This window comes from Ictidomys tridecemlineatus, unplaced genomic scaffold, assembly GCF_052094955.1.
Source record: "Ictidomys tridecemlineatus isolate mIctTri1 unplaced genomic scaffold, mIctTri1.hap1 Scaffold_249, whole genome shotgun sequence".
NCBI lineage: Eukaryota > Metazoa > Chordata > Mammalia > Rodentia > Sciuridae > Ictidomys > Ictidomys tridecemlineatus.
Window position 1 is genome coordinate 17,664 of NW_027522156.1, and position 71,782 is coordinate 89,445.

The 71,782-nt window shown below is 44.6% G+C and overlaps 1 protein-coding gene across 16 annotated transcripts; it reads left to right on the plus strand.

Moving 5' to 3' along the window:
• Positions 1-8,249: 8,249 nt before the first annotated feature.
• Positions 8,250-46,779, plus strand: LOC144373130 (uncharacterized). Of its 16 annotated transcripts, none has more exons than XM_078036249.1 (15): positions 8,250-8,325; positions 9,447-9,661; positions 12,754-12,962; positions 13,123-13,335; positions 18,663-18,850; positions 20,334-20,526; positions 20,763-20,968; positions 22,030-22,144; positions 23,479-23,594; positions 23,761-23,991; positions 25,070-25,184; positions 27,487-27,584; positions 27,750-27,866; positions 28,839-28,953; positions 46,490-46,779. In XM_078036249.1, exons 6-15 carry the CDS (start codon positions 20,430-20,432, stop codon positions 46,714-46,716), a joined length of 1,437 nt encoding a protein of 478 aa, XP_077892375.1. In that variant the 5' UTR covers positions 8,250-8,325; positions 9,447-9,661; positions 12,754-12,962; positions 13,123-13,335; positions 18,663-18,850; positions 20,334-20,429; the 3' UTR covers positions 46,717-46,779. The 16 variants fall into 16 exon arrangements, with proteins under 16 accessions (XP_077892375.1, XP_077892377.1, XP_077892378.1 ...); XM_078036251.1 differs by having other exon boundaries at positions 13,210-13,335; XM_078036252.1 differs by having other exon boundaries at positions 13,213-13,335.
• Positions 46,780-71,782: the final 25,003 nt, after the last annotated feature.

A 71,782-nucleotide genomic window follows, 5' to 3' on the forward strand; every position in this document is an offset into this window, starting at 1 on the left:
TACCTACTGTGTACAGAGGGCCCTCTGCTAGGTGTTCTTGGAGAAGCAAAGGAAACAAGAGCCTGGGTTCCACTATAAAGAATTATGTTCTTCTAGGGAAAAAAAAACAAGGGACTAAGAATAGATTTATAAGTTATCAAAGCACAATGAATGAGTAAGTACAAGTCAAAACATGAAAAACAGAAAAGTTTAAGTCTGCAAAACAGTAAAAAATGTACAAAACAAGGAATGATATAATTTAGATGGAAGACTGACTCTTGATGGTGTGAATTTTGATCTGGTTATTGGAAGGAGAGGATGAATCTGGTAGCTGCCTCAAATGGGTAATATAATAATACACTGCACAAGAATAGAAGAAAAGACAGAGAAAGTTGTGATTTGTATAAAGCAGAAGATTGGTCGGCTAAAAAAGTATCTGTAGGACTTGGTAATCAAAAAAGCATTCATTTGCCTTATAATTTTTTTTTAATATAAAGCTACTAAATAAACAGTTAAATGGGTAAAAAAGTTAGACATACCACATTCAAAAGTTCAAATATGATGTGTGATAAGGAGTAAAAAAATAACAGAAAAAATCAGAGATAGGTGGAATCTGTTACAGGATACCTATCCTGCAGGCTTATTAAAATACTATAAAATAGCATATATGTAGCACCTAGCTCTTCATGGACCTGCGTTTGTTGTCTTTCCCTCCCTCTATATACCTTTTAGTTCTCAGATTGCAATGGAAAGGAGAGACTCTTGAATGATGCATGAAAAAATGAAACTTTCAAAAGAGGTGTGACTTGAGCCATAAAAGATTTGTGGGGGTTAGTGAAGTAATGGACATAATTCCAAACAGATGGGGTTATAGGTGTGTTTGGAGGAACTTTAAGAAGCTTTTGTTGAACTCAAGTGGATGAAGAGACTTGAAATATGGGCTTGGAACCAGAGATTGTCTGGTGGAATGTTCCTTTTCTGCTGAGATCCCTCTTGGAACCCTATTTTGGCTAATTGTTTACCTATCACTGTGTATCAGATCCTGTGGTAAATAGGAGTTAAAAGTTGAGTAACTTTGAATTTCTCATAGCAAATAGCAGAGTGCTTAGTAGAAAATAAAGTCCTCAATATATATTTGTTTAGCACATTAATGGAACAAATGCATAGGGCTGAATGAATATAGCTTTTCATGCCAGAGTTGTTTCTAAGTATATGGACAATATGAGACTGAATATTGTGGAGGGGTAGATTGGAGTGTCTTGGAGAGATAGGACTGTGACCCTGGCTTATTGGCTTATGGACTTCATGGATGTAGGCAACTTTTTTTGCTGTACATGCTGAACTCTGACACCATTTCTTATCAGTCTGTTCTTTTGGTCTTAGTTTCATTATTTATTAAATAAATCACCAATGTCTTCCTCATAGCTGTGAGGGTAAAATGGAAAACAGCTCAGCACCTGGCACATCCTAGGTATTCACATACATGTTAGTAATAATCACAATAATGGCTATTTTGTTTTTATTGTTTAAAATATTGATATCCATTTGAGTGACAAAATGTATTCTCAATCTACCCAAATATTGAGTAAAACTCAAAATAATGTATATTGCTAGTATACAATACTTTGTAGTTGACTCAGTTGTAGGAAAAGAAACCTCTTATTATGTCAAAATTTCATTTTTGGAGACAAAAGATCTATCTAAAAGACTCTTTAACTCTCTACTAAGAGTTTGAGCATTTTTTCAGCACCTGCTTAGTCTATTATACTAACTTGATTTCCTTGATCTTCATAGGAATTCTGAAAGTGTTGACCATAGTTTTTTATCCTAATTTTGGAGCTGAAGAAATTAAGGCTCAGGTGACAAGGCTAGTTTGTGACAAAGTTATTTATAATTAATAATGCTAAAAAGGAGAGGTTGAGATTTAGTTTTGATTTAGTGTCAAAAATAACTTGGAAGCAAGATAAAGAACAATCTGTCAGTATGAACACTTGAAAAGGATTACTGAAAAATGAGACTGCACCCGTTTTAACCCTGCTGTCATCCCCTTAGTCTTGCAGTGTGCACAAGCACAAATGTATGTGTCAGTTTCATCTTTCAAAGAGTTGCCTTTTTGGTAACATAGTATTATAAAATACCAAATGTTGTTCTTCAGGGTTTCTTTCTGAAAATTTAGAAATAGCAGTTTTCAGTTGCTGCAAAGAGAGGACCTCTCACTCTTCAGAATTTAGTTGTCTGTCAGATGTTTTTAAAGCCTTTAGAGAGCAAGTATATTGCACTGTAATGAATATGGGACCTGTGTGCTGTTTTGACATGAAGAATTCATTTTAGCATTTAGCAGGTCCTAAAGTATGGCATAAAACAGCATTTCATGGGATGGGGATGTGGTTCAACCAGTAGCGCGATCACCTGGCATGCGTGCAGCCCTCGCCTGGTGTGCATGCAGCCGGGTTCAATCCTCAGCACCACATACAAACAAAGATGTTTTTTCCACCAAAAACTAAAATAAATAAATAAATAAACAAACAAACAAATAAATAAATAAATATTAAAATTCTCTCTCTCTCTCTCTTAAAAAAAGAGAAAAGAAACAGCATTTCTAACTTCTCAATCATCCAGACTTAAAACCTTGGAGTAAGCTTCAAGACCTTCCCTCTGTATGCACGTCAAGTTCTGCACATTCTTTCTCCCTAACCTATTTTTCAAAAAAAAAATGTAATTTCTGTCTTGAAGGCTGCCTGGATCTACTCTAATGTGTAGTTGTGTCTTCCTTTTGCACCTCTGGTGGTTGGCATTTGATTACTATCTGTTGAGAGCCACAGCCGAAGGGGCCCCAGCAAACTTTCAGCTGCCAGCAAACTTCCATCTTCCAGCTGATGATTGGCTCACAGTGGCCCCAGCAACATCTAGCTGATTGGCTCCTCAGAGGAAGTTTTCTGGGGCCCCTTCGGCTGTGGCTCTCAACAACTATCAATCTCAAACTGCAAGAGTGTGAATTTTTAATTTAAAAGTAATATTTCACCATAAAAAAACCAGCCATATCTCACTCAACTGTATGTTCTTACTATCTAACATAGTGTGGCATGGAGTGGGTTCATTGCTTGATGATTTAGTGAAATAAATGACTTTGATTATGTGGAACCCAAATAAGATGTTTGAGACCAGAGAAACTTTTTGTAATATTCAGTCCTAAAATAAGAAATAAAAGAGGAAAAAAATCAAACATTATAATAAATATTCTGATAATTATATAGTTACTGTGGGCTTCATTATTATTGGCTGACAGACCAATCTTTTACTTCCCAAGTAGTGATCTTCATCCTTGTATGAGTAGACTTTTATTTATTTATTTATCTTGGGGGTAATTTTTCTTAAAAGGCCATAACTCTAATGTAATAAGGATTATATTAATATCCCCCAAAGAGACTTTATATGACTATGCATATTAACTGCACCCCACAGAACCATCATGCTGAGGAATAAACTTAAATGCTAAGTAGGGTACCAGGAATTGTCCTGTCTCTTTCCTCTACGAAATGTGAGCTCACTATACATATAAAACACACTGAAGCATAAAGCAGTAAAGTGAACCCTGCCTAGTGCAGTCTGGATAATGAAATGGAAAGTTTGTGTCTGAGTTGCCCAGAATCTTCCTTTTTCCCTTGTTACTACAACAATCATGCTATTCTCTAGAACTTGCAGAGAATGCCTGGGGCCCTTCATGGGGTCAGGCTTGTGAAACACTGAGTAGGTTCAGTAAAGCTTGTCAAGGTGTCTGTGCAGAAGGGATGTTACAATAGTAAAAGCACAGCTTAATTTTAACATGTCAATGTTTTATTTAGACTTTACTGAAAATTTTCTTGTATTGGTCAATATTTTAATTGTAAAATTCCTTTAACCCCTATACTAGAATAAAAATTTTAGTGTAAGGAAAAAATGGTTACTAAAGGTTTAAGATACCATTGAACAGTGGCTTTTTAATTTTTTTGAACACTGGCTATTTTTAAGTGCTTTTAATTGAATGAAACATGTTAAATTACACAGATCTGTGCTTTTTAAAAATATATGCTAAAGATTTATTGTACTTTAATGATAAATTTAAATAAAATTATCAAATTAATAACTTTATTATTTAGTTTGTTAAGATAATATTGAATAGGTAATATTTAATAGTGTGACCTCTGGGATGCTGAAATGTCCATAATATAAAAGTTTTAGCTACCTAAGACATGACATATTGCCGCAGTCCAGCTGCAGCAAAATAATCCCGGGGGGTGATGAACAACTTGTGTACATTGATACAGCAGGAGTGAGAGCCCTTTATTGTAGGACAGAAGGAGTATTTATACATTCCACACAGCTCATCTTAATTAACATAAACTAGATACAGCAGTCAACCAATAAGGAATCTCCACACTCAGGGTTGCTGGCGTTACCTCACAAACCACTCTCTCTGGCAAAATGCCAGGCACCATCCAGACTTGTTTACAGACTCTAACAACATATATCAATATATATTACAATTTTTCTATTATAAAATCTAAATTAAAACTTTGTACCAGTTCTAACTTCAGGATTATTTATTGTGCCTCATGTAATATGTTCCAGTTGATCCATTCATTAATTTTGTGAATAGCATAACTAAATTTATCTCATTTACATATTTATACACTTGCAAGAGACAAATGTAAACAATTTCTTATCTGCCATATGTTGAAATGCTTTAGTGAAATCATAACTGCCTATACAACAAAGATGGCATTGAATATCTGTATAGGAATGTAAAAAGTTATGTTAGCATATATCAGATGTGTGTTTTTATGTTTGAGTTTTTTTATCCAGCTAGTTTTGAAACTTAGATTGAACAAGAAAGTGCTATCATGTGGCTTGTTTTTGATGATATATTGTTATGAGGGAAAGCATACCCTGTGAACTCGCCATTTACTAGCTGTGTGACCTTGGGCAAATCACTTAAACTCTCGGAGTCTTCACATTCTTACTTGTGCGAAAATCAGGGAGGAGTTTTAGTAAATGACCTTTTTTAGTGATATTTGTGTCTATAATTCTGTGAATTGGCTAATAATACATTTTGTATTTTCATGGTCATAGTAAATATTTAAATAATTTCTTGTGTGGGTTTGTTTTTTTAAAATGCCATCATTTGGGGGGACTTTTAACAATTAGTCTAGGAGAAATTGTTATGAATAAACATTGGTTGAAAAAAAGCTTCTGGTCTTTTGTAAAGAGAAAAATGAGATTACTTTGGAAAGTTGTGATTATCATTGATGTTAGATCTGAGCTGTCAATGGACACATCATTATGATTTCTCTTTGTTTTCTTAATAATAAATTTCTTGTCAGGTTTCCATTAGAATAATTACATAAGTCAAAATTCCCTAAGCCCAACTCCAATTTGTTTCTCTTTGGTGAGTATACCATGAAATATTTATATAATTTAATGCATCTTTATTTGCTTAAAGTGCTTAGGCTGCTTCTTTCTCTTGTCATTTTAACCCTCAAATGATCCATCTGACTATTCTTTTTTTCCCTGAATATCTTTATATCTTTTATTTTAGGAATTGTATATTTTTCTGACTAAAATGCTGGTCCAGAATGACTACAATTATTGTTTCTTTCATGATAGGAAATTATTTCACAATTATAATTAACTTGCCATTTTCTGTATGTATGATTTAAAATGAGCTCACAATTAAATGAAAGCATTCCTCAGAGTATTTGAGTGGCTATGTATTGTCTTCTGTGCTTTTCTCACAGATTTGGCAAAAAGATCGCTCATCCTGAATGAATGGCTCTTGCAAGGTATTTTGCCAGTCACAATCCTAATTATATGAAAGGCCTAAAATATTTTTGGAAGTGCTCAAAAGTGGTCAGAAGCAATTTTCTTATCAGCCCTTGTGTCTGATTAAAATGCCCATAAGATTCTCATGGGAGTAGTGGGGAAGGTGAATTTTAAACATGGTACTTAACATGGTATGATTCTTCTTTGTGGCAGAGCAAGTTTGATCTTTAAGGAATATAGTATTTTGGAAGACTCTGTTAAGTAAATTGGGAATGATTTTTTTACTTCATCCAATTCTGTTAGGATCTGATTTGTTGGATTCTAGTGAATCAGAGTTTTAGTGAAGTAGGTTTCATTATATCCCCAAAGAAAACACTCTGAATGAATTTTTACTCCATAGCATTTTTCTGAGATGACTGTAGGTTCTAGCTTTTTTTTTTCTTCTTTTTTTTTAAATAAGAAGACTAAGTCTCTTGAGTGTTGAGTGACTTATGCAAGGTCACCAAGAAGGTCAATAGCAATGCTGGAAATAGAATCTGGGTCTTGTGACTTCTAATGTGTTTCTCTTAGATACATGTTACCTCCTGAAATTAATATGTTAATGAAATTGCCTTATGGTGTGTATAATTACCAACTTTAAGTCTGAAGTTAGCTTAGGCAAATCCTTTCATCTTCCTCTGCACCTCCACCAACTCCCATATGTTCCAGAAAACATTTTATGTAGAAAGCTATTGTGTGCAAGTGTGTGTGTGTGTGTGTGTGTGTGTGTGTGTGTGTGTGTTTGAGAGAAAAAGAGGGGTAGAGGAACAAAATAGATCAGGAAAGACAATTTGTACCTGGAACTCCAGATTGGCATATACCATCAAGAAAATATTTTAAGATCCCAGAGTTTACTCCAGCACTGTAAAGCTTAAATTAAACACATTATTACATTTATATTCTTTTGTAGAACAAAGGCCAGATGTCCATGTCTTGATTCCATGGGTAGACATGTTCCATGACTCTATTAGATCAGCATTATTTTGAAAATTATTTGCAAGCATATTTACATTCTTTATCCAAATTACATTTACACAAGATTATCATAAGCACACAGAAATCTAAGAGAAAAAGCCAAATCTTTTATAATATATATTTTCTTAATATTTAAGTCCTTTTGAAAATCATATAGTATAATGCAGTGTCATTTATACGATATAATTCCCCATTCATATAAGGATAATAGTTTACAACTATCTTCTTCAAATGATCAGAGTCAATGCTATAATTTTCCAAAAAACATTTTGAAGAGGAAAGAATACAGATAATAGTGTCACTGTTTATCTTGGGCCTGCCTTTTTCCTCTTAGCAATTTTGTCTTCAGGCTGCCTTCTTCTGTAGTGGCAAATTCTGAAGGCAGCAATCAAAGGTTTAAAAAAAATTACGATTAAACCAAAATATTAAGCAGAAGTGCCCAACCTCAGTGATTGTACATCTTACCACATCTGTTATCCTTGGACCAACCACAGCCAAGCACCAGAATGCTACACACTATAGAAGGGGAAGAGTAGAGGATAGAGAGGGCACCCTAATGTCTCCAGTAGTCATTCTCTTTTAGTTGACACTTCCTTTACCTAATACAATCAACTACCATCTATCTGATCCATACTGTATGCTGCCTCTTCGCATCCTTTTGGCCATTTGAAAATACAGGGAACTGAGTCATCTTTCCAGGTGACCTTAGTTATGGGATTGTATGGGGAACACTGGTGGAAGGTCAGGGTGACAGCAAACTCTTCCGGACTTCAGCAGGAAGGCTGCTTGGGGAACTGGAGGGCCCATCAGGGCACAGAAGCAGCTCTGGGGACTCCAAGGCCCATCTCATGGGGAGCCTGGGAAGCAGGGTCCTGGGCTTTCTTTCGGTTTAGTTTTTCTTAGGTGCTTAGTCCCAGTACCCTGGGAGAGTCTACCACATCGCTGACTGCACAGGGCCACCAGAGGGCAGTGCTACCCTGAGTGTCGTGCCTGCTTGAAGGAAGGTCCCACTTCCAGACCTGAGGCTGGGGGTGAGCTCACCACATTGCCCAGGAAAGCCCTCCCCCGCAGCTGGCTGTCCAGGAGGCCCTCGGAGGAGGTCCCTAAAGCCAGGGGAGTGGCGGGCGCCTCCCCAGGGCCCTGTCCTCCTGGGCAGCAGTCCCCTCCCCCTGGCTGAGGAAACCCAAGCATCAGGGCAGAGTCCACAGGGTCCCACGGCTACGAGGGGCAGCCGCAGGCCTCACACGAGGGGGTCTGTATCCAGGTGAGGACCCTGCGGCACCCTAGGTCCCCAGCTGGGGTGACAGCAGGGCAGGCGGCAAGGGCGCAGGGCCCCGCCCCCAGCACGCAGACCGAAGGGGAAGCGCCTCAGAGGCGTCCCCGGGAGACGGGGGCGGGGCCTGTGCAGGGCGGGAACTTTGAGCCGCGGTCGCGGGGAGCTCCAAGGGGGAGGAGCCCGGAAGTAGCGCCCTGGAGGCGGGGCTGCGGGTCCCGGATGGAGGGTGCAGCTCCCGGGATCCGTGACAGGAGAAGGTGAGTGGCCGGGAGCGGCCCCGGTCTAGGTGCCCACGCGAGGGGGGACCTGGAGGACTCTGCCGCCGCCCTGGAGCCTCGGTCCCGGCTGCCTGTCCCCTGGAGCCGCCGGGGCGGTCCCCTCAGCGCCCACCGCGGACCCCGCGGTCCCGGTTCTCACCTGAGGGCCCTCCTCCTGCTGTTCACAGCGGGTGGAGTTTGACCTGCAGGGTCCTGTTCAGGACGCGGTGGCCTCAGCTGGGTGGCCTGCAGCCGCGGACCTCAGCGGAGAAGAGGGGGCCTGACCCGCAGGCCCCTGGAGAGGGGAGGGGAGCCCAGGTGACCTGGGGGCAGGAGGCGTTTAGAAGGGAGACCCGCCCAGGTTTCAGGTGTCACTGACTCTGTGTCCTTTTGTTTTCCTGTGGCACCTGTGGATTCTGGGGTTTAAGTCCTGTTTCCTTCCTGCTCCTGGTGGACATGGGAAGAGACCCTGCGGGTTTTAAGGATTCAGCAAAGCAGTGCAGTTCCTGGAAGTGCCATGGAGAGAGCAGCGATAGGGTGGGCATCAGGGGAGGGAGTCCTGGGGCCCCAGGTTCTCCACTGTGTGTGAGAGAGTCGCCTGGGGACAGCTTTTGCAGAATGTGCCCTGGGATGATTCCCAGTGACGGCGGTTGATTGCTAAAATGGGTTGTTTGCATGCTTGGCTTCAGACACCAGCCTAAGCCTGATTCCTCTAGGAAACTCCAGGGAAATCACGAGGTGGACAGTCCTGTTGGACCTTTCGTTTTAGAGATGAGAAAAGTGAGCTGGCAGGGTTTAGGTGATTTTCAAAAGGGTATTTTAATGAAAACCTCAGTGTTTCCTGATGCATGCTGTTGTGGGAGATATGCTTCCATTCTCAAGTGACCAGGGATTTGTATTCAGCCTGGCAGAGATGAATTGAACACCTGTAAGGAATGTGAAGTAGCACGTGTTCTGACTGCTCAGTGTCCAGTTAAGTCAGAACCTAGGCCACGTGAGTCTGTAAAAGAGCACAGTGTAAGAGGTTAAGGTTGCATTTTGCCGAATACAAGTTATTGAGTTGAAGTTGCATTTGATAATTTTAAAATATTTAAGGAAGTACGGTGTTTGGTCCGTTTCAGGATTTATTCAATAGAGTATCGCATGTTGTTTCTTTTGACGGCACTGCGGAAATGTGAGCGAGAACAAGTTGGAGACATCTTTCAGGTGGAAGCATTGCCTGAGGAGGAGGTCATCAAGTTGGCCAAGAAGCCATTTTGTGAAGCCTCTGTTGACTCAAGGCTTTTGAGGAAGAATTCATGTGTGGAGACTAATTCTTCATGGGCCTTTGCATTTGGTGAGTCACGGAACATATCTGAGTAGATAATCATTTACCAACATGTCCACAATAATCTCACATATTATGTATGACAGGTCATGGCTCAGTAAATATTACCATTTCCTTTTTTGCATTTAAGAAAACTAATGATGGCATAATACTTTCTTTCTTTTTTGCCTTGAAGTACGTCAGTATCTTGACCAAGCATGATTGTTGGTAGGTAGGATAGCAAGAACTTGAACTCAGGGATTTTATTGTCATGTATCAATCTATTGTTTTTCATTTATTTCTATTAATATATCCAGGTTGGCATCCATTACATTTTTAGCTTTTGACTTTCCCACCTATGGGCACCCTGACAGCCCTCAACTCCCTGTAAGCACAGACAACTCTGTAAGAAACATGAGGATAAATTTCCCTGTGCATGTCCCCTTTTGAAACTGCTTAAGCACTATGTGGGTAATCTATAGACAGGTGGAATTTCTAGGTCAAAGTATGTATGTTTACTTCTTTGACTAAGCACTGCCAAGTGGCTCTTCTGAATAGCTCTGTATGTGGCCAGGATTGTATTATCTAACTTTCTAACTTTTGCATGTTGAGTAGATACAAAGTGAGAGGACACTGTTTTTGTTGGTATTTTTCTTTTCTTTCTTTTTTTTCTTTTGAGAGAGAGAGAGAGAAAATTTTAATGTTTATATTTTAGTTTTCGGCAGACACAACATCTTTCTTTGTATGTGGTGCTGAGGATCTAACCCGGGCCGCATGCATGCCAGGTGAGCATGCTACAGCTGGAACCACATCCCCAGCCCAGTATTTTTCTTGATATCTATTCTGATGCTTTTCTTTGGGGGATTTTCTCCTGTGAAAATGGGCTTCCTCTGGATGCCTCTGCCCGTTCCTCTACTTGACCTTATTTTCTTCTTTTTTTTTATTTTTATCAAAGTGACTTCTTAATTCCAGTTTTATTAAAGACATTGTCCCTTGTTTGCATAGTCTATATCTAAAGCACTAGTCCTTGCATCAAGGCCCAGCTTGCTCTCAGCTGCCCCAGGAGGGGAACAAACTTTGTCAGTAGCCAAGAGACACCCCTACAGGGGCCACAGTACTCTGGTCCTCTGGTATCTTGCCAGCAGTTCTTCCCATGCTCAAAGAGGGTTTCAGACACTGAGTCAATGGTCCGGGTGGTCATTTGTTGCCTTCTAATCTCAAGTTGAGCTCCTCTGAGAGGTGATATTGAAATCCTTCTGTGTACCTGACCCATCATTTTAAATGATGTTCCAAGTTCACTTTTTGGTATATGTGTGGTTCTGGGGATTGAATCCAGGACCCTAAGCCTGTTAGACAAGTGATGTACCTGAGCTACACATTCAGAGACCCCTGTAAATGTCTTTCCCCTTTGCCACAGGGTCTAAATTGCCAAGGCTGACATCAAACGTTCCTCTTGCCTCCCTGGTGGCTGGCATGACAGGCGTGCACCTGGGACTGTCACACTCTAGCCTGTAATGGGAACTCATGTGCCTCTGTCCAGGGCTGAGCATGGTTCTTCAGAGCTGTGCTCCAGGCTCCCTGCAGGGCTGTGGAGGCCTCTGCTGCCCAGCAGACCTGGTGTCCTCTCCAGTGCTCCTCCCAGCCGAGGGCAGGCAGCTGCCCATTGCTGTAGGCTGACTTTATTTTCTTCTTATGGCACTCATACGTTCTCAAGAGTATGTTGGATTATTTGTCCATTACGAATCTAACAGGTCCTCTAGAACGTTCAAACAATTAGTAAAATTCCTAAATAGTAAGTGAGCATGCACAGAAATTGGGCTAATGTTGGGAAGAACATTAGCCCAATTTCTGTGCATTTTTTGGGAAGAACAGTGTTGGATGATATATTCATGGCTTGAATATATCATCCAACATGAAGTTATATTTTATTATTTACAAAATAATAAAACAATGAAGCAATACCATGGGCTGAGCTAAAATATATCCCCAGGATCTTAGGCATTCTGATCATCTCTGGGTAATGAAATGGAAGTAAAGGTATCAAAGCCAATGATCATCTGTTTCCAATTTTCTGTGATTTGGTTCAAGTGGTAAAGTGGTGATATTTATTAATTAATGGATCAAATAGGTTCATAATTGTTTTAGAGTATAATTAGGTGCCTTCAAACTTTTGACTGTATGTGCACATTTGAGAATGGTTCCAGCCATTCTGTCATCCTTTGGGTCATTCCCCTCCTATGTCCTGTGAGACATTTTCTATGTGAGGCTTTAAAAAGAAGAGAATATTGTGTAAAGAAACCTTGGGATTTGTGCAGTATAAAATTGAATGGGTTCATTCAGAAATCAGAAATTCTATTGAAAGATATTTGCATGAGCCAAATAAAACCTATTTTTAGGCATCCTGGTGAAGACAAGGTTTTATCTTTATGTCTCATTTTCTATGTTTTTTTTTGTTGTTGTTGTTAGAATGAAATTCATATGTTGCCAGACCATTCTATCAGATGTGTAACTAGATGTCATTTAAATTACCCACTTTTACATGGTAGACATTTTTTAATGAACACTGCCTGTCTGCACCTTTTTTAAAAACAGGACTGGGATCAGAAGCCCAAATACCAATGGTCAGCTGGAACATATTTTTCATTTGGCCTACCTGTCAGTATTCCCTGAGGTCATCTGTGCAATCAGCTTTGTTACTCCTGCTCCCTCACTGGATTTCATAGAAACCATTGCTATGTATCGATCAGGGACACAAATCCCACAACATTGCGTTCTTTGAATATCCAGAGTCCCACTTTTCACTTTGCCATGCCTGAGATCAGCAGAAATATTTATCAGCAAATGTGAGATTTTCAAAGATCCAATTCTATGTGCTCCTTTCCCAAAGAGCCTTAGGCAGGGATATAGCATACATAAATATTAAGTAAAGGCCATAGTTTTTAAATTGTCATCCATTGAATAGTTGACACATGTCTGAGATACTTTTTATTTTGGAGGAGGTATTATTTAATAGGGAATTCCAACAGCTACGTAATAGTGAAATGAGAAGTCTTGCATCCATTTAATTTTGTTTCTGATGATTTTTATGTGAAAGGATAAGATACTTCCTTGTTCCCTTGCAGATGTTGCCCACTTCTGTGAATGGATGCGGGGTGTCACCTACTACTTGCATATCTGCATGTTGGGCTTGACACTGCTATCGTACTTGGTAGTTGGCAGAAAGTCAATACTGAAGTTAAGTTCTTGTGTTCTAGCAGCAGAGCTGAAGATCCTTGGTGTGCCACCTTCTGCAATCCATGCTGCTTTGTTCATGTTCCTTATTGACTTCCTGGTGAGCATCATGGTCTTCTGGTCTTGAGAATGGCCAAGCATTGCACTGTGAATGTGGAAGATGGGCATGTGGAAGGCTCCAGGGAGGAGGGATCATTGATCATGTACTCTAATCCATGTGCCTGTTTAATGACCTGCTTTTTTTATTTTTGGGTTTTAAGGGAGACACTGCACTCAAACACTTCTGTGCAGCTGGGAATTCAGGCTTCTGCTTCACCTTGAAGTAAGCATTAATGATTCCTTTCCAGAAGACATGAGAAGAGAGAGTGAGCCTCTGATATCATGCAGGTTCCTTGCATTGCCCATGGGCTAGAGGAGAGAAGAGTTGCTTCATGAGATTTGATCCCCTTTTTCCTGAAGAGTTCCACACAGAGGTGAGTCCCCAGCATGTTTAGACACCATTTCAGACCCCTTTGTTGACGGAAATGAATCAGAGCCCCTGATGATGTGGATGAGCTAAAGATGGATTTGCTATGAATTTTCTATTTCGTTTCTCAGGGCCTGAGTCAAGCCAGCCTTTGTGCTGTCAGCACATGAGCTACTGGTCAAATGTGAGGAAGTGGTCTTGCTTTATGAAAAGACCACCCTGATTCAGTGAGCCAGAGGCAATCTGCAGTACCTGTTTTCCTGTAAAGGCAGATTGCTGTGGATGGCCTCTGGCCTCATCATGCAGCCCTGCTCAGAGTAGGGGATTGAGGATCCAGGCAGATCCCTAGTTCCTTTTAACCTTTATTACCATTGGGCCACCCCAGGGTACTTGAACTGTACCTGGTCTTCTGGCCTGGGTCAGGGGATGTGAGGTTTGGAATCCCCCTCTGTGGCAGGATCCCAAGGCCCCCCAGCCTCTTGAGGGCAGGCACAGCCTTCCCTAATTGTGTTAGAGGGGGAGACTTCTCCCACCCATCCTCATCCATGCTCATCACACATTTTGTAGCTTGACACCTGAGGACCATTATTCATTAACTTAGTGGTTAGTGGTGATGGTTGCTAAGACTAAATGACTCTTTCAAGGTTACATCACTTGTATGGTAGGGCTAGAGCATGGATCTTCCTAATTGATTTCATGGGACTCTCTCATGGAAACTGTGACTGCCTCCTAAACACACACTCTACATTTGGAGTGTCAAAATTCTTGGCACTGCCTCCTTGTCAAGTGTATCTTGTCTTCTACATGGGAATTTCACAAATATTTTCCTTTGGTTTGTGGAGGTCATGCAGAAGTGATTTTATTTGAAATAGCCCAAACAAGAAATACCAGTTGTCTTTTTCGCACATGGATGTGTGTAGTAAACACCCCTTTCTGTGTTTTTTCTTGCATGAGTTGCTCCTTTGAATTTGTTGAAGAATGGTTGGTGGGGGAGCAAGGTAACGAGAGATGGATATCAATGCTTGTCCAGTATTCTGAAGTGAAGAATGTATTGAGGATGTGAAGGCTTTTCTAGCCAGTTCCTATGGCTCACTCAGGGATCAGTCAGAGGATTCTGTCTGGTAGACTCTTTGGAGTAGATGTCAAAGTGGCCTGGTCGTACCCTGTCCAGGACTGAATGCTGAGCTTGAGTGGAAGCTTCTTGTCAGTTCAAGCATTTCCATGAGTCTGTCCTCTGTTCTCTTTGTTTGTTTGTTTGTTTTATTTTTTCAGTTTTCAGTGGACACATCTTTATTTTATTATATGTGGTGCTGAGGATCGAACCCACTGACTCGCGCATGCCAGTCGAACACGTTACCACTTGAGCCACATCCCCAGCCCCCTCTGTTCTCTTTTTTCCCAGCAGTTTCTAACAGGAAAGGAGAACAAACATTGAAAGTATGGTGATTGATTATTTATACCAATGTTATTTGAATCAACTTTGTATAATTCAAAATTAACTTTTTGCTAGTAAAATTTCATATGTTGAGGAAATAATGAAAATATTGGGGTTGGGGGATGAGGATGGGCAAATCAAATATTTTTGAGCACCAAGACCTGTTTTTTTTTAACTTAAATAATAAACTGCCAGAGGACCACACCAAGTAGATATTTCCAGAGACAGTGGGAAGGTAGTGGCACATGAGGAAGGGAAGAGCTCTCAGGATGGGAAGAGGGGGCCGCTTCAGGACTCACCTGGCATGGCACGAGGCTACTGGCCATGATACATGCCTGGGTCCACTGAGTGGGGCAGATCCATGCTCTGTGTCCCTCTACACTCCTCTGTAGCCTGTGTTGGCAGCAGATCAGGGAATTGGGGTCAGAAGTGCTCCCAGTAATATAGGCACCAGCCCCCAGAGTGTGTTTCTAGCCCTTTCCCCACCTGGCCTGACTTGGTGCTTGTGTTGATGCAGGGCTGAGACCCTACAGTCATCAGAATGTGTCTGTGGTCCAGATCCATCCTGCATGGCCAACATGCTCAGACCTTCAGCTGGGTCCTAGGCCTGTTACAACCAAACTCTGTCAACTGGGTGGCCAACCACAGAGGAAGGGCCTTCCCTCAAGCTCCAGGGGCTCAACACACTAGGTGTTGGGCGGTCCCACTGCCAAAACACCTCACAGGTTCCTAGGGGACTGTCTCCCCAACTCTCCCAGCCCTTGCCCACTCTCCTATTGCTGCCCACGATCTGTGGTTCCCATATGGGCATCCCGTCCTGGCTCCAAACTCACATAGCTGGTATTCCCCAGTCTTCCTGGTACCTGGGTCCAGACTCTCCTCTTCCTACAAGAATATCAGATATTGTATTTGGTCCCAGTTGAGGCTGTGTTCCATCATGTGAGCTCTTAGCTTCATCACTGTGCAAAGACTCTTTTTCCACACAAGTTCGCACGACTTTTGGCTGGCTAAGAATTTTCAGGCGACACTTTTGTAATGAGTACACTTTCCTTCCTTCCGATCTCTCCCCAGTGAGCATTACTCACACCCTTGTCCTAGTTCTTTTATGGCAGTTTCCCTCCTTATGGCTGAGAGGACCTAGTGACACCTGGATTCACACGTTCTCCTTAATCACCAACACACTTTAGAATTCTCCAAAGGGCCATATATGCTCCTGGAAGTTGGTGGTGGAAATAGTTCTCCATCCATTAATCACTACTCACTCACTAATGTCCTTGTGTCCTTGACAAAGGCTCTCCCTTTCCTGGTTTTCCTGAATAGAAATCCTCTTGCATCTTGGATGAATAGGGTTATACATTGTGCAGAGGTTGTTGGTCCACTGAGCATCTTAGAGACTGTTCTTTATGGAGCCTAATGATCCTCATTGGGGAATGAGGCCAGGGTCCTAACTGTGGTTAGTGTGAGGACACCATGGGTTCAGAAGAGGGAAAGAAGGACAAGGGAAACTCAAATGTCCCTTCATGGCCCCTGGAGTTAGAGGACTTACCTCTTTGCACCTGGGATCAGGAGACCTCATTTCCTCGAGGACATGCACACTCAGACGTAAATCTTGAGTGTGGGTTCCTTTCTGGGGTCCAGGGCTGTTGTTAGCCACCAGGAAAGACAGTGCTCTCCATGCTGAGTGGAGCCATTTTTGCCAGGAAAGGGAGCCCATGGTCACGCCTTGTGCAAAGCATCCCACGCCAGGGGCTCCCATCCCTACATTCCTGTCCTGAAAGGAAGCCACTCAGAGGCAAGGTGGGTCCAACCACCTCCAATGTGTTCACTCAGCACTGTGTTCCGGCATCACCCCAGTTAACAGTCTTGATGGGATTGGACGTGGCTCAGAATGTCACCCTCATGAGCTCTACCCTGCTACAGCTGCAGTTCTGCAGTGGGAGAAACTCAAAACCACGAAACACATGCACATGAAAGAAAAGAGCAAGAGCCAGAGCCCAAACAGGCCAGGTGTGGCAAAGACAGCTGGAGTGCCTAGGTTGGGACTCAGAATTATGTCAGTGGGGTGGCATTGCTGCTGGCACCAGCATGATAACAGAGAGCCAGCCCTGCTCAATTTGGGGAGCAGTGTGTTGGGGAAGGCAGCAGAAATTGAGAGGCAGGATTGAGTTTGGACCTAGGAGGAGGTTGAGTAAAAGGCCAGTGTGGGTTGGAGGGCCTGGGCAGATAGAGAGAGGCCAGGGAACACCCCAAAGCCTGGGGACTGCACTTGATATCCAGGGTTGTGAAACACTGCCTCCCCTCTTACTCATAACTGAGAGCAAGAGGCATTGATGAGTTCATTTTGTGTGCAGCTGCATCCAAGGTGACTTGGCTAGGTACCTCTGTTTCCTTGACTCAGGAGGCTGGGAGTCCAGGCTCCACTGAGTCTCAGCTGGGAGGATCAGAATCTTGAGTTTATGCCTGTGTTCCTAGTAGGATCCATGTTGGCTGAGCCTCAGTGTTTTTGTAATGAGAGGATGGGTGACTGTCATGTCTTTATCACAGGACATACTTGCTAAATGGATTTGTTTGCTCTGAGGAGGAAAGAGAGGGGGGAGTGGTGCTGGAGACAGGGATGCAGACAGGGGTCATGGACTTGGCATAACTCGGTCTTGGAGATGATATCCCATCACCTGTACCCACTTCAATTCCCATGAATCAGGAGGCTGAGCCCCCTTAAGGTGAGGGGTGAACCGGTTCTGGGCAGCAGGATGCTGTGGTACCTCGGAGTCTCTGTGAGACCCCAACACTAGACACACTTGGCCCTTTTGAAATCTTAGGAGAAGCTTTGGGAAGTTGTAAGGCAGAGGGGAGCAGCCTCTGCATCTCAGTGCCCTCCAACTTGCCATGGTGTAGAGAGGGAACTGCAGCCAGGATAGGACGGACATTGGCCACGTCCCTGTGTGGGACACAGGCGTGATTGAGTTAGGGTGCATTATTTTTCTCTCTCCTTCTTCTGATTGCCCCATCTCTACATTTGTGCTTTAGCCACCTGTGAGTCCCATCTCTGGTTTCAGAGAGAATAGAGAGTGTTATGGGCCAATAGACACAATAAACCCTAGAGATTAGATGCTACCTTACTTTCCAGAAAAGATTGGGCACACCATGAGTTGCACAATGATGGGACCAGGGTTCAAAAGCTGCTGAGAGGGAAGGACTGGTTGTGAATGCATGTTTGAAGGCTCCAAGCTGGAACTCTAGTGGTACCAAGCAGGGCAGATGCTGGTGGGGATGTTTGGGTAGTTGTTGGTGAACACATGCGCACCTGAGATGGGTAGGCATGGAGGAGAAATCAGCAGCCCATAGGGCTTTTGAAAGTGGTCTTATGTGAAAAGAGGCTCAGGTATGGGCACAGGAAATGACATCATTGCCTTGACAATGGATCAAACAGAACATGGAACCCTGGTATCCAGGCACCCACTTCACTGACCAAGCCATCCGAGCTTATTTGGTTGGAGAAACTGGAGTGAGAAGGATGTTCCCCTGTCCTTGCAAACAATGCCGAGCCTCAGGCTCCCAGGAATCTCAGGGGGGCCAACTAGCCCTTTTGTGGATACACTGGGTGAGGCTTCATCTTAGACGCCAGATCCTCTGGCGATTGTCGCAGAGGAGCTCAAGAGTAACAGTAAGTAGGACAGGGCAGGTGAGCCCAGCAGGCCCTCTAGTCTGATCCCTGATGAATGGCCCAGGACTCCTATTCTGACTGTGTGTGTGTGTGTGTGTGTGTGTGTGTGTGTGTGTGTGTGTGTGTACTGATGGGAACTGTCCCATTGTGCTTTGACTCTAGTGTATTGGCACAAGTCATTTTTCTGTTTGTCACCATTTCCATTTTGAACCCACCATTCTTGGTCCCAACCCAGGGTGAAAATGATCAGAACACGGAGGAGCCCTTCAGCATACAAAGCCTTGAACCTTACAGGCAGGACCAGCTTAGGAATGAGCTCCTGCCTGACATTGGTGGGAGGAACCTACATTTCAGCAGCAACATGGGGTTAATCTCCTGGGATTTCATCCCCACCCAGCACGTGCTGGATCTCTTGTTCCCAAGGTAAGCACCAGACCACCAAGCCCAAGTGTGTAGCCCCCTCATGCCTGGGTCTTGGGGCTGCCATGTACCTCTCAGGGACCCAAAGGTTTGTAATACCTAATGAGATAGAGGACCACACTCATAGTGGAAAGTCAGCCCCGAATGGGACGAGTCCTGGAGGTGCCTGCCACAGCCTTGCAAGGGCAGTGAACTCCCCTCTCAGGGAGAGAAACCATCCTGACTCCAGCTGATCCACAGAGGTCCGTGGAGCAGTCCCCACACACTGGGCACCACAGCTCAATGGTGTGCACTGAGCTCATTCCCAGGTGGACTCAGCGATGCCAGGTGGTCTTTCTGGTGTGATGTTGGCTTCGTGAAGAACGTAGATCTGTGCCAGAGGCGTCTCAAAACTCGGGCCTTGGGAAAAGCACTTTTGGATTAATAAAGACATGTTAGTTTCCATAGTGGGACAGAGCGTCCTAGCTGGGACATAGCTGGACAGGGGCTTTGGACATGGCAGCTCCCACACCCAGAGATATGTGGGAATCAGCAGTTTGGGCTCATTCACTGATGAACACAGAGAAAGCACCCACTGTGTGAAGACACGTTTCCAGTCATGTTTCATAATCCAATGAAAAATGAGGTGCAAATGACTGCCATTGTGTCCCTTTTCATGGGGGTCAGGCTAAAACCGCAGGTGCCATGAGTACATATTCTACATGTGAATGCATTCCTGACTCCATGAGGCATAACTGCACGTTGTCCTCTTCAGTGACTGTGGTGGACCCCTGGACCAACTTCAACATGGAATGGGCTTGGGGTCAAGAGGGTGGGCTCCTGTTTCCACAATAGGGACCTGCAAGGTGATTTGACTTGGGAAGGCTGAGGAAAGACTGCTCTCCCCAATTCTGTTTTCTGCCTGCAGTGTAAGGTGTGGGGCTTCAACAGTAGGAGGGGTAAGGCGGGGAGTTGTAGGTAGTCATGGTCCTCTGGGAGAGCCCCTGGGACAATGGATCCCCCCACACCACACCTCCCTGTCCTCCCCCAGGGCCACAGAGATGTGGTCTGCACTCATGGGAAAAGAGAGGTCCACTGCTACTCAGGAGGACTCAGTGAGAGCTCACAGAGAATGAGGTAGCACTGCAGCCCACGCCAGGGGAGGAGTTGTCTCTTGAGCCCTGAGAAGAGTGGGCAGGAGGACAGACACTCCTGGAAGGTGCATTCCAGGTTGGAGAGCAGGTAGCCAAGAGGAAGAAGAGTGTCAGGCCTGCCAAGAGGAGGGGAGAGCTGGTCAAACCATGGATCTAGCGCTCCTTCGTTGAAGGTTCTTTGCCTGTGGCGACCTGTCCTGTCCCTGCCTGTACAGCCACTGTGACTTGTCTGGGGTGGACTGGTGTCTTCAGAGCCAGGGACGGTTCAGGAGTGTAGGGTCAGAGGTTTGCTCTGGAGGCCGTGGCGAAGGCAAGGCCAGGGTTTTGCTGACTCCACACCTGCCTCCCCACAGTGCCTCACCTTCCTTCCTGGGGACCTGGGTGAACTTCTTCATCGAGGCTTCCCATCAGCCTCCAGGCTCTCTGAGTCTGCAGCTGCTGTGCCGTATATGTATCTCTTCCTGGAGCACCAAGCACACCACCTCCTGGCCCCAACTGAAGATGGCATATCAAGCCAGGCAGAGCCTGAGAGCCAGGTGGACTATGGTGAGTACCTAAGGGTATATGAGGAAAGGTCCGACTGCTGTCCCACTGCAGGGAGTCTGTATGCCTGGTGTTGTGCTGGAAATTAGGATAAGCCTTTGTCCACTCAGGAAGTGACCCCAGTCTTCAAAGAGGTCCTGTGTGGGCTAAGGGCCTGAGTTCTTCCTGGGAGCAGGGGTATTGTCTGTCTGTGCGAAGGTCAGGGCAAGGCAGTCATGTTGGCATCTTTTCTCCTCTAGCTACAAGCTCAGTTCCTGTCACGGCTCCTAAGCCAACCCCAGAGCCAGAGCCTTCTCCCTGGGAAGGGGCAGAGCTGGAGTCCAGGACATCAGGGGTCTCCACTCGGTACTCCCCACGGCCCCAGTACAACAGGCGGGTGAGAGGCAGGTGCCTCATTCACGTCTACCTGGAAAACGAAAGGACAACACAGTATCAGAGCATCCTGGTGAGTCTTCGAGCAGGGGAGTCTCCTGGGAGCCCACACTGGGGAAGACCGAGTCCACAGCAAACACCTTGGACTAGGCCTGTCTTCTTGAACTGGAGCTTCTGGAAGGTCAGGAAGGAGAGTAGAAAGTGAGGAAGAGAGAGGCGGGAGAGCAGCAGCATGCCAGGTCTGGGTGCGAGTGGGCCTGCGTGTTTTGGGGTGTGCAGGTCAGAAGTGCAGGAGTGAGTGCTGGGTTCAGAGGAGGTCAGAGAAATATCGAGGGTGTAGGCCGTCCTCTACTGACCTTGGTATTGAGGAGGAGTATATTGAACCATGGAGGTTGAAGCAGAGGAGTTGGCAGTCATTTTCTTGTGTGTGAGAGGGGATATGTTGCTGGTTGAAGGGAAGGGAGCCATTGTAGAATGATTAGGGTGGGTAGGTGTGGGTCACAGACAACTGGGGGCCTTGGAGGGGCCCATTAGTGTCCTAGTTTGCATGTATATGAATAGATATTCAGCGGCTCTCTCTGCAGAATTTTCCTGGGTGTGGAGTATTAATCATGAGACTCTGGTGTCCACCTCCAGGGGAGCCATGTTGAACCACTGCACCTGCTGGGTCCGAACCTCCTGATACCCCAGAAAGCACTGACACTCTCGAGCCCAGCAACTTCCATGCCTATCATTAAAGAGTCCTAGTGTATGTTGTCAGGACCAAAGCACCTAGGGTTTGTGCCTGGTCCACACAAAAATGCAGCTGCATCCCAGACCAGAGCAGGGATATGGAAGTCAACTGGACCATTCCTCCCATATTGATGGGACTAGAGTGTGTCTGTACAAAGCCTTTTGGTCCTTATTCCCTTGTCCCTGTAGGGCATAGCGGGTTGAAACAAACTTTTGTACCAAGATTGGACTAGAGGCTCATAGGAAGACCCCACATGATCACATGAAGGCCTCAGGTAGCAGGGTATCAAGATGGTGCCCTTGTGTTGAGAGCTCACTTGTCTCTGATTGTCCTTGAGCACTGTCCTCTGGGTAGCTACTCCCAAATTCCCTCTCTGATGAGCTTTCTCCAACCCTGCTCAGGTGACCTGCCAGGACACGACTCCAGTCATCATCCGCAGGGCCTTAGATGCACACTTGCTCCAGCAAGAGGATCCAGAAAACTACGAGCTTCTGCAAATTGTCTCGAACCATCAGAGTAAGTGGAACCATCAGAGGGTAGGGAGCAGTGAGTCACAGTGGGCTCACGATAACTGGGAGCCAAAACACAGTGTGCGTTGGCCCAATGCCCAGGAAGAGTATGGTGGGACTTGTGCACAAAACAAAGTGTAATGATGGGGCATAAATCTGCAGGTTCTTCATGTTCCCCAGGGGCTGTGGACCTGCCTATCATGTTTTCTTTCCTTGGCCTGAGGAGGCATTGCAAAGCTATTATCCACGAGGGGCCAAGAAGAGAGACTTCTTTGTCTTGTGTCAAAGAAGACAGACAACCACAGGGTGCCTACTTTGGCAGCCTTTCCTGACCTAGATGAGTACATGAGAAAAGCAGTTCAATGAAGAATCATTTCTGGCTTCCAATCTTTCTATTCACTGCAAACTGAGTCCATTTAGGACCAGAGGCCATTTCTAGAGAGAAGTGTGTGGTAGAATAGAACCCTCCACAGCTTGTAAACTCTTCTTAGAGAGAGAGAGAGAGAGAGAGAGAGAGAGAGAGAGAGAGAGAGAGAGAGAGAGAGAGAGAGAAGAGAGGAGAGGGGAGAAGGGAGAGGGGAGAGGGGAGGAGGAGGAGGAGGAGGAGGAGGAGGAGGAGGAGGAGGAGGAGAAAAATGAAAATAAGTTGAAGGAGGAGACAATGAATAAGAAGGTCAAGATGACTATAAGAAGAAGCATGAGAAGAAGATGAAGAAGAACAAGAACAAGAAGGAGAAACACAAGCCAAACAAGAAGTATAACAATAAATTGATTAAAAATGTGAATGAGAATTATACTAATGAGGAGGAAATGCAGAAGTGGGGAACTCAAGAGAAATATATTGCTCTGGATGGCACAGCCCTGCTGTGGACATCCTCCACCCACGCTCAACACACCTCCAAACCATACCCCTCAAATTAGTGTAGCCCTGTATGAGTGGATGAATCCACTGGCAAGGTGGAGGCACCCACCATCAAGTGATTCCCCCAAACCCATGTGATCATTGCTGCAGTGGGGAGAAAACCTTCAACACATGAGTCTTTGGGGACCAATCCAGATACAAAGTCTAGCTGTTTCTCATTGGTGGGTCCAACGTGAACTAAGAGGTTCTGGGGTGCGAGGGGCTATTTCCTTGAAAGGTGTTCCTGTAGTGGACCTCCTGTGCATAGAGGGTCCTCAGGGAGGAATCAGTGGGGAGTCTTTGGTGGAACAGTAGCTGGATTTGGGGGCTCTCAGGTCTGTGTGTGAGACCTGAGCTGGCAGAGGCTCTCAGTTGTGGGGGATGTTGGGTAGTGTATTCCTTGAGTGTCACCTACCATGCCTCTGCCCCTGCCTCTCCAGAGCTGAGGATCCCTGCTGATGGGAAAGTATATTATGCCCTGGATGGAGGAGTGAATTATAACTTTCTTCTTCGGGAAACAGATGCCAGCAAGTCGTTGAAGGTCAAGCCAAAGGAGGTAAACAGCCACCTTCTTCAGTCTTTACTCCTGGTGCCACTCCACATCCTCCAAGGGGACAAGAACCTCAGGTTCTGGATGGATGTTGCAGAACGCCCACAGAGCCAACTTCCAGGCTGGGTGGGGTGCAGTTGCTGGGTTTTGCTGATGTTGTCATCCCCCACAGTTCTTGGAGCCTTCTGTGGCAGTGGCATCCAGGATCCCAGCAGCTGTGAGCAGCAGCTCTACAGTGGCTGCAGGATCATTGCCCCAGGCCACCCAAAGCAATGAGTGGTGCATGAGAAAAGTCACCAGTAGCAGCTCCTCTCTGCTTTACTCCAGCGAGCAGGTGGAAGACAGCCGCTTTGTTCACGTCCTCCTAGAGGGACAGAGCCTGAGGGAGACAAAGCGCATCCTGGTAAGCCCGACAGCAGGGCTGCCTCCTGGGTGTCCACACAGTGGAAGGCAGGAGACACAGCCAACCCCGGGGCTGTGGTGGGAAATAGAGAGAGGTCCGTCTTAAGGGCTTGACCTGAGGAGGAAGAGCATCAGCATGCCCAGCTCCAGCGGTGAGTTGGCCTGTGTACTGTGGGTTTTGCAGGCCAGAAGTGCAGAAGGAAGTGCTGTGGACAGATGAAGGCAGAGATATGTCCAGGGTGCAGGCTGCAGTGCCTACAACTTGGTATTCTCAATGAGTGAGGTTGGAGCAGAGGAGGTGGCAGTGACTTGTCACATGTGTAGGAGGGGATGTGTTCCTGTTGGCAGGGAAGAGAACCTCCTTAGCATGACTAGGTGTAGGAATTTGGGGTCGGGATCACCTGGGGGGTCATGCCAAAGCTTTGGAATGTCAGCCTTTGCATGTATGTGAATAGGGAGCTAAAGGGGTTCTTGGCAGAATTTCTATGGATGTGCAGTAGACACGCTAATGCTACAGGTGTCCAGCTGCAGAGGAGACATGTTCAGTGACTGCCAGTGCTGAGTCAAGTACATCATTACAACCAGACTCGCACCGAGCTTCTAGAGGCCAGGGCCTATCAAAGCTATCATGAAGCACTCAAGTGCACACTCTTATATCTGAGTCTGTTTTGTGTAGTGGCATAAAGGACCAAAATTTTCAGTGCATTTGCCTCTTCCACCCACAAAGGCAGCCTGCATCCCAGAGCACACTTTGTGTGCAGATCCCTTGCCCATTGATGCCATCTCAGTGAGATGAGAGTGTGTCTGTGCATAGGCAGTTTGGTCCTTTGACCTGAGTGGAATGTGGCTCCCCAGGGGGAGGGGAGATGGCAGATACAGGCAGATATTTGTACCAGGATTGTTCTAGTAGCACATTGCAAGAACCCAGGGGGTATATGGAGGCCACACTCAGGTAGCAGGATAATAAGATTGTGCCCTTGTATATGTAGCTGAGATTTCTCCTGAATGTTTGACCACAGTCTTCTGGGTAGCTCCTCTAAAAGCCATTCTCTGATGACATTTGTCCCACCCTGATCCAGGTGACCTGTCAGGAGACGGTGACAAGCCTCATCCACAGGGCCTTGGACCAAAATATGTTGCAGCATGAGGATGTGGACAACTTTGAGCTGCTGAGAATGATGTCTGAGAATGAGAGTAAGTAGGACAATCAGACAGTGGGGAGACATGATCCACAGTGGGCTCAGGATAACTCACAGCCAAGAGAAAGTGGACCTTGGCCCCAAAATACCAAAGTGTGGTGGGCCTGGTGCAGGAAACCAAGTGCAGTGATGGGCGTGTCCAATGTGGAGGGGCTCAATGAGGCCCCAGGGGGCTGCTGGACCTCCCTAAATGTGTTCTCCCCTGGACCTGGTCTGGCAATGCAAAGCTAATATCAATGAGGGCAAGGCAGAGAGAGGCTCAATCCATCATCAGTTTGGTTTATGGCTCACTGATAAGGATGCCTTCAAATGAAGAGGAGGAGAACATGGGTCCTGATTGGATCAGCATTGCTGTGGACGGAAGCAGCACAGGTTCTGATCCATGGCCAGGATATGAGAAGTCCTGCCTACTCAAGAATGTCAGGATTGCAGCAACTGGGAACAGGACTCAGTGAAGAGGAAGTCAAGGCCAGGGGACAGCCTGTTTGGGTTCTTTTGGGAACAATTCTAAGTCCTCTGTGCCTGGGTGCCCATCTACTGAAGATATCAGAATGGCCAGGTTATTATTCCTTCCAGCAACAAAGAAGGGCTCTGAAGAACGTAGGCCACAATGCTGAGCTGTCCACAATGCTAGTGCTCTTTCCTTTTTTGTGAGCCAGACACTCCTAGCCTCCACCATCCCAGCCTGTCCACAATAGAACCCACCATCTGTCGGGCACGTAAGTGAGTTTTCCCATTTTCACACACCGCCTCATTTGGGTTGGCTCTGTCTCACACATGAGGAAGACTGAGGTGCAAGGAGCTGGGCAAGGGGCAGTGTCTGTGAATCTCAGGGACTTGGGAGGCAGCGCAGGAGGATGGGGATTTCCAAACAGCCTCAGAAACTTAGGGAGACCCTGTACCCAAGTAAAAAGGCCTGGAAATGGTCTCAGATCTTAGGTGCCTCTGGTTTTATCCCTGGTAAAAAATTAAGTCAATCAATAAGAAATTACCAAACTGAGAATCTACAAAGGTGATTTCAGAAACAGACTTTCAACCCAAACATCAGTTGAGAGCAAGCTCCAGACCAGGGGAGGTTTGTGTGTAACAGAGGTCAAAAGGGAGGACTACCGGGGGCCTGGAACCCACTAGGTGTGATGGCATCTATGCCTTATGGCAGGAGGGTGGCAGTGATGCTGGCCCTCTCCTAGATTTTGGAAACCTTGTTTTCATTGGGGAAGCTTTATGGAGGTGGAATCTATTTTAGCAATCCTGGTCCAGATGAGGTGCTGACTACCACAGGTAGAAGCCTATCCAGAATGTGGTGTCTGTTATCCAGTCTTTCCTGACTGTGACAATGACAAAGAAAGGAAGTCACTTGTCTTGGGTCTTGGTTTCACTCCCGGCCATTGATTGAGAACTGATTTCATCTTGGACTACTGAACAGAGGCTGCATCTGGGCAGAAGAGTGTGATAGATTTGAACTCTTCAGAGGACGCCCCACCATTGCCAGAGAAAGAAGGAGAAGGAGGAGGAGAAAGAGACACTCCCGAGTGGGTAGAGGATCACACGATGAAGATCAGGAGGAAGAAGAAGAAAAAGCAGGAGGTGAAACAAAAGGAAGGGTGGAGGGAGATACACAAGAAGAAGAACAAGAAGGAATCATATAAGAACAAGAAAAAGACCCAGAAAGAACTACAAGAAGATGCAGGACAGAAAGAAGAGCCAGAAGTAGAATAAGAACCAGAATACAAGTACCAAGCAGAAAGCTCATGATGAGAAACAAGGGGAAGGAGAGCGAACCTAGAAAACAATAGAGTTCTCCAGGGCACCACCCTGTTGAAGTCCTCCCATGTCCATGCCCAACACACCTCTGATGGATACCACCTCCCCTCCGCGTATTCATCCATGAATGGATTCATCCAGGGCAAGGGGATGAATTCACCCACCATCCAATGCTTCCCTGAATGCCCATGTGTGAGCATGGCTGCCCTGGGGAGAAAGGCCTAAGCACAGGAGCCTTTGCCAATCCTGATGCACAGCCTAGCAGTGTCCCTTTGGCAGATCCAACCTGCACTGAGAAGTTCTGGGGCCCAAGGTGCTGTTTCCATTGCCAGGTGCTCTTTTGGTTTAGAATCCTGTACATCATCTTCTCCAGGGAAGAATCACTGAGGGAGTCTTTGGTGGCACTGTAGCTGGATAGGAGGGCTCTCAATTCTGGTGCAGGCTCGCCCTGGCGGAGACTCTCAGGGGGTGTGGGTGTTTTGTGGTATAATCCTTGAGTGCCACCTAACAATTCTGTCCACTTCACTCTGCAGAAATCAAGGTCCCTGACCACTCACTCGTGTATCTGTTCATGAATCCGGGAATAAAATATTTCATCGTGAGGAAACGCCCCGAAGTCAAGGGAAAGGAGGTAAACACCTACCTTATTCAAGCTGTACTTGTACTGCCATTCCACTCCCACCTGGGGAAATAAGAAGCCTCATCACCTAGACATATGTGCTAGGAGCCCATAGAGCCAACCGACAGGCTGGGTGGCTTACTGTTTCTGGGTTTGCTGATGTTCCATCCCCCACAGTTCTCAGAATCAACCTGCAAGTCCTCCAGGCCGCTTTCCCACAAGCAGGTAGGAGACACCTGCTTAATTCACGTCCACTTAGAAACACAAAGTCCAAAGATGGCCAAGAAGGTCCTGGTAAGCCTGGGAGCAGGGGTGTCCCCTGGTGCTTACACCTGGGTGGGGAGCAGACACTGGTCCAATACCATGGAATACTCATGCCCTCTTGCATTGGAGCTTCTGGAAGATCAGGAGGATAGATGGTAATCAAGAAGGGAGAGGTCAGTGTGAAGGGCTGGAGTTGAGATGAGGGAGAGCAGCAGCTTGTCCACCGCCATGTCTGAGGGAATCTGTGTGTCAGAAGGCAGCATGAAGTCCAGAAGGGCAGAGGTGGGTATGGGTGACAGATGAGAACAGGACAGGACCTAGGTTGCAGGTTCCCCTGTATGGGATGTTGACGTCTATGGAGGAGGACAGCAGTGTGAGGTTCTGCATGTTCCTTGAACAAGGAGCTGAGAGGGTCTCTCTGCAGAGTCGGTATGGATATGGAGCAAGCACACTAAATGTCCAGGTAACCCAATGACCACCCTTGCCGGATGAGGTGCCCTCCTACACCCCAGCCAGCACTGAGCCTCTGGAGGCCAGGAGCTCTCGTGACTGTCTTTCGTCACTCCTGTGTGTGGTCATGTTTCTGGGTCTGTTTTTGTCCCTGGAATCCAGACCAAAGCCTCTCGGTTTTGTGCCTAGGCCATTCCCAATGCCGCCTGCATCCTCGGGCAGACCTGGGATCTTGGAGGCTATTGTCCCATTCCTCCCAACTTTTGGGATGAGATTGCATCTGTATGCAGGTAGTGGGGTCCTTTCACTTCGAGAGGAGTGCAGCTCCACAAAGAGCAATGGCAGGTCCAGGAAGTCCTATGTACAAGGATTTGGCTAGTAACCTATGGGAAGAGCCCGCCCGATGAGCAGGAGGCCAGCTTCAGGTAGTAGGGTCATGGATGTTGCCCTTGTATTTAGAGTGGAGGTGCCTCCAGAATGCCCCTGCCCACTGTCCTTGAGTAGTCACTTCAAGGCCCATTTCCTGAAGGCCTGTCTCCCATGCTGCTCCAGGTGACCTGCCACGATAGGGCTCCTGTCATCATCCGCAGGGCCCTTGAGCTACACTTGCTTACTCAGGAGAAGCCGGAGGAATATGAGCTGGGCCAAATCATCTCTCACCGTCAGAGTAAGTGGGACAATCAGATGGCAGGGAGCAAGGGTCAGGATGTGGACTCAAGTTAACTCTTAGCACCAAAGAGTAGTCTCTGACCCCCAAGAACACTCCAACAGGGTGTGTTGGGGCTCGTGCACAAAGCCAACTACACTTCTGCTGGTGGAAGGTCTCGAGGTCCAATGGTATACCCCAGTGGATATTGTGGCTCCCCACCAGGTGCCTCCCCTGGACATGAACAGGCATCTAAAGCTGACATCAGTGAGGAGTGAGGAGGAAAGCCTCTTTCCAGGAGCAGTATGGTTCTGTGGTCTGGGATAGGAGTGGTTTCAGAGGAACATGGGAATGCATGGGCTAAAGAGGGAACTGGCATTTTGTGGATTGAAGCAGTAGGATTGAAAGCCTTCTGTATGATCAGAAAACCACTGCCTGGGCTGAGCATTGCCAGGATTCTAGCAAGCAGTAATAGGATGAAATTGGGAAGAAAACACAGCCTGGGGGACAGCTTGAATCATCTGTGTTTGGGCAAATTCCCTGGTTGTCTGTACCTGAGTCCACCTGCCAAGGAGTGATCACAATAGCCAGGTTATGATCCCAAATTAAAGTCAGAGGAGGGCTTCCTGAGCACGTAGCCACAGAGCTCATCTGATAATAATGCCAGCGCTTTTTCGTTGGTTGATTGGTTGGTTTTTTGTGAGCCAAACACCACAGCAGCCATTATCCCAGCCTATGTATGCTGAAGACCACCATCCCTATGAGTTCTAGGATCAATTTTTTCCTATATTAACCTACTGTTAGGTTAGTAGAATCTATGGAAGAGGAAGTCTGTCTGGGGCCTTGGTAGCCTTAGAAATTCATAGCAGAGATCCCCACATCCAACCCAGAAGGGATGGAGAACAGGCTCTAGGTTAGAGGAGGGCGACAGGAAACAGGTGTTCAGAGGAAGGAGAAGCTGGCTGTTGTATTCCCCCACCCAGGGTCATGGCACCACTGGGCCATACACCATGTTGGAGGGAAGCATTCCCTTTGCTGGTCTTTGGAACCATTGTTCTCAATAGGGCAGCATTTGGAATGTGGCCTCCATTCTCTGAGGCTGGTCCACATGGAGGTGGGCTCCACCAACACAGAAGCATGGCTCTAATGTGGTATCCGTGCTGGGTAGCCTGTCCTCACTGTGGCCATACTTGAGGAAAATAACTCAGAAGAGGAATCCTAGGCCTTTTTCTCCGGGTTTCATAGCTTTCTCTTTGGTTGTGCACTGAGGCTGTCCATAAAGCTCTAGTGTGTGGCAGTGGAGAGCGCCTCAGCCCTTGCCACAAAGGCATAGAGTGGGAGAGAGGGAACGAGGCTGGCAGAGAGGGAGAGAGAGAAATATGGAGAGGAGAAGGAGGACCTCTACATGGAGAATGAGGATTCAGTGGAGCCAATAGGAACAAGGTATTTTTTCCTAGGGCACAACCCTGTTTAGGTCTTCCTCCAACCATGCTCAACCTTTCTTCCAGTCCCTCCCACCTCACAGTAGAGTATTCATCTTGAATAAGAATTTCATGTTGACATCAGAGCACTCACCATCCAATGCTTCCCTCCAAACCCACCTGTGAAGATGGCTCATGTGGGGTCTGAATCTTCGGCACAGGAGCCTTTTGTGGGAGATTTCAAATGTAAATCTAGTGGTGTGCTTTGGCAGATTCAAGAGGACCTGGGATGTTCTGGAGTCCAAAGCCTTTGGTAGGAACAGACATTAGGTCTGTTGAAGTGCTCTGCCTAGTTCTTCCTCAGGGAGGACTGTAGAGGTGGTCTTTGTTGGTATTGGTGCTGAATTGGAGAGCTCCCAGGTGTGTGGCTCTGGCCTTTTCTGGCACAGGCTCTCAGATGTTGGGGTGTCCTAGGGAGCACCTCCTGAGCCACCTTATTTTGTACACCCCTCTCTCCCCAGAGCTGAGGATTCCAGCGCAGGCCAACGTATTTTATGCAAAGAACCCTCACACAGAATCCAACTTTGTGCTGAGGAAAAGTAGCCTCTCCCAAAAGAATGATGAGTGGATCCAGCCTCAACCTCCCTCTCATCCTACAAAGAAGGCTGCAGCCCTCCTGAGGATGCTTGCAAAACCATTCTGCTGCTGTGTGCCTGGGCGGGGCTGAGGCAGCCCAGGAATATTTACATTGATTACTATTTGCTTCAAAGTTTGAATCTATAGTTTGCCATTGTCCTTGACCTTGTTTAGTAACACAGTTGTTAATCTATCCTGTATTTGTTGTTTCCATTAATATATTATTATTATAAAATATATATGTTTTTGTTACCTGATCTACAGTGATGATTTGAGTATACTAAATGTAGCAGTGATTCCTAAAGGACACATTCAAACCAACAGGAAGTAATGTTTCCTTGTATCAGCAAGAAGTTTGTTTTTTAGGAGTTTGGCAGATGGCATTATCTGAGTCAGTTTTCCAATGGGGGCAATGAAGTATCGGCTATCATGGTACAAACAGAAACAAAGACACACAAACACACACTAGAGAACACACACACACAAACACTAGAGCACACACACACACACACTAGAGCGCGCACACACACACACACACACACACACACACACACAATGAGAGATAGATAAACTGTTGGAGTTGGTCTCTTCTGAAATACTTTGGAGACATGGTTCTGATTTCTCCCATTTTGGAGTATTTTCAATTGCATAAGGTGTCCTGCAAATGAATCGCATGTCTGAAGAAGACATGCATGTGTACTTCCCATGCCACTTTCCACATAACCAGAAGGTCATGTCATGTAATATTTTTCATGGAGCTGTGTTTTGACTGTGAACCATCCCTTGAGGTCAGCTGTGGAATTTTCCACTGGTAGCATCACAATGGGGATCCACTCTTTGGATTTGGGGATATTTCTGATTTTTTTGATTCAGATTGGAAAGATATATATATATATATATATGATTTTTGATCAAAATTGTGCATTTGATGATAATGAATGCCATGCATCTAGGAATCTGTAGACTCTAGACAATGAATGAATGTCTACTGTTGCCTGGACTATTCTGCAAAATCCTGTAGCATTTGATCTTGTGTGAGGACTTCATAGGGCTTGCAAAAAGTCCAGGTCAGATGGTCCTGCATGAAGTTTAGCTCCTAGTGGTCTCCTCCACAGCATAAATGCCAAGGAGAAACCCACTTCTACACAGAAGATGGGAAGCTACCTTATGAAGGTGATCGTAGGTGTTGGACCCTCTTGCTAGGACTCTTTTTCTATTGGGCCAGAACTGTGCTCTGGATGTGCTTGCTGAGAAGAGCTTGGAATTTCCTGACTGAAGCAGTTCATGCAACCTGCTTCCACTTGCAGGAACAAAGTGTGTTCTTGTTGAGCACTTTGGGCTGTCCCTGGTTGAACTAGAGTGTCAGAAGCACTTGTAATGATTGACATTCATGGTTTCACATTGAAGCCTCTGTGCCATCTGTCAACCACTGATGGCTGCAAGTGGGGCCCTGACTTTCAATGAGTTTTCTGAAAAAGTAGGAGTTTTGAAGAACTGATCTTCTCAGCATTCCCCTTGCCTCCCCAAGTTGGGTGATGTCAATTACACAGACTTCCTTGGGAGCACACATTTTATATTGGGCTGGAATTGGACTCTGGATGTGATTGCTGAAAATAGCTGGGGAATGGGAGAAAGAAAGCTGTTTGCTGCAAGAAATTTCAATTTGCTTTGTTGATTAACTTTGTTGTAAGTGAGCACATGCTATTTGTTTTCTGTGTGACCTAGAAGATATCAAAAGTGCTTCTTACAGGTGACAGGCATGCTTTCACATTGAATTCTCTGTGCCATTGATCAAAAACAGTTCACTTATGTGGGTACCTGCACTTCAAGTGAATGTTGTAAACAAGTGTGACAAATAGATGTCAGTGAGACTTTGGAGAACTGATCTTCTCAGCTGGTCCTCTTTTTCCCTGCAAGTTGATGATGCTAGATTCAAGAGAACTCTTTCTGGCACCCTTCGTGTTTCATGCCTGAACTGTGCTCTGAAAGTTCTTGAGGAGAACAGCTTAGAAGTGCAGAAGTGAAGCTGTTTGTGGAAGCAGCTTCAAGTGGCACAAGCTAACTTGTTCTCAGTAAGCACATGGGGATTTTTTCCCTGGTTGAAGCAGTGTGAATGAGAACGGCTTCTCAGAGCTGATAGGCATATTTGCATTTGGCAAACTTTGCCATCTGTCACCCAGAGTTCCTTGCATGAAACCTGCATTTACAGTGTTTTCAGAAAAGTCTGATGAGTGAGTTTCCATGGAATTTTGTGGAATTGTTCTTTTCAGCAGTCCTCATTGCCTTCTCAAAATTGGTGACCCTGGTGCAAGGACTCTCTTGTCAGCCCACATTGTATTTTGGGCCTGACCTCGGCTCTGAATGTACTTGCTGTACTTCCCATCTTTCCTCTCTCTGGTCCACTCCTCAGATCCCATCCTCCTTTCAATAGGGCCTCTTCCAGGAAGCCTGCCCATGTGCCTCCCACTTGAATTAAACTTCTCCAGTGCACTTGTTTTCAAAGCAGGGACTCCAAGGACAGAGGGCTCTCCATTCTGCACACTGAAATTTCGCAGCAGGGAGGACTCCTCCATGCTTGGATGGCAGGGCTGTGATCACCTGGAAGGTGGAAATAGGAGGCTTCCAGGGGTCTGGTGGTGTTCGTAGCCAGGGTACTTGTGACTGCAGTGCTTTTAATCTATGGGCCTCAAGGAGCCTTATGCTGCAGGTTTGTGTACTTCTGCATGTGTATGCACACAGTTCTTCATGTGGGAGAAAAAGCAATGTCTCCAAAGTTTGATTTATATTATACTCAACTGGTAATTTACAAACCCCAGTGTCCCATCTTAGCCCAGAGCCATTCCATCAGCCCAGGGCCAGTAGGTGGTCCAGCGGTCAGTACTATGTACAGCTCCCAGGTGGCTCCAGTGTGCAGCTGAATTTGAGAGCCAATGTACCGTAGGATTTTCCCTTGAGGTTAGAATTCATTGACTTCCTCTTATGTCATTTCACTGGTTCAGGATATTCCTCGTCTCATGAACTATTCTGTAAAATCTTCAAGTTAGCCATCTCTGGTCATTTCTTCCCTCTGATGGCACCTGGTTCAACAGCTTGTTGTTGGGTGGGGTCGGTCATGGGAAGTCCTGGGTCACAGAGAGGGACAGGAAGACCATAATGTGGAATGGTGGTGTAGAGAGTAAGGGTGGGGCCAGAGCCCACACTGTGGTTAGGGTAGGGAAGGGATCTGAAGAGACTACCTTGAAAGTGAGTTCTGGCTGCGTTAACCAGAATCAGGGCCTGGAATTGGAAGCCATGACAGGGCTTCTGACTAGAAAGGACACATCCTTCTGGGTTGAGTTGGAGGTCCATCCAGGCAGAGGAAAAGAGAGAGGATGCAGGAGAGGTGGAGGGTCTAGATTACAGAGGAGCTCCATCATCATATCATAGAGTGTGAATTTGTTTCTTCCAGTTGTTGGTAAATGCTAATTCATTCACGTGTTACATTCACATCCACCTCGTCCATTGGAAAGGCCGCGCAACCACCACAGGCAGTGATATCTTGGTGGATGTGTGCATTCTAAAATGAGGTGAAGTTGGCGCCAATAGAGTGTGTGGGCACTCAGGCATTGGCAAGCTTGCTATGGAGAGTGAATCCTCTAAATGTTATTGGGCTGCTTTTGAAAGCTCGTGTGGTTTGGCTAGACGTAGAATGCTTCCACACAATTTAGCATGGTGTATATTTTAGAGAGCATGATCACTGAGGGGCAGGTTGCTGGTGTGAAGCCATGAGCATTAACATCTATCAAGTTTCTCACCTGGAGTTGGCTACCTACAACTGGTGACAGTGTTTTGCTACTGCTGAGCAATACTGAACAAGTCTCTGGGCCAGTAATTTATTGCTGAACTACATCACCAACAAAAAGACACTGAGTGTAGGTGAGGACCAGAAGAGCCCAGGAACCACCTGACAGCAGCCCTGAAGTCCTGAGCTCTGGTACATCATATGCCAACTAAACTGGCTATCAACCTTGTCTTCCTGGGCTCATTAGAACTGTGTGCTTCAACTTTCAGAAGCAAATGCAGAATGATAGAATCTTCTCTGAGGACACTTTTCTAAGTCTTGTTTGCAGCACATCTTCTAAGTCTTATTTGCAGCATGTCTTCACTGGAATGAGTAGTCATTTGACATTCTGTTGTACTTAAAATTTCATGAGATTCTACCCTACTTGGTAGGTTCTGTGAAAGTGACTCGGCCTGAATGCATTTTACGTGCCAAAATATGGCTTGTCTTTTCTCCTAAACCTATCAGGGCATTCAGAGCAGCCAAGGAGTACTATAAATTCAGGCATAAAATGGCCAGATAGACTGGGATCACTGTACATCTTTCTAGAATCTTCTTTCATGCTCTGGCTTCCCTGAGGTAAAGTGTGGAGATTCTGTGATCCAGATTTGTTAGCAAGTAGTTTTCTTGGGAGGTTATGCTAGAAAACTCCAGGTGGGAACAGGAAGTGATTAGGAACTGCCAGTTGTTGTCACTAAGTGACTAAGCACAGTCCTGCTAAGGAGTGCTGGGTGTCCATGTAGATCATGCTGCTAATAGAAGCCCTCTTACAGGGTGAGAGAGCTGGGAGTTCTCCACCCCCTCCTGCCAGCCATGACGGGAAGCTGCTGCTGGCCTTCACTGTAGGCAAATGGGCTATGGTGCTGGGGGCTGGAGGTCAGCTGGGGTGTGAAGAAATGGCATAGTGCTGGACAATGTCATCCAGCTTTGAATCCCCAGACTGGGATCTTTAGCAGGGCAAGGACAGAGACTGTACTCAATGCAGCGTCTACTTCTCAGCATAGTGCCAGGCACACAGCAGACCTTCATCAATACCCGTAGAATGCGCTGGCTCGCCCCAGCCCTGCTCCAGGCCTCTCTCAGCTGGGCTCTCTGCTGGTCCTGTCTTTTCTAGTGTATTCAGCTCTTGCTTCTTCGTATTTCGCTTTCCTGAATTGTGTTCTCTTTCTCCACACTCCTGTGGTCACTCTTTCTCCACACTCCTGTGGTCACTCTTTCTTCACACTCCTGTGGTCCCAAATGGCTGTCTGATGGGGCTGTGGCAGAGAGATCTCATTACTACCAGAGATGGAGTTTTTAAACCAAATAAGACACGTGCTCTGCTACTAAGGATGGTCTTCAGCATAACGTGAGGTAGAAGGTTTGAAATTAGGATTGTCCTCCCAATCTTAAGGCATGTAATCCCTGTGTGCAGACCAGGAAGTGCCCTGGGAAGAAAGGCAGGTATGGGTTTGGAATCAGAGACCAGCATGAGAAGAACACTTTCACTGCTTACTGGACAATGATTTTGGGGATGTTCTGTAACCTCTTGGGGCCTCAGTGTTTTCATATCTGAAATGGGGATAGTTGTATGACTGACTTCAGGAGGTGGGTAGAGAGAATCTTAGAAGTAGAAGAAGAAAACCCACAGCATCTGTGAAGCACCCCGCCCCCATCTTTAGTCTTTCCATGATTTTCTAAGCATGTGTTGATTGGCTGTTGGTTATAGCATGCCTGTAGATCTACCTGAGGTCCGGTCTAATCCACACGGACGGAGAAGCTCACTTTTGCCCAGTTGCCACATTTGCAAGGACACCTTCTAATAGAATTGGATCTAGGAAGCTGGGGTCCCTTTGCAGAACATACAGGATCCACAGCAAAATTCAAGCCCTGAGACAGAGAGCTTCTGCTGTTGTCATGTCCTCGTGGGCACTGCAATGCCTTTCTCCACCGATGTTCATTGAGAGACTGGTCCAGGCCAGGCCAGGGCTCCCTGCTGAGGATGTGGCAGAGAATGAAGCACATGCCAGGCTGGCTTGTAGGGGACTCAAAAATCGGGGGGAAGACAGGCCAGTGATGGTGAAGACAAGACCAGTTAGTTGACTTGTCTGAAGGTCTTGGAGCCAAGCACTCTTCTAAGCACCTTATCATAAAAGCTTCCTCATCCCTCAATAGTTGCAGGAGGAACAGTGCTTTGGTTGTCTGCTGACACGAGTAGGAGACTGCGGCGAGGTCCCTCGATCACTCCCGGGTGGTCCTGGAGTCAAGATTAGCCCTGCCCCAGGTAACCGCTCCCAGCCGACGATCTGTGTCCTGAAGAAAAAGCCGCTACACACGAGATGCCTTTTCGAATGCTCGGTTTATTCACGCCAGGTTCATCACATCACAGGAGGCACAGGAACAGAGGCTGGCGGGACTCAGTTCGCTCGATGTTGACCCACCGACATAGTGGGTCTGAACTGGCCAAAGAGCTCAGCCTTCCTGGCCTTTAAATACTATAGTTGTTTACAACACTTCAAACCAAAAACTTGTTTATTTTATAACTTCTATTTCTTATCCTATCTTAACAGATTGTGTCTATATTGCATCACATCTTGCTTACATCTTGCTTATCTAAATTCTCACCTTTGTTTGTACTAAAATACATCAAAATATGTTTACCTTATATCCTTATCTATTTCACACACTTTTCTAGCTTAGGCACCTTTCTTCATCCAAACATGTTTACTTCAAACTCTCCTGTCATTTGTTTATTTCAAATTCTCCTGTCATCCCCATTTTCCATAGGTGACAACTGAGGCACTGAAAGATCAGGTCACTTGGCCAAGGTCATGGAGACAGCACAGGGGGAAGTGTTGGCTGCAAACCCTCCCAGGTGGCTCCAGCTTTGGGCTCTTTATCACCCACAGCCTGTAATCTCTTGGTCATGCTGTGGCCACTGTGACTTCTCTGCCACCAAATAGTGATTCACTGCAGGGCCTTTCCCGAGTCCTCTTCCACCTCAGAGTGCCTGTGTCTAACAGAGAGTTAACCAGTTTCCTGGGCCCCACTGGAGTTCCTGGTTTTGCCAGTCTGGGGTGGGGTCTGAGAATGTGTGTTTGTAACAAGGTCTCAGGTGGCCCTGAAGCTGATGGGTCTCAACAGAGGTGACTTTCCCCCTCCCCTCGGGTCATTTGACAATGCCTGGAGACCTTTTGTGTTATCACAAGTCAGGGGTGCTGGTGCACAACTCAGGTAGAGGCCATGGGTGCTGCTGAATGTCTACACTGCACGGGGAAGACCTCTACAGACTAAGAAGGATCTGGCCTGATGGGCCAAGGGCGCCAAGGTGAGGAACCCAGTGTGGAGTACAAGCACATGAACTTGGGTGTGTGCAGTTATAGCCTCGGGGCTTCTTTCAAAGTGTCTTCTGTCAGTGCGAAACTCCAGCACCTCTTAGTGGCAGTGTTTCTCACAGGCTCTGAGCAGGGATGCTGGTGCTGCTGACCAAGCGACTCCACTTTGAGTAGCCAAAGTGAAGTGGAGTTCTTAGGACACCATGAAGTTCTCAGAAACACAAAGTGGACATCTTCTGTGTTAGATCAGAAGAAAAGAAACTCTGAGTTGGAATAATCCCCTTTCAACTCACATAGTTGCAAGTTTGCCCCTAAAGCAGCGCTGAGACAGCGGGGCCAGGTGGGGGACAGAGCTCCACTCCTCTCCTAGCCGCAGGCAGAGGCCTGCTGAAAATGAGGAGGGAGCAGAGGTGGGTGAGAACTGCCTTGCTTCAGTCCCTAAGCATCCAGTCAAGTCTATTGTCACCTGAAGTGGTGTCTTCTTTTCCAGGGCCCACGCTAGCATTGGGGTTTGCATCTGCCTGACTTTCAGTTCTGTGAATGGAAGGTGGGAACTGGCTGCTTGAGACACGGTTGCTCTCTTGGGAGAGGGTGTGGGAGAAATGACAGGAACCCCAGCCCTCCAGAGCCCGCACCCCTGCCCCTGTGATAAATGGCAGCATTAACAAGGTTTGGTTGAGAGGGTCCCCCAGATTTGTGACTTCCCATGTCCGCCAGCAGATGTCACTATGGCTGGCAGAACAGAAGGCCTTTCAAGAGTGAGCTGGGGTGCCGGGGAGCAGAGGGGGAAAAAATGGCATCAAATAGAAGGCAGAAGCCCAAACTACCCTTGGCCTAGCGGGATATAGTCCATACTATCATTTTAGGAATGGGGGACATTCTCCAATAAACCCACTATCTGGTCATGTCATTGAGGTCCTGCTTTTGAGATTTAGGCAGAAATTCTCCAATGAAACACAGAGTTCCCGGCTTCTCTCAACTGATAAAGTCTCTAGGTTTTGGCTCCTGGCCTATATGTATCATGAAACATTTTCTTGAAGGAAACAAACACTTTGCACTGAATAAACATATATTTGATATACCTCACCCAGAGAAATCATATTAATGGTGGGACTGCAAATTGGTGCAGCCAATTTGGAAAGCAGTATGGAGATATCTTGGAAAGCTGGGAATGGAACCACCATTTGACTCAGCTATTCCCCTTCTCGGTATATTCCCTAAAGACCTAAAAAGAGCATACTACAGGGACACTGCTACATCAATGTTTATAGCAGCACAATTCACAATAGCAACACTGTGGAACCAACCTAGATGCCCTTCAGTAGACGAATGGATAAAAAAAAAATGTGGCATTTATACCCAATGGAGTATTACTCTGCATTAAAAAATGACAAAATCATAGAATTTGCAGGGAAATGGATGGCATTAGAACAGATTATGCTAAGTGAAGCTAGCCAATCCCTAAAAAACAAATGCCAAATGTTTTCTTTGAAAGTAACTAAGAACAGAGTTGGGAGGAAGAGCATGAGAGGAAGATTAACATTAAACAGGGGTGAGAGGTGGGAGGGGAAAGGAAAGAGAAGGGAAATTGCATGGAAATGGAAGGAGACCCTCATGGTTATACAAAATTACATACAAGAGGAAGTGAGAGGGAAAGGGGAAAAAAACAAGAGGGAGAAATGAATGATAGTAGATGGGGTAGAGAGAGAAGATAGGAGCGGAGGGGATGGGGGATAGTAGAGGATAGGAAAGGCAGCAGAATACAACAGTCACTAGTATAGCAATTTGTAAAACAGTGGATGTGTAACCAATGAGATGCTGCAATCTGTATACGGGATAAAAATGGGAGTTCATAACCCACTTGAATCAAAGTGTGAAATATGATATGTCAAGAACTATGTCATATTTTGAACAACCAACAATAAAAATTAAAGAGAAAAAATATTGATTCATTTTACAAATTCAGCAGCGTGGGCTGGGGATGTGGCTCAAGCGGTAGCGCGCTCGCCTGGCATGCGTGCGGCCCAGGTTCGATCCTCAGCACCACATACCAACAAAGATGTTGTGTCTGCCGAGAACTAAAAAAAAAAAAATATTAAAATTATAAAAAAAAAACAAAAACAAATTCAGCAGCGTATTCTGAAATTCCTTTGTATACATATAATTTTACCCATTTTTCACAATTATTTGATAGGTGTCATGGATGTTTTAATTGTTATAATTTGTGTGTGTGTGTGTGTGTGTGTGTGTGGTTTGGAAACTTGGCATAAATTTGGCATTCTTCATGGGCCATGTTAGTATACACAACTGCTAACACATGCTTAGCAGTAATTATAAGTCACATTTCCTTCCTTTAATCTTTCCCTGAAAATGTGCCTTTCATGTGTAAAGACAAGTGTTTTCAAAATTGACTCTCTGGACAGATCTTTGGGCTCAGGTGTCAGTGTTCCAAACTGTGCCAGAAAACACCAAATCTAATTTAATAGGCTGGGATGTCCTTAGCTCTGGCCTCCAAATTTATTCCCCTTCCTGGCTGTACAACACATGAGACTTGCCAGAAAGGAAGAGCCATGGAAGACTTTAAGGAGGACAGTCACAGGATCCTCTTTGCTCCTAGCCTCTTGAGAAAATAATAAAAACAATAACATCAAGCAAACACATGGTCTAGAACCTTCTTCTGTAAATAATTAGTATTTACCATATTGATATGTGTGCTGTGGTCCAAATTTTATTTCATTGAGAGAGAGAGATAGTGTGTGCGTTTGTGTATGTGTGTGTGTGTGTGTGTGTGTGTGTGTGTGTGTGTGTGTGTGTGTTTGATTCTGAAGAATCAAAGCCAGAGAACAGAGAAAATTCTATTAGCTGCATCTGGACAGCATTTGGCCTCCTTTCCTAGCAGGGAAGGATCTGAAGTCAATGGCAGAGCTTGTTTGTGGTGTAGCCAAGTGTCTCTGCAGCATTTTCGATGCTAGAGGCAGCTGCAGGTGAATGTGAGGAAGTATTCTGCTGGGGATGTGGCTCAAGCGGTATCGCGCTCGCCTGGCATGTGCTGTGTTTGATCCTCAGCACCACATAAAATAAAATAAAGATGTTGTGAAAAATAAATATTAAAAAATTCTCTCTCCTCTCTCTCTCTCTCTCTCTCTCTTAAAAAAAAAGTGAGGAAGTGGTCTTGCTTTATGAAAACACCACCCTGATTCAGTGAGCCAGAGGCAGCCTGCAGTCCCTGTTTTCCTGTAAAGGCAGATTGCTGTGGATGGCCTCTGGCCTCATCATGCAGCCCTGCTCAGAGTAGAGGATTGAGGGTCCAGGCAGATCCCTAGTTCCTTTTGACCTTTATTACCATTGGGCCACCCCAGGGTCCTTGGACTCTACCTGGTCTTCTCGCCTGTGTTCAGAGGTTGTGAGATTTGGAATCCCCCTCTTTGGCAGGATCCCAGGCCCCCCAGCCTCTTGAGGGCAGGCACAGCCTTCCCTAATTGTGTTAGAGGGGGAGACTTCTCCCACTCATCCTCATCCATGCTCATCCCACATTTTGTAGCTTGACACCTGAGGACCTTTATTCATTGACTTAGTGGTTAGTGGTGATGGTTGCTAAGACTAAGTGACTCTTTCAAGGTCACATCACTTGTATGGTAGGGCTAGAGCATGGATCTTCCTAATTGATTTCATGGGACTCTCTTATGGAAACTGTGACTGCCTCCTAAACACACACTCTACATTTGGAGTGTCAAAATTCTTGGCACTGCCTCCTTGTCAAGTGTATCTTGTCTTCTACATGGGAATTTCACAAATATTTTTATTTGGTTTGTGGAAGTAATGTGGGGGAGATTTCATTTATACCTAGCATAAAGAAGAAATACCAGCTGTATTTTTTACACATAGATATTTAAAATTAACCTTACTCTGGATGTGCTTATATGAGTTGCTCCTTTGAATTTGTTAAAGAATTGTTGGCTGTGGAGCAAGGTAATGAGAAATGGATTTGATTCATTCTCAAGTGTCCTGAAGTGATGAATGTATTCAGGATATGAAGGTTTTTCTAGTCAGTTCGTTTGGCTCAGTCAGTGATGTCAGAAGAATGTGTCTGGTAGACTCTTTGGAGTAGATGTCAAAGTGGCCTGGTCGTACCCTGTCCAGGACTGAATGCTGAGCTTGAGTGGGAGCTTCTTGTCATTTCAAGAATTTCCATGAGTCTGTCCTCTGTTCTCTTGTAGAAAAGTGGTTTCTAAAAGGAAAGGAGAACAAACATTGAAGGTTTGGTGATTTGTTATTTATACCAATGTGATTTCAATGAATTTTCTATAATACAAAATTAAGTTCATACTGGTAAAATCTCATATGTTGAATAAAAAATTAAAATATTGGGGGTGGGGGATGAGGATTTGCACATCAAATATTATCGAACACCAAAACCTGTTTGTTTGTTTATTTGTTTGTCTTTTAATATAAATAATGAAGTGCCAGAAGTCCACACCTGGCATTCTGCCTCAGCTACCTCTGTTTCCTGCCTCCAGGTGGCCCGTTTGATCTGGGTGTTTGAAACACACTTTCCTGGGCTCACAGGCTCCCTGTGCATTCAATAGAGAGCAGCACCCAGGCATGTTGCCATCGCACTGAGTAGATATTGCCAGAGGCAATGGGGAGGTAGTGGTAGGTGAGGGAGGGAAGAGCTCTCAGGATGGGAAAATGACACAAGGCTCCTGGCCATGGTGTTTGTCTGCGCATCCTGAGTGGGGCAGATCCGTGCTCTGTGTCCCTGTACCCTCCTCTGTAGTCTGTGTTGGCAGCAGATCAGGGAAAAAGGTCAGAAGTGATCCAGTAACACAGGCACCAGCCCCCACAGTGTGTTCCTAGCCCTTTCCCCACCTGGCCTGGCTTGGCGCCTGTCTTGCCTCAGGGGTGAGACCATATAGTCATCAGAGTGTGTCTGTGTCCCAGATCCGACCTGCATGGCCGACAAGCTCAGACTTTCAGGCGGGTCCTGGGCTGCTGCAACCAAATCCTGCCATCTGGTGGCCTACAGCGGACGAAGGGGCTTTTCTCTGGCTTCAGAGGCGCAACACAACACGTGTTATGCTATCCTAATGCCACACTCCCTCACAGGTTTCAAGCGGAGTGCCCCCCCCAACTCTCCCAGCCCTTGATCACTCTCCTACTGCTGCCCACAATCTGTGGTTCCTCTGTGGGGCATCCAGTCTCTGCCTCAAAAATGACACAGTCTGTTTCCCCCAGTCTCCCTGGTCTCTGGGTCCAAGCGCCCCTTTTTCTACAAGAATATCACATATTGGATTTGGGCCCAGTTGATGCTGTGTTCCATCATGTGAGCTCTTTATAGCTTCATCACTGTGCAAAGACTCTCTTTCACACAAGGTCTCACCTAGTTTTGTGTGGACAAGAATTTTTGAAGGACACTATTCTACTAGTACACTTGCCTTTTTTCAAGTCTCCCCCCAGTGAGGCTTCCTGGCACCTCTTGTCCTAAGTTTTGTCCTGGAAGATTTTCTCCTTTTGTGTGTGCTCTTATAACTGAGTCTGTTTTGTGTAGTGGCAGTCAGTCCCAAATTTTCCAATGTATCTGCCTAGTCCACCCACAAAAGCAGGCTGCATCCCAGATCAAACCTGGCATACAGGCCACTGGCCCATTGCTCCCATCTCAGTGAGACGAGAGTGTGTCTATGCACAGACAGTTGGGTCCTTTGACCCTGACTGGATTGTGGCTCCATGGGGGTCGGGTGGTTTGGGAGATGGAAGATACAGGCAGACATTTATTTATACCAGGATTGGTCTGGCAGCATCATGCAAAAACCCAGGGAATTATAAAGAGGACATGCTCAGGTAGGAAGATAACCAGATGATGCCCTTGTATACATAGCTAAGGTGTCCCCTGAATGTCCTTGAGCACCTTCTTCTGGTTAGCTGTTCTAAAACTCATTCTCTGATGACATTTCTCCTCCCCTGATCCAGATGACCTGCCAGGGGGTGGGTACGAGCATCATCCACAGGGCCTTGACCACCATTTTCTCAACAACAAGAATCCAGAAGACTTGGGCTGCTCAATGTGGTTTCTGAGCATGAGAGTACATGGGACATTCAGTGGGGAGGAATGATCCACAGGGGCTCAGGGTAACCCACAGTCCAAAAAAGTGGGCCTTGGCCCAGAAAACAGCCAGAAATTGGGCCTTGTGCACAACCGAAACTGCAGTGACGGGTGAGTCATATCTGCAGGTTCTCAGTGAGGCCCCAGAGGCTACTGGATCTTCCTAAATGTGTTCTCCCTGGGCCTGGTCATATGTGGCAAAGCTAATATCCATGAGGGTCAAAGAAGAGAGGCTGGTTGAATTGGCAGTTTGGTTTATGACTCACTCATAAGGATGTCTTCTAATGAGCATAAGGAAAAAGCAAGGCCCAAGTGGGATCAGCACTGATGTAGACTGATGCAGCACCATGGCCAGGATGTCAGAAAGGAAGAATGTCAGGATTGCAGCAACTGGGAACAGGACTCAGTGAAGAATAAGTCAAGGCCAGGGGACAGCGTGGTTGGGTAGTTTTTTGAAATAATTTCAAGTCCTCTGTTTCTGGGTGCCCATCTCATAAAAATATCAGAATAGCCAAGTTCTTATTGCTTCCAGCATCAAAGAGGGGCATCAGAAGCAGAGAAGCCACAATGTTGATCTGTCAACAGTGCCAGTGCTCTTTCCTTTCCTGTGAGCCAGCCACTCCTAGCCTCCACGATGTCAGCCTGTCCACAATGGAACTCACCAACGTTAGGGCATGTATGATCAGTTCTCCAATTTTCATACACCAAGTTGTTTGGGTTGGCTGTGTCTCACATAGAAGGAAGGCTGAGCTCAAGATAGATCAAGGAAATGGGCAATGTGGAAGTGGCTGTGAATCTCAGTGGCTTTGGAGGCTGTGCAGGAGGGTCAGAAGTTCAAAGAGCCTCAGAAACTTATGGAGACCCTCTACCCAAGTAAAAAGGCCTGGGAATGTGTCTCAGTGCTTAAGTGCCTCTGGTTTTAATCCGTGGTACAAAAATAGGTCATTCAATAAGGAATTATAAAACTGAGAGTCTATGAAGGTGATTTCAGAAGCAGCCAGTTTCAACCCAAGCATCAATTGAGAGCGGGCTCAAGACCAGTGGAGGTTTGTGTATAACAAAAGTCAAAAAGAAGAACTAGCTGGGTGCCTGGAACACCTAGGTGTGACAGCATGTTTGCATTATGGCAGGAGAATGTCAGTGATGCTGGCTGTCTCCTAGATTTTGAAAACTTTGTTTTCATTATCAGATGTGGCATCTATTTTTGAATGCCTAGTCCAGATAAGGTGTTGACTAGCACAGGCAGAAGCATGACCAAAATGGTATGTGTCTGTTAGGCAGTCTTTCATGACTGTGACAGTTACAAAGAAAGGGGAGTAAGTTCTCTTTTGTCTTGGTTTCTCTACTTGCCATTCATTGAGAATTGATTTTACCTTGGGGTCCTGAACAGAGGCTGCATCTGGGCAGATAGTGTGATAGATTTGAGAGAAAGAAGGAGAAGGTGGAGGAGGAGACAGAGGACAAACTGGAGGGGGAAGAGGATAAAGACATGAAGAGGAGGAAGAAAAGGAAGGAAAAGTAGAAGGAGGATGTGGAAGAGAAGGAGAAGGAGGAGGAGGAGCACGAAGATGAGAAGTGGTGAATGGGCAAGAAAGAAATCTTGAAATATTAATATAGGAACAAGAAAAAGACCCAGAAATAGGACAAGAACATGCAGGACAAAAAGAACCAGAAGTAGAACAAGAACCAGAATAAAAATCTAAAACAGAGAGATCATAATGAGAAACGAGAAAGGAGAGCTCATCTAGAAAACAATATCATTCTTCAGGGCATAGTCTTGCTGAGGTCATCTTATCTTTTTGCTCAGTGTACCTCTAATTTTACACCACCTCCCATTAGTGTATTCACCTATGGCTGGATTAATCCATTGGTGATGTGCAGCCACCCACCATCCAACGCTTCCCTGAATGCCCATGTGTGAGCATGGCTGCCCTGGGCAGAAAGGCCTAAGCACAGGAGCCTTTGCGGGGGCCAATCCTGATGCAAAGCCTAGCAGTGTCTCTTTGGCAGATCCAACCTGCACTGAGAAGTTCTGGGGCCCAAGGTGCTGTTTCCATTGCCAGGTGCTCTTTTGGTTTAGATCCTGTGCATCATCTTCCTCCAGGGAAGAATCACTGAGGGAGTCTTTGGTGGCACTGTAGCTGGATTGGAGGGCTCTCAAGTCTGTGGCGCAGGCCTGCCCTGGCAAAGACTCTCAGGGGTTGGGGGTGTCTTGTGGAATAATTCTTGAGTGTCACCTACCAATCATCTCCACCTCTCTCTGCAGAAGTCAAGGTCCCTGACCACGCAGTCATGTATCTGTCCATGAATCCGGGAATGAAGTATCATTTTATCCTGAGAAAACACCCCACGATGAAGACAGCCTGGTTCAAGGGGAAGGAGGAAAACACCTACTTTATTCAAACTGAATTTCTGCTGATTGTCCCCTGGTGCTTACACCTAGGTGGGGAACAGACACTAGTCCAATACAATGGACTACTCATGCCCTCTTGAATTGGAGCTTTTGGGTGTTCAGGAAGGATAGATGGGAATAAAGAAGAAAGTGGTCAATGTTAAGGGGTTGATCTGAGATGAGGAGAGCAACAGCATGTCTGCTGCCATGTCTGAGGGGGTCTGTGTCAGGTGGCAGTGTGCAGGCCAAAAGTGCAGGGACAGGTATTTTGGGAGATGAGAATAGGACAGGATCTAGGTTGCAGTTTCCACTCTATGGGATCGAGGATATTGTTACACATGGGGGAGGACAGCAACAGGAGATTTTTCATGTTTCTTGAACAAGGAGCTGAGAGGATGTCTCTGCAGAATCGATATGGATGTGGAGCAAGCACACCAAATGTCCAGGTAACTGCAGGACAGGAACCCTTTCCAATGACCACCCTTGCTTGATGAGGTGCCCTACTACACCCCAGCAGCTCTGAGCCTCTGGGGCCAGGAGCTCTCGTGGCTGTCTTTCAGCACTCCTGTGTGCGGTCTTCTTCCTGAGTCTGTTTTTGGCCCTGGCAATCAGGACCAAGCCTCTAGGTTTTGTGTCTGGGCCACACCAGATGCAGCCTGCTTCCTCAAGCAGATGTGGGATCTTGGGGGGCACTGTCCCATTCCTCCCATCTTGATGGGATGAGATTGTGTTTGTATACAGGTTGTGTGCTCCTTTTACCATGAGTGGAATATGGCTCCACAAAGGGTAATGGTAGGTCCAGGCAGATCACTGTACAGGGATTGGGCTAGTGGTCCATAGGAAGAGCCCACAGGACTACCAGGAGGTCTTCCTTGGGTAGTAGTGTCTTAAGATGGTGCCCTGATATTTAGAACTGAGTGTACCTGTCCTCTTGAGTGTACCTGTCCACAGTCCTTGAATAGCCACTTCAAGGCCCATTTCCTGAAGACCTGTCTCCCATGCTGCTCCAGGTGACCTGTCAATACAGGGCTCATCATCATCCACAGGGCCTTCAAGCTACACTTCCTAAATGAAGAGATGATCTGGCCAAGACTGAGCTTGGCCAGATCATCTCCAACTGTCAGAGTAAGTGGGGGATCCATATGGTGGGGAGCAAGGTTAGGAAGTGGACTCAGTCAACTCATAGCACCAAAGTGTGCTCTTTGACCCAGAAGAACATTCAAACAGGGTGTGTTGGGGCTCATGCATAAAGAAAACTACGTTAATGCTGGTGTGATGTTTCCAGGTGTGACTCTAGTGTGACGCCAGGTATCCTCTCCTGGTCCTGAGCAGGCCTCCAGTGCTGACATCAGTGAGGAGCAAAGAGGAAGGCTTCCTTCCAGGGCCACTGTGGCCCAGGTCTCTCTGATAGGAAGATGGGGATGCATGGGCTAAGGATGGAACTTACAGTTTTGTGCACTGAAGCAGGGCTATTGAAAACCTTATGTAGGACCAGGAAACCACTGCCTGGGCAGAGCATGGCCAGGATTCTAGCAAGCAGAAATGGGACTAAATTGGAAGGAAATTACAGGCTGGGAGACAGCCTGAATAGTCTGACTTTGGATTCTCTAGTTGTCTCTACCTGAGTTCACCAGAAGTGATCACAATAACCAGGTTATTATTCCTAACTAAAGTCAGATGAGGGCTTTCTCAGCACATCTGACACAAAGATGATCTGTTCATAATGCTAGTGTTTTTTTTATTTTCTATTTTTGTGAGCCAAATACCCACAGCAGCTGTGATCCCACAGCAATCTGTCCACACTGAAAACCACCATCTCTACACATTCTAGATTAAATTCTCTCATACCTTAACCTACTAAGTCTGTTCGGTTAGTAGTGTCTTATGGAAGAGAAATTCTGCGGCCTTCGTAGGCTAAGAAACTCATAGCAGAGACACATCTACCCAGAAGGGATAGAGAACAGGCTCTAGGCTAGAAGAGGGCTTCAGGAAACAGGTGATCATAGGTAGGTGTAGCTGGCTGTCTGAACCCCATGGGGGTCATGGCATCCCTGGACCAAAGCACCATGTTGGAGGGAAGCAGTCCCTCTGCTGGTCTTTGAAGCAATGTTCCTCAGTAGAACAGCATTTGAGATGTGGCCTCCATTCTAGGAAGCCTGGTCCACGTGGAAGTGGGCACTGACAATGGCAGAAGCATGGCTCCAATGTGGCATCTGTAACTGGTCAGCCTGTCCTCACTGTGGCTATATTTGAGGAAAATGAATTAGAGTGGAATCCTATGTTTTTCCTTCAGATTTCATAGCTTTCCATTTGGTTCTGCTCTGAGGCTGTCCATAAAGTCTTAGTGTGTGGCAGTGGGGCTCTACTCAGCTCTTGCCAAACGGGCATAGAATGGGAGACAGAGGATGAGCCTTGGGGTGAGGGAGAGAGAGAGAGATAGGAGGAGGAGAAATTCTACTTGGAGAATGAGGATTCAGTGGAGCCAACAGGAACAAGGTACTGTTGCCTAGGACACCACCCTGTTCAGGAATATGAACCATGCCCAGCCTTTCTTCCAGATCCTACCACCTCCCAGTAGTGTATTTATCTTGAATGAGAATTTCATGTTGACATCAGAGCACTCACCATTCAATGCTTCCCTCCAAACCCACCTATAAAGATGGCTCATGTGGGGACTGAATCTTTGGCACAAGAGCCTTTTATGGGAGATTTCAGATGTAAATCCAGTGGTGTGCTTTGGCAGATGCAAAAGGACCTGGGATGTTCTGGAGTCCAAAGCCTTTGGTAGGAACCGACATTAGGTCTGTGGAAGTGCTCTGCCTAGTTCTTCCTCAGGGAGGACTGTGGAGGCTGTCTTGTTGGTATTGGTGCTGAATTGGAGAGCTTTCAGGTGTGTGGCTCTGGCCTTTCCAGGCTGAGGCTCTCAGATGTTGGGGTGTCCTATGAGACACCTCTTGAGTGCCACCTTCTTTTCATATACCCCTCTCTTCCCAGAGCTAGAGATTCCTCACCTTGCCAATGTTTTCTATGTAATGAACCCCCACATTCAATACAGCTTTGTACTGAGGAAGAGGACCACCCCAAATGAGAAGGATAAGTAGATCCAGCCCAAACCTCCCCTTTGTGAGCATAGGAGGCTCAAGCTCTCCACAGGATCCTTCTAAGAACACTGCCCAGGCGCTGTGTGGCTGGGCAGCACTGAAGCATCTTTTACATTTATTAATATTTGCTTCAAAATTTTGAAGTTCTAATCTGTAGTTTGACATTAGATATTTTTTATTTATTCCTTTTAGTAAACACATTCATTACTATATCATGTGTTTGTTGTTTAAACCAAGTACTTTTTAAAATATATATATATATATTTTTTTCTTGTCTGATACTTTGATGATTTGAGTATATTAATTATAGCAGTGATTCTTAAAGCACACATCCAAAGCAACAGGGAGGAATGTTTCATTCGATCACAAAGAAATTTTGTTTTTAGGAATATGGCAGATGGCATTATCTGAGTCAATTTTTCAATGGGAGAAATGAAATATCAAATGCCATGACACAGAAAAATACAAGGACACACACACACACACACACAATGGCTCACACACTCATTGAGAGATAGATAGTTTGAGTTGGTCTATGCTGAAATATTTTGGAGAAATTGTTCACATTTCTCCAATTTTGGAATATTTTCAATTGCATAACTTGTCTTGCAGATGAAACCCAAGTCTAAAAAGGACATGCCTGTGTGCTGCTGATGCGATTTTACACATAATCTGAAGGTCATGTCATGCAACATATTTTGTGCACCTGTGTTTTGACTGTGAACCATTCCCTGAGGTTGTGTGTGGAATTTTCTACTTGTATCATAACAATGGGGATCCATTGTTTTGATTTTGGAACATTTCTGATTTTAGTTTTTCAAATTCCAATGTTATGTAATATATATATTTATATTTAATATATATTTAATTTTTCTTTACATTGTATTTAGCAATAACATAAAATCATAAATTTATTGTGTTAAACTTTCCCCTTCTTACACACAGTAAATTAAAATACTATTAACCTATTCATGTTTATACCACTTAAAGTTACCTTTAATATGACTCTTAAGACTGCAAAATTTTGGAAATGATAGAGTAAGGACTAGTAAACCTTTTTCTGTAAAGTATCAAATAGTCAATATCTTAGGCTTTGTAGACCAAAAAGCATAAATCAAGGATATTGTGTGGGTATTTATATGCCACGAGTAAAAACACATTTCAACATTTTCTCCTAATCCCTTCACAATAAAATAGCCAGGGTCACAGGTCTTATAAAAAACAGCTGGTAGGTTGAATAGGGCTCAGGGGCCGTAGTCTCTGATTTAAATCACAAAACCAATGTGTTTTTGAGCCTTCTCTGAAATTTCTTAAAACAGCCAGTGAACATGATAAGAACACTCACAGGAGGGATAGGAGGAGAGGAGAGTTGTTTGGTGGCCCGCACTCCACCTGGCCCCAGTCGGCGTTCACTGGATCCATCACCAGCGTCCTTACCACCTTTTCTTTCCAGGGTCTGGCAGTCCTGAGCACTCTGCCTGACACACAGTAGGCTTGAAAAAATGGGAGACAGTGTTTTTTCCTCACGTGCTCAAAGGAGGACATGCCAGCTTTCCAAGCACTTGGATTCCACTGTATGATCACTCTTTAACAGGCTGAGTTTTCATTCTCTGGAAACTCTGATTCCAAAAGTTGTCCAAGGAATAAGCTGAGCATTAGTGATTTTTTTTTAAAGTTCTTGAGGAAAATCTGATGATTCTAACCAAAAACCTGTGGCTCAGAGAGAGCATAATCTCATAATTACAGAATCAACTCCAAACCCCAGATTGGATGTTTTCATGCCCTGATTTATGGTCACAGGTGGTTCTTGCCCTCTTTGTGAGTCTTGGATTCCATATGTCAGCCAGTTGTCAACCAGTGTTCATTGAGGAGCTATTAAATGGCACACTAAGTGCTAGCAATGCATGAGGAGGCAGAGGTCCTCCAACACTACAGCCTCCCTTCCTTACCTCCCTCCCTTTACCACCCCTTAGTTTTCCTCAGCCCTGTTCACCACCTGGTATCTAAAATGTGTTCTAGTTTCCCCATGAGAGCCAGAGCCTGGTAGCAGCTGGCCCACTGGTATTCCCAAGGCCTGGAACAGTGCAGGGCAGCCAGGCAGTGTGCTCAGCCAAGACCTGTGCTAACAGGGGCCGGAAGTAGGGAGCAATCTAGCTATGGGGGCCAACTTGCCAGCCCACCCAGGGCAGGGCCTGAGTCCCAGCCTCCTCTGTCTTGGAAGCAGCAATCAAGAATGCAGCCTGGTTTTCCTCCCAGATATTTGGTCTGAAACCGTGGATTTCAGCCTTAGTTCATTCATTTATAAAACTTAGAAAACACTGTAAGGATTAAACAGGATGAAGTCCCATGTGCAGCAGAAGCTCCCAAAGTAGTAGGTCTATGTGTTGGTTTCTCTTATTACCTGGAATTTTATAAACAGACCACAGTTGTAGAAGTTCTCTGAACATGTCCAAAGAGAAACTGAGTAGCCAGCAGTGTGCCTGTGACATCCTAATGACGAGGTCTGACAACTTGCATCTGCTTTCTGAAATATATTTATTGAGCTTCTGTCACATACTGGACACTGTGCTAGGGTCTTGGGACTTGGGGTAATAAGCCAGACTCAGCTTTTGCCCTCATGAAACTTACATTCTGTGTGGAATTTTGGTGACAGATGAGAATCACCAGAGCCAAGAATCCTACAGCACAGCCCTGAACACATGAAGGCAGTGAGGTCTATGTGGCCTTCAGGTCTGTGTCAGAGTCAGAGGTGAACTTGACGTGGAATCTAAGGAGTCAGAGGATGGTTCCCTGAGCAAGTGCCACTGGAGCCCAGATTTGGACCATGTGAAGGCATTCATTAGAAGAGAAGGAGGCTGGAGCTGGACATGGAATGAGAACAGGATGAAGGCCAAGGCCAGCTCGGAAACTTGGAGATTTCACCTCAGAAGGTGGCAGAGCCAAGCAGTCAGGGGCTGAGTCTGGTTCTTCTCCAATTTTTGTGTGTCACAGGTCCCTTGGACATCTTGCTAAAATGCAGATTCTGGTTCCAGGTCTGGGTGGGCCTGAGAATTTGCATTTCTAATAAGTTCCCAGGTGCAAGTCTGCTGGTCCATGAACTGAGTTTGGGGGAGGAAGGTTTTTAGGCCATGTCTTTGTACTAAGAGACAAAAGGGATTTTCCGAAGACCCCTCTGGATGTTATGAACCTGTCTTACCATTATCATGAAGCAAAAATCCTCTGCCTGGAACTTGTGAATTCTTGGGAAATCTCTCTCTCTCTCTCTCTCTCTCTCTCTCACACACACACACACACACACACACACACACACGCACACACACGCACACACAGACACACATGAAGGAAGGAAGGAAAGACTGGGGGGACGGGGGGGAAGAGAGAGAGAGAGAAAGAGTTGACATCCTTGCTTTTTCCTGGTTGCTGCTGTTGATTTTTTGCCAACATTCAACTCAGCCCCAATCATAGTTGACACTGCCTTGAACAGTGCCTTTTCCCAGTGGGAACTCCGTTGCCTGCGGGTTGCAACTTAGAAATTCTGTAAGGCAGTGGAGAGACAGCCCTGTGCACCCACACTTGCTTCTTTTTTTAAAAAAAATCCTAGGCTTGCTAAAAAGAAAACACACACACACACACACACACACACACACACACACACACACACACACACAGGTTCAGGTAATCTTTGGAAAGCAAAGATAACCACACATGAGATTGAAATGAAATCTTACAAACACTAATGCATCTCAGAGTCAGTCCTTAGAGGATTAAAGAACTTGTTGACCTTGGCTGTTGATGTCTAATCTGAGACCCAGGTCAGAAATCTCAGCACTGCAGTCCCCCCAGGGAGGCTGGTCATGGTGGGGTTGAGATATCCGGAAGGTGACTGGGAAAAGCCAGTGGGCAGGCACAGAGGAATGCAGGTCCAGGGGTCAGGGTGATGAAAGTGGATTTGATATGTTCTCTGGTGACATTTAGGAGGACAGGTGAGAAAGAGAGCTGCTGACACACAGCCTCCACGGCACGCCTGCCAGGTACACAAGGCCTTCTAAGACCACCTGGGAGAAAAAGATGGGCCCACAGAACACTGCCCTGTGAGCAGTCCCAGAGGCTCTTGTTGAGTGTCCCCAAGCACAGGTTGAACCCCCTGCTCACTACTCCATTTAAATAAGCACTTCCATAACTTTAAATCCAAGGTGGCTCCTGTTAAGCATGAGCACCTTTCCTGGCAGCTTGTGCAGCACAGTGAGTGAGCAGCTGCTCACCAGGAGCAGTTTGGACAGGGCATTGCACATGCTTCAGCCCAAGGCAGCAGTAGCCAGGGCACAGGGCTTCCGAGACACACGGAGTTCAGCCACGAGCACATGCATGTTGCAGGGAGCGTCACTCCAAATGAGCACATCACTTCCTCATGGGCATGAGGAGCCTGGGAAAACCACCATCCAGAATAAACTGCCAGAAAACTGGCTTCTCATGCCTCAAGAGCACAGGTGTGCCGCTGAGCGTGTCGGTCCAAAAGAGCAAACTGCGTCTGACTGGTTAGTCTGTGAACAATCCCAGGTCCACCGAGAGCAAGCAGGCGACCCCCAACCTTCTCACCAGCTTCCCCCCACCCAGCTGACTCTGACACCCTCATTTCTCTCCTTCATCCTTCACTCCTGACACTTGAAAAATTTTTTTCAAATCCTGAGCATCTTTATCATTTTAGGGTTTTCATTTCCCATTTTGCCTAATAAATAAATGTATCAAAACCTGAAAGGAAATGAAAGTTGTAAAGAACTTTTGGCCCTAAGGGGGGAAAAAAAAGATGGTAAGCTGGACTTGGAATGTGGTTCTTTCGATCCTGTTGACTTATTTAGGGAATTATATTTTCCACTCCCCATAAGCTTCTTTATTAATCTTATGCACAAAAATATACCAAAGATCTCAAAAGAATGCATCTCCTTCTCAAGACATCACACACTGTTGTTCTAGGAGTCCTTAGGCTGGTTTTGACCCTCACCATCATAAATACCCCATTAGCATTTATTGAGCACTTATTATGCACCGGGTACACATACAGCATGCCCTAGATATAACCTGTATAAAACACATGGTGATCTCATAACAGAGTGGGGGGGGATATTTGAGTTAAGACACTAGTGCTGAGAAGTTTAAACAGCTTTTCTAAAGGGAGACAAAAAGGAAATAACAATGTGATTTTGAACCCCAGTCTGACTGACTTCAAGGCCTGGATGCTAACCCTACAGACCAGGCAGTACAAAGCCCAGTATCCATACCCTTGTGCTGCAAATGCCAGCTTGATTTTGCTTTGGTCGTCAACACGGCTGCCTCCTGAGGTCCTGGACATATTCTTGGCAGAGGTTGGTGGCTCAGAGGCCAGTCACTAATTATGGGGGTTGTGCAGAAACATGTGGGTTCATGGAACCTCCATATCATGTGCCAGGGTTCATGGAAGAAGGCCACTAAGCCACACGGACAATGCTGCTAGGTGGACATTGCAACCAGCATGTGCAGAGATTCTGAAGGAAAGAGTCAAGGAGAGAGCCCTGGTGCCAGCCCATCCCACGGCTCTCTTCCCAGCTGCTGAGCCAGGGCTGCACTGAGTCACCAGAAGATGCATGGTGTATGGGGTGCTACCACAGGGCTCACCCAGGCTTCTAAAGGTGCCGGGGTTGTGTACTAAGTGTGGCTTTGGAGTCAAACACACTTGGCCTCCAATGTGCACCTCATCCCTGTTTACTGTATTAGCACATTACTTAGGAGACCTCAGCCTTGTTTCTTTCTTATCTGGAATATCAGATCATTGTGTGTCCACTCCCTATTGAGAGGAAGACCAAAGGAGGTCAGGTGCACCAAGGCATTTGGGACAATGCCTGGCACAGAGTGGGTTTTCTGGAAATGTCAGCATGTCTCATGAGGACAGTTTCTGAGAGGGAAGGAGAGGGAAGGAAGGCACAGAAACACAGAGGCCCCATTAGTACCCTCAGTGAGGAGTAAAAAAGGCCAACTGAAAATGAAGAGAGCTTCACAGCACATTACTGCTCACCATTGTTGACACGGGAAATCAACACTTAGATCAGGAAACAAACATACACAATGAGCCCCAGTTCCTGGACAGCCGTGGATCATCTTCACTCACCCATTGATTCTTTCACCCTTCATTTTAGCCAGGCATCATCCAGCCTGCCATCTACCCATCCTTTCATCCAGCCAGCCTGCCACATAGTCATCCATCCACCACCCACCCACCCACCCATCCTTCCATCCTGCCCTCCATGCTGCCATGTATCCTTCCATCCATCCATCCACCTACACATCCTGCCATATATCCATTCGTCCATTCACCTTCCCTGGGAGGCTGGTCCTACAACAGCTTCTACACATACTCAGGTTCATTGCACCTTAGGAATGCAGGCAAATATTCCAGTAATATCCCCACCAGACTACATTGCTCTTCTGCTGGAACCACTCTGTGGAATCCCACCACACTTAGAATGGAATCTAGAAGGCTGTCCTCGCTCTGCCCCTGTCTCATCCTTAACACTCTCTCCCATCTTCACCCATTCAGTTCCAGTGGTCTCAGACAAGCGAGTCCATTCTGGACTCAGGTCCTTGGTATCTACTGCTCTCTCTGCCCTAGATGCTTCTACCAGCTCGGTGGATTGCTAGACTCTCACTTTTTCAGTCCTGACAATCACCACTGGAGAAATTCCACTCTTGACTACTCTATTTAAAAGAAAATCTTCCCAGCTCTCTCTCTCTCTAAAACCCAATAATTCTGGTTTACTTTTGTGAAATGCAATTAGCACTTTTCAATAAATATATTTAGTCATTGTTGAACTTTTTTGTGCATTAGATTTTTTTAGACTCGCAAGAATATTAGCTGTGCCAGGGAAGGGATATTGTTTCTTCTCCCCTCCCCAATGCTATATCCTTAGCATTGAGATTGATGCCTGGTTCCTAGTAGGTGCACCATCACTGTTTGCTGGATGAAGGAATGAATGCATGAATACATGTTTACATACATGAAAAAACATTAAAGAAATAAATTTTGTGCATTCATGACAGTAGTTGGTCTGAAAGGTCCATATCCCTCACCCCCTGCACAGGTGTAGACATCACAATGGATGCAAAAAAGGGTCCTTCCTGGTAAATTGCCATGGCCAGTCTAGATAAAGAATCAGAACAGATGAGCAACTTGGGCCTTGGAAAGAGGGAGTGCTGAGTTTCAAACCCAGCTTGATTAAAATGAGTTGTCTCTCATGTTATCCACACCCCTGTCAGCAAAACAGGGATCATATCTGCATGTGTGCATAGGAAGGTATAAGGACCAAGACCCAGTGAGGTCTCCCCACCAATGAGAGGTCCCCCCTGACTGCCCACACTTATGTTGTCCCAATTTCTGCTCTGATAATTTTGTTTATATGAAATGATCATTATCATGATGTATTTTTCTATATGAAAATTACCTTTTTCTTTATACCATTACATGGATATTCTCCTGCCTCCTCAACGGAAAGGCAAGTCTGCCAGGATCAGAGCCATACTGTCCACTCCCAGGCCCCAGCTATTAGAATAGGACCTGGCACAGAGTAGGAACTCAAGATGCAATAGCTATTTAAATGAGTAAAGTCAATGTTAAAGCAGTTGGGACAGTGCTGGTATATCACGAGAACTGTTGTCTCAGCAGGTGTCATTATTTCTATTTTTTAGACTGTTGGGAGCACTGTAATTCCTGTTCCTGAAGAAAGTTTTCCTGAGCTGCTGCAGGGCTCCAGACAGCCCAGCATAAGCCTGTCCCAGTCCAGAGGCTCCCAAATCTCTCAGCCATTGTATTGCTAATTTTAAAACCCCCAGTGCACCCATGCCTGATTTCCTTCAGTTCCCTAGACTCCTGGGTCTATGATAATTGCTGTGTAGCTCATTTCCCATCTGGTATGAAATTTCCAAGGTCTGGCTATTTAGAGTAAAAATGCACTTTCCCTCCTATCCACATGGGATCAACTGGGTTCTGAGTACTTTCTCAGACCCAGTCTCATACAACCCTTTCAACAAACCTGGGACATAAAAAAAACTACCACTGGCCCAGTTTTATAGATTAAAAGGTAGAGGTAGAGATTTGAGTTGGCTGACTGAGCTGACCCAGCCAATGAGGAGACAGAACCTAGAGATCTGACTTGGACCAGCCTGACTTGTGTTCCTCATGGCTCTCCTGTGAGGCTCATCTTCAGAGCTTGCTTGGGGCTACCTTCCAGCATGATGCAAAGTTGCAACAAGAACCTCAGTCACTTCCTCTTATTCAACTGCTCCAACCACAATCTAAAAGTTAATCCCAAGGAGAAAACAGGAAGACATGCAAAGCAGTGTACCCAACTTTCCAATAAAGGAAAATACCTGAGGGCAATTTTGATATAAAGCCCACTTTGTGCTTTTCATTTGGACATTTCTTCTATACCAAATGGGAACAAATGCATGGACCAGATTTAGCTCTACAGCATCATCTAGCCCAGAAGCTACATTCATATCTCCCGGGGGTGTAAGAGAAAGCCCCCTAAATACACAGAAAATTCCAAAGATCTGATCAATGGAAGTGATTTAAAGTAAGCCCCATGCTTACTTTATATAGAATCATTTATATGCTGCTGTTCTTGTTTACACAATGTTTTTTACCCTATAGATAACCTTGACCCTTGTCTCATTTTTGTGTGTCCCATATCACGGATTTTTCATGATCCAGTCAAGGAATATGAAAGTTCCTTGCAAACTCATTACAGGCAGAATGGCTGCTGCCAACTCTATTTTTATCTCTTGTTTCCCTTTGTAACTATTTTCATTATAAACAATAACTGTGTTCTGCCATCTTAATATCTAAATTATATTATTCCCATAGAAATGCCTTAGATGGGCTTTAAGAAGAAAGTTCAGGTATGAGTTCAGTGAATTCATTCAGTTCTGAAAGCACAACTAATTCAGCTCAGTGATCTGAGTTTTTTGGTAACAGAAGCTGCAGAATGCTGTCCCTCTCCTCCCTCTTTTTAACCCACTTTAGTGTCTTGTAGCTTTGCGTAAACATGAGACCTTTCCTTTAGCATAAATGGACATTATATACCTTTTCAATTAGCATAGTCTTTGAAAAGAGATGCAGAAGACCTAAAAACTCCTTAAAAATCTTTTCTGCTTCTGTGCTTATTATTTGCCAAGAGGAAATGTGTTGTTAAAATGCAATGTTATTTTCTCCTTATGCTGCTGATATAACGTTTTTGATGTTGGACCCTAAGATAGCTCCTGCAGCTTCTGGATGGTTTCTTTTGGGTTCATATGCCCACTTTCATTATCTAAAATTAAATTTAAAGGTTATACATTATAATCTTTGTGGATCCAGAAAGAGCTTATTAGATTCAATTTCAGGCTGAGGGAGAAGATACAGGACATTTAATTATTATTATTTATAAAATAAACAGATGGCAAGGGTATTCTTATTTAGGTGAGAAAAATCCAAGACAAATGCTTTTAGAAGTGATCCACGTATTTTTTTTCTTGTGTAATTTCTCTAAGCTCTTAGCTCTAAAACTTTTGCATTATATGTTTTCCTGTTGTTAGGCATTCAAAATATTATTGATGTATTATTAGTAGGATTATCCAGCTGTGCCTGTTGTTAATTTTACTTTCTAAAATTTCAAATATTTTTAGGCATTACTTTGGTGTCTGAGAATATTTGAGGATACCTAGGGGACATCTTTTTTTTTATAAAGATAATGCAAAAGATTGAGAGAGGCAACAATTGGAGATTCCAGATGGCCATTTTAATGACTTTCAAATAGCTTCAAATTATTTCATCATCTCTTTTATGGAGTTTGCTTTGGAAACATATCAGCAGTTCCCACTTGGATTTTGCATTGTTTTCTGCATGCTTGTGTGAATACAAAATGTTCCCAGAACAGACCTGAGTTGGATGTCCTCAAGATCATTTCTAGAACAAAAATGAACCAGTGAACACAGGCACCGGCTCCTGACTCTCACTCCCTAAATAGTCATTAAAGGGGACAGGATCCACAGATGTGCCTTCCAAGTAGTTTGCAGACAGAGTCCAGCAAGGACAGTGGGCTCTGAAATATCTGATTTTTATTACCATTTCTTAAAAACTTGGTGTGCCTTAAAAGCCATTTGAACGACATATCTATTATTTCTCCTGAAAACAAAGGTTCTAAAACAAGTGAGTAGGAAAAAAATAAGAAATTATAAATCTAATAAAAAGTGTCATGAGATAGGAGTCTGTGAATATGTGGTGTTTTTATTCATAGAATATCCAGGTAATCAAGCCAGCTCGCTTGGGGAGGTGATTTTTTTTTAAGTGGATGGAATGATGAGCCCCTTCATAATGAAGAGCTGCTTGCCAGAGCTCACCCAATGGAATATGAGAATCCCCCACTTTAAATGGAACTTGTGAAACTTAAACATTTTTTTAAAAATTACTGAAAAGTGGTTATAAAACCCTCTTCTAGGGTGAGCAGAATCCATGAAGGTAGAACTTGTGCTTTCTCTGATTAGAGACTGCTGTCAAAGACATTCTGCATTTATAACATTAGAAAATAAAAAAAATCTGGAAGAAGTGAAAAATATTAAAAAACAGTGTTCTCAACTTGCAATGCAATAAAATTATTTGTGTGCCAAGCTTCTTTTAGTACTGCTGTGATTTTTTTTCCTGAAAGTTTTTCAATTTGATGGTAATTAAATATGCAATGAAAAAATGCTGCTTCAGGGAATACCCTTGCAACATTCTGTGTTAATGTAATGTATTTGCAATTGACTTGGCATCGAACAAAAATGATTCTGTGTGCATGCCTCGTCTTCATCTAAAATTTGTTAGGCAAAAGGGGACTTGTGTAATGAAGGCCTTGTCTTTTCATTAGTCCCTGAGTTTTCCCAAACTACGGCCTTGCTACAGAAAAAGGAGCACAAACAGTGTGATGGACAGGAAACTCGACTCTGGATGTTGACCTGTTCAGCTAATTGCAGAGCCAGCACAAACAGGAACAGGGCCTCACTTTTGTTCTTGGCTCCTTTTCCTAATCTAAACTGCAGGGATGAGCAGAAGTTCATCATTTCCTTGGCCTTAAGTAATGCCTGTTCTCTTTAAAACCTGCTAACTTGAGAGCACAATTCCCAAACCTCTGGGAGGAGAATTAAACCAATCCAGGCATTAGCAAGCTGTAGAGATGGCCTCCAGTGAATGGGAAGTCAGCAGGCATGAAACAAGAACCTAAGACTTTTGGTGGAGAGTGCAACACAGGTCGAGATGCTTCAAATATCCTGAAGATGCAAAGGAGATCTCTGTGTGAAGCTTCCCCAGGTGTAGCAATAAGAAATGAGGTTACCAGAAGAGAAATAGAAACATAAAATGGCAGGAAAAGAATAGTAGGTATCTCTGAAGTCTCTTCTACCCTCCTGAAAAAGAGCATCCAATATCTAACCCTCCAGCCTCAGAGACTGCACTATCCAGAAGTTTCCCAGAGCCCTCTCCCTTACCTAGTGTCCACAAGAACTCCCTGTCACTTGCGATCTGCTGGGAGGGCTAATGTATTATGTCCTGATATGGCAGATTAAAAATGAGATCAATAAATGCCTAAAGCAGATGGGCTTTTGAGATGTCCCATTCAATCTGGGTCTAAAGGGTAAGGTGAGGGGTGGGAGAAGGCAGTCAGGAAGGCAGGGGCAAAAGGCAACTTAAACAGTTGATCTCAATCCAAAACACTGCACCGTGAAGAGCCTTCTAGGTACCTGTCCTTCCTTTTCCAGGGTTCCTCCTTAAATGACAAGTACAGCCAAAATAGTTTGTGTTGTGGGTGCTTTATTATGTCTGTGTGAGTGTGTTTTTATTTTCCCCTTAATTTATCTTAAAATCATACTGTTTGGATAAGCATGAGACATTTAAATGTTCAAACTATGAATTTGTCTCTCTAAAGGAGGTTTAGACAAAGCTAGAGCATCAGGGTAGGGATACTTCCTGGATTCCTCTTCTCTTGAATCCTGCCCCACCAGTGAATTAAAGGTCAACTGTACCCGAGCTGCCAGTCCCCTCCTCTCCCAGTTGGTTGAGGTTTCTGGGGCCTCTCCCATGAATCCAGAGTCATTTCCCTCCGAAGATGGAAGGAGGCCTGACTGGTAATAGTTTCCATCCCACTAATCAACTCACAAAGTTTGCAACTCTGTCTAAGGGAAGAAAATACTGAAAGGCGTTAATTTCTATGGTTTTTATTAAAATAAGGGAGAGGTTTATTAGATTTCCAGAAGGGGATCCTTTTAGAAACAATACTTAATCTATTTCCTGAGATGCTTTATCCACCTTGGTTGTCAAGCTGAACTCCAGTGGCCTGCCCCACAGACAGCCTGCTGCCCAGGTTTGGGCATGCCTCACACTTCAGCACCCCAAGGCCCACTGGACTCTGTCCCTGGAGGCCAGAAGCCACAGGCACTGAGCAAGCAGTGGAATGCAGGGTGGAGCAGGCATCTCCCTATTCTGCACCCCAAATCCTCAATCCAACTTTGCTCCAGAGGCAAGAAACAGACTGGGAGAAAAGTTAGGAGTGCAGTAGAGGGTGAAGGAAAAAAAATGTAAGGAGAGAAGCCTTGATGGAACAGCTCCCCCACCCAACTGGAGCCTCCAAGCCAGAGGACCAGAGAGATGTGAGAAGGAGGGAGAAGATGGGGTCTTTAGAGGGGCACCTGGAGCCTCCCTGGAAGGCTGCAGGGGTGTGCCCCAGGCCCTGCAGAGCCAGGAGGGCTGGCAAGGAGCTTGGGCAGGAGGCCACGGAGCCAGCTCTGGAGCAGAGCTGTCCTCTCACCTGCCGCCCACTGATGTCTGCAGCTTCCTCCTTGGCAGGTCGCTGCACTTGGTTCCAGTCCCACTGCTGGCGCCCCAGCCTCAAGCCACACGGGGAAACTGTCTCTCTTGCCTCTCTGGGTCTCTTCTTCCTCTTGCCTGGTGGCTCCTAGGATGTCACTTTTACTCTGTCCCCCTGATGATGCCCAATGTAACTCCTCTGCCAAGGGCCAAAGACCCACCTCTCTGGGTGGCAGACACAGTGGCTTTTGCAGCTGGTTTGAAGTGGACGTTGGCTCTGACTCTTGTTTAGTTTTCTTTTTCCCTCTTTGGTTCTGATTTTGGATTCTTCTTCTTCTTTGTTCTTCTCCTTCTTTCTCTTCTTCTTTTCCCTCTCCTCCTCTTCCTCCTCCTCCTTTTTGTGACTGGGAGACACTTGATGTCTTTATTAAGCATCCAAGACCACCCAGCCCTTTTTGGTTTTGGTTTTTGATGCAGGGTCTTGCTAAGTTGCTTAGGGCCTCACTACGTTGCTGAGGCTAGTTTTGATCTCACAATTCTGCCTCAGCCTCCTGAGCCACTGGGATTACAGGTGTGCACCACCAAACCTGAAAGACCTTATTTTGATTTTAGAAATATTATCTTCTCTATATTTCACATCCTATCAACTGGCTATTAGCTTCTGGTTTTAGAGTATGTTAGCTTAACACATCTATATAAGATTTATTTAATGAATGTTTCCTTACAATCATAAAAGTAACACAGATTTATGGAAGAATATCTATATTTTATTAGGAAAAATATCAAAAAGATAATAAAAATCACCTTGAACATGTTATGGAAACAAAACATAGGGCCAGTGAATGTGCAATAATATGTACTGAGGTACTGAGCACATTGTTTTGAGAGATGGAGACTGCTCTATGTTAACAAACAGTCCCCCCAAAATATAATATTATAAAAAATGTAAATTGAGGAAATTATGAAGCCCTAGATAGATACAGATATCAGCGTGGTATGTATGGTCCATCATCTCCAGCAGAGGTTTATTAGAATGCACCTGTTACTTAGGGAGGGTCCAGAAAGATGCCTGATCTTTTTTTGTTGTGAATATGGTAGTAAATTTTATATAGAAAACTGAATCCTTGGCTCTCTATAAAGGTATAGCTTTAGTTACAACTCTTAATGTAAGCATGAATAAAGTCCAGTGTGCATGAATTGATGTGGCTTAGCCACATTATATATTTTAAATGTTTTTGAAACATAATGCTTAGAATAGAAGTGAATTGAGTTTGGTTTATCTGTGCCAACCACTGGACCTTTATACCTCATAAGAAACTGAAACCAGAATTTAAGGTACTTGCTAAAGTCTGAAATGGCCAGTGGCAGAGACAGTACCAGAACTAAGGACTTCTGACTCTCAAAACAGTCCTTTCGTTTCCATGACCAAAAAAAAAAAAAAAATTAGCTTTCTGGTATTTTTCTCTAGAGTAACATGAACATGCTATAGCCAGTCAGCATTATATTTTAGTTTATTGAGTAAAATTTTATAAAAATTTTGAACACAAATGTCTATGATTCTCAGATGTTCATGGTGGTCAATTCTGTTTTCCTCTTTAAGTTGTGATGAGCTTCTCTGTGTTTACTGTGTCAAGTTATAGGTTTATTAGTTTTCTAGGGCTTCTGTAATAAAACACCACAGAATGGATGGCGTAGACCAAAGACATGCGTTGTCTCGCAATTCTAGGGACCAGAAGTCCAAAAATATTTGCAGACTGGGTTGTCTCAGAGGCTGTGAGGGAAGGATCTGTTCTTGGCATGTAAAAGGTGATCTTTCCCTTGGCATATTTCTATGGCCAAACTTCTCCCTTTTTTCTCCCTCTATATGGGATAAGTGTCTACCCTAATGACTGAATATGGTAATTTGGTGTTTTAGTGAGCTTTTTTCTCTGCTGTGACTTGAAATTCACAAATGGAAGATCTTTCTTCCTACACTATAATCCACCATTTTACTAAGTCCTTAAGACTTAAAAGAAACTTTTTAAAAACAGTAAAGAATTTTTATATGCCTTTCATCCAAATGCCCAATTTACTAATTTGCTTTATCATCCTCTCTTGGTGTTTGCCATGTTCTTTTCTGTAGTATGAAGAGTAATTTACAGACTTGCTCATTGATCCCTAATACTTCACTATATTTCCTCAAAAAAGACATTAACTTACGTATTCACAATGCCAGCTGTCCTTTGTGTAGCCTGAGATCAACATTGACCTTAGGAGTATACAATCTACAAACTTTAGTGAAATGCCATTCACTATCCCACCAAAATCCTTCATCAAAATCCTTCTATTTAGTATTTCAATGCTATTTTACTCCCTGCACTTTGTGCTTTACTGGTTCGCAAAAATTTAAGCCTCAGTTCTTATCAAGAAATAGAATTTCACATTATTACTCATGTGCACACACGGGTGTACTTACAAATATGAAAAACAAAAAAATCCAAAGCAATGCTTAACACTGTTGTGCTTCCTTGATGTTTTCCAGGTCACAAAACAGATCATTAGGATAAAGTAGTTCTGCCTGTTTTGGTTTTTGGTAATATCTTCAGTGCCTAGGAGAGTGCTTTGCATGAAATAGAATTCGATAAATATGTTGACTAGACTGTCATGGAGAGAAAAAGCAGCAGGCTTAAGTAGCTTAGTAAAAAGTGCTTAGTACTGTAAAATGAGGCCGTGACTGTATCAAAAGCTCTTTACATAGAAAGGAACTGCTCAGCTGGTGAGTACCGACAGGAGCTGGAAACTCGTGTGTCTGGAGTGTGGCTACCGTGAGAGCCAGGGACCCACAGGATTAAGTAGCAGTGTGGAAACAAATGGTAATTGCACAAGACTTTTTTCTTAGTCATTTTTACTCTTTTTAAACACTGAAGCTTGTCTCAGCTGGGATCAGTAGGTGCAAAGGAGGAGTTTTGGTAGGTAGCTGAGCCAGTGTTGTGAAGGGAAGAAGCACGTTCATGGGATCACTGTGGTTGAGGCAGTGGGAAGCAGAATGAGGGGTCCTTTTGGGAAAGTGGGACTCAGGCAGAGGAAACTGGGGCTCTTGGTCAATTTTTTTTCATTTCTGGAGATTCTCACTGTAGGCCTAACATACATGATACCGCATTTATTTGTATTTTAAATTCTGTTCATGTTACATGTTTCCTTGGCTTTCAGCATTTATAACGTTTCATAGTTTCATAGATTGAAAATCTCTCTTTGAATGATGCATCCAGCTGAACACAGTACTCTAGATTTGATCTGAGCACTAAGAAGGATAGACAATAATTTCTCTTGTTCTAGACTGCCCTATTGCTTGTGGCTAAAACATTCAGGGGTCACTCCAGGGTTTTTTGTTGTTGTTGTTTTGAGGTGTGTGTGTGTGCATAGAGTGTCACAATTCACAGATTAAGTTTTAAGTTTAACTAATTATTGTTAGGATATTCAGAGAATAAAGAAACACAATCTCTTCCCCCAGAAAAAACCACATGAGACAGAAATACCTTTTTTGGGGGGGGTACTGTGATGGCTCCTCTGACCTTAAGGGTCCAGAGGGGGAGAGAGAGAGAGAGCGCCCACACATGCTGTCCCCTTTTTTTGAGGAGAAGATATTTAAATGAGGCAAGGGGTCAAGTTTAGGGGGGCTGAGTCTAGCTTCATGATGTCTGCTGTCAGCAGCTTGACTGACCTCTAGGAAGGCCACACCCAAGGGCAGAGTAAGAGAAGGAGACACACAAAGGATGTTGCCATGGAATATTCTGTCCCAAACAGGAGAAGGGTTAATATCACAAACGAATAGGTGAGCGTAGTTTGACCCACGGGGCTGTAGGAAGGCACGCCCATGCAGGAAGACCCAATCACCCACACCCTAAAGATCAGGGCTGTTGTATGGGTACCTAGGCAACCAGATCACAGAGTGATCTATGATGCTGCATCAATCAGCAGGGGAGACAGACAGGGTCACATGCTAGTTTGGCCTCCCACACTAGACCTCACTCACGCATACAATAAGCCAATATATTTTGAGGTCGTACTAGGTGCCAGATGCTGTTCAACATTCTGATATATAAAATAGACATGATCCTTCACTTTTCAGAGGTAATCGGCCAGCTGTGTTTTGTGTAGTCTGAGATTAAGGTTTTTTTGTTGTTGTTTTGAGATGTGTGTGTGTGTGCATAGAGTGCTACAATTCACAGATTAAGTTTTACATTTAACTAATTATTGTTAGGATATTCAGAGAATAAAGAAACACAGTCTCTTCCCCCAGAGTAAAAGATAGGAGCTAGGATACATATCAAATTTTACTAATTTTATATGTTACTTTCTTTACACTGCTGTGATACAATTTTCCGTGAATCTCTATGGTTCTACCCTTTTACAAGAAGTCTGCATTTGTCCTGGACTTTAGAACACAAGTCTGGATTTGTTCTGGCTTTAGAAGACAATGTCTCTTTCTTAAGAAGAGACAGACTTACTGATCATTACTAAAAATTAGAGGCTGGTAAGCTCATAGTCCTTTATTCTAATGCAGTACACTGCTAAGAATTAGTCTTTTCATTTTCCATGGGAATAGACTTTTAGGAAAATGCTCTTCTACTTACTACTGCTCTTTTTATGTGTAAAATGTTCTTTGTCTCTGACCCCAGAGTCTGGTGCCTTCTGCCAGCATCCCTTAAACTATGGCAGGATTAACTGCAAATAGGACAAAAATCTTAAGCCTCAATTCTTGACACATGTCACTCAAAACCCTTTTGCCTCACTTTTCCTTGGACCCTAATATGGTGCCCAGTATCAAGCAGACCTCAGCTCTCTCTTCATAGCATGTTGCCAGGAGGTGGTTTCCATACTTCTTACTTCTTGTCCTAGAGCTTCTCCAAAATCCCCTTGCATCAAGAACCTGCTCAGTATGCATGTGTGCACAGCAGGGACATGTTGAAAACAGTACTCATGGAACAGTCACTGGCCCATGTAATAGGATCAGCAAAAGCTGGAGGAAGAGCAGGACTAGGGAAGAGGGCTTTGCCTTGTGGATAGTTAACTGTCGGGTTACTCTCTTCCCCCAAGGAATAAGAAGGGCAGTAGAACCCATTCAGAAAATTGGTGATTATATAAGACATTGCATATGTACCCCTTAAATACAAATGGAGAGGCCAAGAAAGAAGTTGAGTATGTGTCTCAAGTTTAGGGGCTATCTAGACCCCTTCTAGAAAATAGGTGATGGGTATTTGTATTGTTTTGATTTCAATAAAATGGGAGCAAGGTCATCTCCTTAGAATAAGTTTGATTCTCATAGTAAGTGGAAAACGCCTGAAACAGTTATTGTGAGAAGTTTGGAGAGTTGATAAATGGGGGCTACACAGGGTCAGCAAGTTTCCAAATGAGGATAGATAGACGACAGTTCTGAAATGAACAGCATAATTTTAAACAAATCTTAACAACTTAAAGACAGGAGGGGATGCTGTGCAATTTTATAGTCAGAGAGCAGGCATAGAAAATGATTTTAAAAGTGAGTTTTCAGTATGTTGATTGAGGCACCTATGGAAAGTCAAATGATAAAGCCCAGGTTTGTAAGAAAGCAGCTGTAGGTGAGGTCAGAGAAAGAAGGAGAAATGGACACAATCAATACTAGTAAACTCTGGTAAGAGTTTGGGGGAGGAAAAAATGTTCCTTTTTTAAATAACTTTTTTGTGTACTGAGAATTGAATCTAGGGGCACTCTACCACTAAGTTATATCACAATTCTTTTTACTTTTTTTGACACAGGATATCACTAAATTGCCCAGGTTGGCCTGGAGCTTGCAACCCTCAGTCTCCTGAGTAACTGGAATTACAGTCATGTGCCACTGTGCCCTGGGATAAAAATTTCTGAGTAATTGATTGATGCTTTCTAGGCATTTGAGTCTATGCTTATTATTTCATTCCATTTATTTTTTATAAAAAGATAAGCATATATTATTGATATATTCCTTTTATAAAATGGGACACTTTAATTTAGAGAGACTGTGGAACATGCTTAAGATCATGAAGCTTACAAATAGAAAAGTTAGAAATAAAATCCAGTCCAACTCCAGAAACTGTATTGATATTTTAAATGTTGTATAATTATTTTAACTTTTTATTATCTAAGACTTCCAAATATACACAAATCTTGCATTCCTAGTACTCAACCACCCCTCTTCAATAGTTACTAACTTGTGGCTGGTCTTATTTTTACTGTTGTTTCCCACTGAACTGTGAATGTCATTTTTTTTACCTGAAATAATTTAGTGCAAATAGCAGATTTGATCATTTTATACTAAGATACTTCAGTATTTGTCAGGACCTATATTCTTTTTTAAAAAAAAATTTAATTGATTTTTTTAAAAAGAAATGACAGAAGAATGCATTACAATTCTTATTACACATATACAGCAAATTTTTTCTCTGGTTGTATATACAGTATGTTCAAACCAATTTGTGTTTTCATACACGTACTTTGTATAATGATGTCTATCACATTCCACATTCCTTGCTAAGCCCCTTCTCCCTCCCTTCCCCTCCCACCCCTCTGTCCTATCTAGAATTCATCTATTCCTCCCATGCTCCCTCTCCCTATCCCACTATGAATCAGCCTCCTTATATCAGAAAAAACATTCGGCATTTGTTTATTTTGGGATTGGCTAACTTCACTTAGCTTTATCATCTCCAATGCCATCCATTTACCTGCAAATGCCATGATTTTATTCTTTTATTGCAGAGTAATATTCCATTGTGTATATATGCCACATTTTAAAATCCATTTATCTACTGAAGGACATCTAGGTTGGTTCCACAGTTTAGCTATTGTGAATTGTGCTGCTATGAAATTGATCTGGCTGTATGGACCTATATTCTTGATCAGCATTCTTATTCATATCTTAAAGATGAGCAAACAGTCTCTGAGAAGATAAAGTCCCTTACACAAAGTCACTGAGTAATTAAGTGGTCCAAGACAATACTTTTTCACTTCCTCTGAGTATTGCCACTCCTGTTCTCTGATTGCCCTTCACTGTCTTCTGTGACCTAGGAGAGCAAGAATTGCACCTGCAGTGTTTTGGGTATTTTTCTACTAAGACCAAGTACATTCCTGTATCCTGGTTCAAAATGAAGGAAATACATGAACTCCAACTTTTAATATTTTGGAACTTCTAATGTTAGGAGCATGGGACTTGTATCTTTAAAATACTATTGGCTTGTTTGATCACAGTTTGCCTTTAGTAGTATAGAGAAATTTATTGTCCTAATAATGCACATATAATTTTAGTATAAAACAAACTACATACTTGTAATATTTCTATATTTTTTAAATATTTTTTTTCCTAGGGGTTAAATCTAGGGGCACTTAACCAGTGCGCTACACCTGAAGTACATTTTATATTTTAATTTGGGACAGGACTGTCCTCCTGCCTCAACCTCCTGAGTTTCTAGGATTACAGGTGTGTGCTACCATGCCTGTCTAGATATTTTAAAAGTCTTGGTTTCATTTTAGGAATATAATAATTCCTAATAATATCAAGAATTTCCCAAGGTAAGTGGAACTTGGGATCATGAAAGCAATGACTGTCCTCTTTGATGTTTCTTCCAATGTGAACTAGCCCCCCACACAGTGCTTTGTACATAATAGGTATTTACCCAATAAATGCACCTTATTCCTTATTTTGGCAATTGTTGTGACACCTTCCTATCTAAAATTGCAACTTAGACTTCCAGAGGAAGTGATATGATGATTTCTTGAAGTCATCCCAGAAGAGTGAGAAATGTCCTACAGGTCTGAATTCTCAGCTTGCCTGTTCCCAGCCCTTACTGTCTAAAGGATAGTCAATGCCTGTTCCTACCCTGACCACTGCTCAGAAGAGTGAATTTATTCTGAAGCAATCAGGCTAATTCCTGGAACTGGGGTTGAGCTCCATTTCCTCTGAGGTACAAAAGGTTTGTGGAGAAGGGTGAACTCTAGAATTCTATTCAATTAGAAAGAATGAAGAGGAAATTGATGCTGGCTATGATAACAACTAGGCACCACTCAGTTTGAATAGAAGGAAGCAGGAGGGTTTATGAAATATTAAGGAGATAAAAGTGTTGGTGATGTGCTATGGAAAAGAGAGGAAGATGTTTTGCCTTGGAAACTGATGGTGTATTTGATAAAATAGGAAACCAAGCAAAATACATTTTACAGTCCAAAGTGATGAGTTCTGTTTTAGATGAGTTGAATTTGAGATGCTAACAGGAATCCAAATAGTAGTTTAATATGCTCAAGAATAAGATTTAGCCTGAAGATACATATCTAAGTGTATAAAAAGAGTTGGAATCATTTAATGGATGTCTCAAAGTGTGAACAGAAACAACAACAACAACAACAACAATAAAACAAAGAAGCAGCAACAACAAAAGCAAAGAGAAGAATTTAAAAATTCCTGAAGAAGAAGATGAGAGTAAATGAGAAAATACAACAATAGAGGTAGGAGAAACAATCTGGCATGTTTATTATCAGAGAAGTTGAGGGAAGAGACCATTTCAAAGGATGCAGACAAATCAAGAAAGATATGGACAAAAACCTATTCATGGCTTTAGTGGCAATAAGGACCTCAGAGACTTTGGAAATAACACTTGCAATGGGCTTCTGTGGACCACAGTAAAATGAATTATGAAGAGTAAGAGAAGGTACCTGTCATCAGCTACTTAAAAGAGGAACAGTAAGTATTTATTAAATCAGGAGAGACTTGAGAGTGTTTAAATCCTGAACAGCAGCTCTGATTCAAGGGGCTGACATCGGAATACACACTTCAAAGTCTGCTCTTCTCAAATTCCCGTCAGTCTTGAATTACTTAATCCCCAATCCAGGCCAGGATGGAGATTGGGGGAGAGGAAAACAGAGAAGGAGAGGAAAAGCACAAATGTTCACCCCTTAACAATAGCTGGAAAAAAATAGATCAAATTAAAATGCATCCGTAGCAGTGGAGTCATTGAAAGGTGGTCAAGCAGTTTAGAACCAAATTGTGGAGAGAAGCCCATGCTTGGAATGGCAGCCATTCTGTGGATCCCACAGCTGACCAGTCACCTGAGAAGAAATTCAATTCACACAACATCTTCACACTTCCAGATAGTTGGATTAAACCAGAATGAGTAACCTTGTGGTGAGATCTCTTAAGAATCCATCTAGAAAGGTTGTAGAGGAATTGCTACTAGTGACGACCCCTTC

Excerpts from the sequence above, each read along its gene's own strand:
- LOC144373130 (XM_078036249.1), top strand. The coding sequence starts at position 20,430 with ATGTATCTCTTCCTGGAGCACCAAGCACACCACCTCCTGGCCCCAACT. Across the intron at positions 20,527-20,762 it reads TGAGAGCCAGGTGGACTATG|CTACAAGCTCAGTTCCTGTC; the intron begins GTGAGTACCTAA and ends TTTCTCCTCTAG. Across the intron at positions 23,992-25,069 it reads GGGAGACAAAGCGCATCCTG|GTGACCTGTCAGGAGACGGT; the intron begins GTAAGCCCGACA and ends ACCCTGATCCAG.